Source organism: Heterodontus francisci, unplaced genomic scaffold, assembly GCF_036365525.1.
Source record: "Heterodontus francisci isolate sHetFra1 unplaced genomic scaffold, sHetFra1.hap1 HAP1_SCAFFOLD_43, whole genome shotgun sequence".
NCBI classification, from domain to species: domain Eukaryota; kingdom Metazoa; phylum Chordata; class Chondrichthyes; order Heterodontiformes; family Heterodontidae; genus Heterodontus; species Heterodontus francisci.
This window is the reverse complement of record NW_027141852.1, coordinates 17,547,421-17,619,509: the sequence shown is the minus strand read 5'-3', so window position 1 is coordinate 17,619,509 and position 72,089 is coordinate 17,547,421. Positions and strand designations below refer to the sequence as shown.

Sequence of the window (72,089 nt, the reverse complement as noted above, 5' to 3'; positions counted from 1 at the left end):
GTCAGCATTCCCCTTCCCATGGCCTCTTCCCATATAATCGCAGGAGGCATAGATCCTGCCCTTTTACCTCATCTCTCCTCACCATCCAAGGCCCCAAGCACTCCTTCCAGGTGAAGCAGCGATTTACTTGTACTTCTTTCAATTTAGTCTTCTGTATTCGCTGCTCACAATGCGGCACCTCTACATTGGGGAGACCAAACGTAGATTGGGTGACTGCTTTGCAGAACATCTCCGGACAATCTGTAAGCATGAACCCAAGCTTCAGGTTGCTTGCCACTTCACTTCACCACACTGTTCTCATACCCACATTTCTGTCCTCGGTCTGCTGCAGTGTTCCAGTGAAGCAAGCTCCAGGAACAGAACCTCATTTTCTGATTAGACACTCAAAAGCCTTCCGGACTGAACATTAAGTAAAATAATTTCAGAGCATGGCTGGATCTTTTTTATTATTTTATTTTATTTTGATTGATAATTTTTTGTTACCATGTTCCTGCCTGAATCTTGGTTTTTCAAGTTTGTGCTTTTGGAGAGAGCTGTTCATTATTCTGTCATTAACACTGTCTGTACACTAATGTTTTGCCCTTCACTGCACCATTAGCACTCTCCCTTTGTCTTTGCTGCATGACCTGCTTGTCAGTTAATCTCTCCTGCCCTAACACTTTTTGTTGAATTCCAAGATATATTTTATTCATAAAAATCTGTAAAAAATACATTACAAAAATACAAACAATGCAAAGCAGATCAGTTTCCTTCAATACTGGAGTGAATTGCCTCACCACCCTTCCATTTCATTTTACATTTTATAGCAAACAAAAATTTTACGGATACAGTTCAAGGGGTTTTCCATGGATCCAGCCCCTCCGTTCAGCTTGGTGGGGGGACCTTACACATTGGTCTTTCCCCATTGAGTCTTTGCTGCGGCTGCCCCAAGCTTTAGTGCGTTCCTCAGCACGTAGTCCTGGACCTTGGAATGTGCCAGTCTGCAACATTCGGTGGTGGACAACTCTTTGCGCTGGAAGACCAGCAAGTTTTGTGCAGACCAAAGGGCGTCTTTTACCAAATTGATAGTCTTCCAGCAGCAGCTGATGTTTATCTCGGTGCGCGTCTCTGGGAACAGCCCGTAGAGCACAGACTCTTGTGTTACAGAGCTGCTTGGGATGAATCTCAACAAAATCCACTGCATCTCTTTCCACACCTGCTTTGCAAAGACACATTCCAGGAGGAGGTGGGCAACCGTCTCCTGCCTGAACACACACCTTCCCTTTTGTTCTCTTCCCCACCTCCACCTACCCTCCCCACCCCTCCGCCATCCCCACTTCACTTACTTAAAACTTATTACATTGAGTGTGGAACAAATTCCATCAATCTTTTGTACTGTATGAGATTAAGTTTGTCACACTTTCTGGTACATTATATGACAGCAAATTTAATTCTAAATCTATCTCTGTTGTACTGTATCTGAGTGTGAGATTATTTGAGTGTCAGTCTATGGAACTAAATGTGATTGTGTGATTCATTCTGTCTGTCAATCATGAGTATTGTATGTGAATGTGTGGCAGCTTCTGTATCTATCTGCTACTGTGGGTGAATGTGGATATTATTCTGTATCTGTCAGTGTCTGGAACTAAATGTGAGTGTGAGATTCATTCTGTATGCACCAGTCTTACAGTCAGAATGTGATTGTTTGATTCATTCTCTATGTGTCAGTCTAAGGTATTATGTATGTGTGTGGTTTTAATTAAGTGTCTGTCACTTTATGTGAGCTTGGGTCTCATTGTATATTTGTCAGTCTCTGGTTCTTTCTGTGAGAGTGAGATTAATTCTCTATCTGCTGGTCTCTGAAATTAATTGATTTTGTGACTCACTATGTGTCTGTCAGTCTCTGCTAGTGTATGTGAGTGATATCTGTTATGCATATATTATTTTCTGGTACTGGAAGTGAATGTTGGATTTATTCTTTAGCTGTTAGTCTCTGGTACAACGTATGAGTGCGGGTCCCATTCAGTATTAGTCAATTTCTGGTACAGTCTGCATGTGCACATCCAGAGCTCATTCTGCATTTGGCAGTCTCTGGTACTTAATGTGTGTTACAATTCATTTTTTATGTGTCTGTTTCTGGGACAGTCAGTTAAAGTGGAATTAATTTTGTATCTCTCAGCTACTGGTATTGTCTACAAGTGTGTTACATTCTGTATCTATGAGACTCTGGTGCAGGATTCCTCTGTTCCGGTACTTAATATGTATTTCAGGGATGGTATTGAGAACTATTTGCTTAACGCCATAATGTATCACAATTTGCCTCATTTTAACTGTGTGTTTTATTGAGTTGTGGTATGAGAGTTTTAGGAACATAGGAGCAGGACACCCAGCATGCTCTGCCATTCAATAGGATCAGGACTGATCATCCACTTCAATGCCTTTTTTCCCACACTATCCTCATATCCCCTTATGTCATTTGTATTTACAAATCTGTCAATCTCTGCTTTAAACATACTCAATGACTGAGCTTCCACAGTTCTCTGGGGTAAAGAATTCCTAATGTTTAACAACCCTCTGAGTAAAGAAATTTCTCCTCATCTCTGTTTGTTTTGGACGAGTATTTAGTCTGTAACTCTGAACACATTTGTGAATGATGACATATATTTCAAACTCACAAATGGTGTGCTCAGTATAATTAGAATCATTGAATTGATACTCTATCTTTCATTACAGCTCTGACAGAGATTATTGGATTGGTATGTAATGTGTAGTGCAGTCTGCACTAATTGGCATAATACTGTAACTTTCCTTTTGATACTGTATGAGATGTTTGTACTACATTGTAATCTGTCTCTCAGTCTGCACTCTGGTCTACATTCTTAGGATTCATTCTGTACCTTTCCATCAGCTGCTCTACCTCATAGTTAATTTGTAGCTTAGGCTGCACTTTTGTGAGATTGATCCGGTGCCTTTCAATCTGATAGTGTGTGTGATTTTGAACTGAGATCAATGGACCTACCTTTCAGCAGTACTGAGTTGGGCTGAATTGGAAACAACTTCTGCCTCTCCGGCATTGTTTGATTGTCTGCTGGGAGAGTGGAGTGTGGTGGTGCGTGGGGGGAGGGTTGCGTGGGGAGGGGGGAGCGTAATGCAGTATCTTACACATTCAATGTCTCTTGATCATCTCCATTGACAACCCCATCTGGCTAATTGAATCAGGGAGCACTCCCACTGTCTTGTTTAGTCTTTTAGAATGCAAATGTGCAGCCATATTTTCAGCCATTGTTGTGGTCTTTTTAAACAAGGTATTTGAAGTCCATAACAGTTCATACGACAAAATTAATATGTCTCATTTTTGACAGGTGTGGTTTTCGGCATAACATGAATGTAATATTTCAATTAATAATCATTATGACCAACCACAAAGGATGATCAGTAATACAAAGAGTGTCAGTGTCTGATTCCACTGCAGCACTCAGCTTCTGCTGATCAGGTTTTCTTTGGTAGTTTTACAACAAGTTAGTGACATCCAGGAACAACCCAACATCTGCACTGCTCCATGAATGGGAATACCTGCTGGAGCAGGGATGTATGCATAAGTCAGGATTTTATTTCCACCTGGCAATATTATGTAAGAACATAATAACTAGGAGCAGGATTAGGCCATTCCACCAATTGAGCCTGCTCCACCATTCAATAAAATCATGGCAGATCTAATCATGGCCTCAACTTCACTATCCTGCCTGCCCCTATAACCCTTCATTCCCGTGTAGATCAAAAGTCAGTCTAACTCAGCCTTAAATATATTCAATGACCAGTCTCCACCATCCTCTTGGGTAGAGAATTCCAAAGAATAGCAGCCCTTTGAGAGAAGATATTCCTCCTCAACTACATCGAAAATGAGACCCCTTATTTTGAAACTGTTCCCCCGAGTTCTTGATTCCCTCATGAGGGGAAACATCATCTCAGTAAATACCCTGTCAAGCCCCCTCAGAATCTTATGTATTTCAATAAGATTGACTCTCATTCTTCTAAACTCCAATGAGTGCACCACAACCAGGTCAACCTTTCCACATAACACAACACCTTCATCCCAGAAATCAACCTAGTGGTTCTTGCCTGAACGACCTCCAATGCAAATATATCTCTCCATAAATAAGGAGACCAAAACTGCATGCAACACTCAAGGTGTGGTCGAACCAACAACTTGCACATTTCTACCCCATCCCCCTTGGAATAAAGGCCAACATTCCATTTGCCTTCCTAATTACTTGCTGTACTTTCATGCTAACATTTTGTGATTCATATACAAGGACCCCCTGATTCTCTGTACCACAGCATTCTGCAGTCTCTCTCTATTTAAATAATATTCTGCTTTTCTTCACATCATACCAAAGTGGATAACCTCACATTTTCCCACATTATACTTCATTGCCAAATTTTTGTCCACACACTTAACCTGCCTTTATCCCTTTGCAAACTCTTTGTGGCCTCCTCACAACTTTCCCACCTATATTTGTATCACCAGCAAATTTGGTTACAATACACTCGATCCCTTCATCTAAGCCAGTAATTATAGATTCCGAAGAAGGGTCACTGACCCGAAACGTTAACTCTGCTGAGTTCCGAAGAAGGGTCACTGACCCGAAACGTTAACTCTGCTTCTCTTTCCACAGATGCTGCCAGACCTGCTGAGTGAATCCAGCATTTCTTGTTTTTGTTAATTATAGATTGTAAGTGGTTGAGACCCCAACACCGATCCCTGTGGCACACCATTAGTTAGTTTGCCAAACTGAAAAATGACCCATTGAACCCAATTCCCTGTTTCTTGTTAGGTAGCCAATCCTCTATCCATGCTAATATATTACACCTGAACACCATGAGCTCTTATCTTGTGTCTTTTACATGGCACTTTATCGAACACCTTTTAAACTCCAAATAAACAACATCTACTGATATAAAAACAGGAAATGCTGGAAATACTCAGCAGGTCTGGCAGCATCTGTGGAGAGAGAAGCAGAGTTAACGTTTCGGGTCAGTGACACGTCTTTGGACCTGGCAAATATTAGAAATGTCAAAGGTTCTAAGCAAGTAAAGCGGGGGTGGGGCAAGAGATAAGAAAGGAGAAGGTGTAGATAGGACAAGGTCACAGAGAATAACTGACCAGAAGGTCATGGAGCAAAGGCAAACAATATGTTAATGATGTGTTGAAAGCCAAAGCATTATTACAGATAGGGTGTTAACGGACTGAAAATTGAATAGCAGCAAGTACAGACATAAAAAAAAACAGTGGGTAAGCCAATTGAACAGACTAAGATGAAATAAAATAAACATACAAAAAAATGTAAAAAGAAAAAATAACTAAAAATGAAAGTAAAATGGGGGGCTGTCATGCAATGAAATTATTGAACTCAATGTTCAGTCCGGCAGGCTGTAGTGTGCCTAATTGGTAAATGAGATGCTGTTCCTCGAGCTTTCGTTGATGTTCACCGGAACACTGCAGCAAGCCCATGATAGAGATGTGAGCATGAGAGCAAGGGGGAGTGTTGAAATGGCAAGCGACCGGAAGCTCAGGGTCCTGCTTGCGGACTGAGCGGAGGTGTTTCGCAAAGCGGTCATCCAGTCTGCGTTTGGTCTCCCCAATGTAGAGGAGACCACATTGTGAGCAGCAAATACAGTATACTACGTTGAAAGAAGTACAAATAAGTTGCTGCTTAACCTGAAAGGAGTGTTTGGGGCCTGGGATAGTGAGGAGAGAGGAGGTAAATGGGCAGGTATTACACCTCCTGCGATTGCAGAGGAAGGTGCCATGGGAAGGGGACGAGGTGGTGGGGGTAATGGAGGAGTGGACCAGGGTGTGGCGGAGGGAAAGATCCCTTCAGAATGCTGACAGGGGAAGGGAGGGGAAGATGCGTTCGGTAGTGGCATCATGCTGGAGGTGGCGGAAATGGCGGAGGATGATCCTTTGGATATGGAGGCTGATGGGGTGGAAAGTGAGGACAAGGGGAACCCTGTCACGGTTCTGGGAGGAAGGGGAAGGGGTGAGGATAGAGGTGCGGGAAATGGGCCCGACACGGTTGAGGGCCCTGTCAACCACGGTGGGGGGGATCCTCTGTTGAGGAAAAAGGAAGACATATCAGAAGTGCTGTCATGGAAGGTAGCATCATCAGAGCAGATCGCTACATCTACTGGTTCCCCTTCATATACCCTGCTTGTTACATCCTCAAAAATAATTTTGTCAAATATGATTTCTTTTTCATAAATCCATGTTGACTCTGCATGATTGTACATTAATTTTCTGAATGTTCTGCTACCACTTACTTAATCATGGATTTCAGCATTTTCCCAATGACAGACATTAGGCTAGCAGGCCTATCATTACCTGCTTTTTGAATAGGGGTTTCACATTTGCGGTTTTAATATCCACTGGGACTGTTCCAGAATCTCGGGAATTTAAGATTACAACCAATGCATCCACTGTAGCCATTTCTTTTAAACTCTAGGATGCAGGCCATCAGGTCCAGGGGATCTGTCAGTCTTTAGTCCCATTAGTTTTCCAACTACATTTTTTCTAGCGATAGGGATTGTTTCAAGTTCCTTCTCTTACTCTGCACTCACTCTGTTCCATGAGCAGATTCTCAGTGAGAAGCGGCGCTCAGATCACCGGAGGAAAAAAAGAACAGAATTCAAACTGTCTAAATGAAAAACAGACCAGAATTGATCCAGATACTGTCATTATTAAATTAATTAATCAGCGCCAAACCACTTATCATTAATGCACCAGGAGGGTCTCCGAATTTATGAAATTGAAGGTGGCAGCATTTATTAAATTGTTGATGGACACCCTGTAGTTCAGTTCTTCATTTAACTGGGGGTGGGTGGGTACAGGGGGATGTGTGAGGAGAGAAACAGAGCGCAATCCAGAGAGGGAACGGAAAACACACCTGGACAGATGTGAAACAGGTCAATCCACTGTTACAATAACTCCATCACTGACTCCCTCCTGACAGTAACCAGCCCTTTCACAGAGACTGTCGGTGGCTCTGAAAAGAGCCTTTGGGTTATTGGATGACATTTTGGCCGCTTTACTTTTTCTGGGAGCTCTGAGCGCTGGTTTTCTTGGGCAGCAGCACGGCCTGGATATTAGGCAGCACCCCGCCCTGAGCGATGGTCACTCCTCCCAGAAGCTTGTTGAGCTCCTCGTCATTGCGGACCGCCAGCTGCAGGTGTCTGGGGATGATGCGGCTCTTCTTGTTGTCCCGGGCCGCATTACCGGCCAGCTCGCCGATTTCAGCGGTCAGATACTCGAGCACAGCAGCCAGATAGACCGGGGCTCCGGCACCCACACGCTCAGCATAGTTACCCTTTCTCAGGAGCCTGTGAACACGACCCACCGGGAAGTGCATTCCAGCCTGGGAGGAGCGAGACTTGGCCTTGGCCCGAGCTTTCCCGCTGGTCTTTCCTCTTCCAGACTTTTTTTTTATTTCCAAAATATACTTTATTCATCAAAATCTGGAAAAAAAAATACATTACCGGACAGTTTCAAACAGCATCAAGTCAAAAAATACAAACAGTGCAAAGGAGGTCAGTTTCCTTCAATAAAGGAGTGAGTTGCCTCACAACCATTTCATTTGTCATGCCAGATACATTTTTACATTTTATAGCACACAGATATTTTCCAGATAAAGTTCGAGGGGTTTTCCATGGATCCAGCCCCTCCATTCAGCTTGATAAGGGGAACTTACACAGTGGTCTTTCCCCATTGAGCCTTTGCTGCGGCTGCCCCAAGCTTTAGTGCGTCCCACAGCACATAGTCCTGGACCATGGAATGTGCCAGTCTGCAACATTCGGTCATGGACAACACTTTGTGCTGGAAGACCAGCAAGTTTCGGGCAGACCAAAGGGCGTCTTTCACCGAATTGATAGTCCTCCAGCAGTAGTTGATGTTTATCTCGGTGTGCGTCCCTGGGAACAGCCCATAGAGCACAGATTCCTGTGTTGCAGAGCTGCTTGGGATGAACCTCGACAAAAACCACTGCATCTCTCTCCACACCTGCTTTGCAAAGACACATTCCAGAAGGAGGTGGGCAACCGTCTCTTTCTCACCACAGCCACCTCGAGGGCATTGTGCGGAGGGGGTGAGACTTCAGGCGTGCAGGAAGGATCTGACGGGGAGGGCTCTTCTCACCACGAGCCAAGCTACATCTTGGTGCTTGTTTGAAAGTTCTGGTGATGAGGCATTCTGCCAAATGATTTTGGCGGTCTGCTCGGGAACCATCCGAACGGATCCACCATCTACGTTTCCCGTAGGGCCTTGAGGACATTCCGTGCAGACCACTGCCTGATGGATTGGTGGTCAAAGGTGTTTTCCGCAGAAACCTTCCCACGCAGGATAGGTGGTACGGCACGGTCCAACTGGATGGAGCGTTCCGCGGCAATGTGACCAGGTCCATCCTTCTCAACATCGGGTACAGATAGAACCTCAGCACGTAATGACACTTGGTGTTTGCGTACTGAGCAGAAGACGGCAACGTCATCCATGTATGAGAAAAGCTCGAGTAGACTATGCTAGAATTCCCCAGAATGTAGAAGAATGACAAGTAATCGTACTGACAAATAAAAATCTTAAGTGGTTTGACACAATAGATACTGGGAGGCTGTTTCCTCTGGCTGGCAAACCCAGAACAAAGGCTCATAGTCTCAGTGTGAAGGGCTCAGTCATTCAGGACTGAGAAGAGATTTTTTTTCACTCTAATGCTTGTTAATCTTTGGAATTCTCTTCCCCAGAGAGCTGTGGATGCTCAATCATTGCGTCTCTTCAAGAGAGAGATGAATAGGTTTTTGGACACTTAGGTGATCAAGGGATCAGCCCTAATCTTATCGAATGGCAGAGCTATTTCGAAGGGCCGAGTGGCCTAATCCTCCTTCTTATGCAAAGTTCCATTCTGTAAGAAATGGGACCTTTAATAACTGGTTCTTCTCATAATAATGTCGAATGCTTATAGCAATATATTATAGCGGCACATTGGCGCAGTGGTTAGCACTGCAGCCTCACAGCTGCAGCGACCCCGGTTCGATTCTGGGTACTGCCTGTACGGAGTTTGCAATTTTTCCCTGCGACCATGTGGATTTTCGCTGGGTGCTCCGGTTTCCACCCACAGCCAAAGACTTTCAGGTTGATAGGTAAATTGGCCATTATAAATTGCCCCTAGTATAGGTGTGGGGATGTGGTAGGAATATAGGATTAGTATAAATGGGTAGTTGATGGTCAGCACAGACTCAGTGGGCCGAAGGGCCTGCTTCAGTGCTGTATCTCTAAATAAATAAAAGTAGCAGACAGAGCATGAGGCCACCCATAGAAAAGCAGTTCTTAGCAGCGAGGGTCAGCACTGGTATAAATTAAGATAGGGGCTGAGGAGTATGCTGTTCCTGAGGTGGTCATAATAGAAGCCACTGGACACCATAGACATTCCTGAACTGATAGATGGAGTCTTCTTGCACTTTGTGTACCCTGTTATCAGTACAAGTGTCTAGTGAAAGCTAAAAATGGGCTCCAGTATAAGATATACTGAAAGATGACCTTGAGCAAAAGTGATGGACAAAGTTGGGGGGGGGGGTGTGGCCACCCTGATACTTCAGTTACCTGTCCTGTATTCATTGGTTAGAAGTGTTTGAACAAATGATTGACATAGGGTACCAGTCCCGAGAAATAAAGTATATAAACAGGTGCTCGACAGGGAAATAGTCAGTCTTATTCAGACAGGAGAGCTTCCCAAAGCTCGGCTTCAGCTGAGTGTTAGACTTTGGCCTAACACTTTGGTTGGCTGAAGAAGACCGAGGACACCAACACCAACACCTCGCCTGCTTCATCGTCAGGGAGACTGTCAACACTGTTCTTCCCCACTGTATGATCCGGATCTGTAATCCATTCAATCTGTTATGGGTCGTACCTCTAATTCATCTATTTAGCTTACGCATCATCATATTTAAACTGTTCATATTTAAACTGATACTTCTTAATATTACATTAAACTGTTGCTTCTTAATAAACTATTTTAAAATCACATTATGAGCTCGGTCCCCTTCTTTGTGTGTCTGTGAAGACCGAACCAAAATCTTACAATTCCTTCCCAGGGAATATTTCATTCTTCAAAAAGAGAAACTTGCTGGAAATCTGAATAACAGAAGATTCTGGAAACACTCAGCAGTTCCAGCAGTATCTATGGAGAGAGGAAGGCAGGAGCAACGTTTCAGGTCTATAGAAGGGTCACAGAACTGGACCATTAACCTGAGCTTCTCTTCTCCACAGTTGTTTCTGGACTGGCTGAGTGTTTTCAGTATTTTAGTTTTTTTTTGTATTTCATCCCTTTCCCTTTGACTGTTTGCTGTGAAACTTTCAGCGTTGTGCTCAGTTCTTTGTGTAGTTATGTTTTCTTTGTTTGAAGTGATGTAAATAGTATCCTAAAATATCAGACAGAAATACTGCTCAATTTAGTGTAAAATATAACAGGGCACATTTACAAATATCTAATCAATTAAGGCAATTTTTAAAAATAAGAATCAATTACCTTTATTTTCAATATAAAAATATGAAGCAATATGAGTGCAGCACTTACAGACAAAATCTATTACCTCACATTACCTGCATCTTTAACCTTGACAGACTGTGTAAATTTCTTCTCCTATGTTACAGTTCTCACTTTCAGCTAGCAAATGTCAGCAATCTGTGATGCAGTGCAGTTTACAGATCAGACCGTCAGTCACAACATGCAATGATTGTTCAGCTTATGTTGGACAGGTGGAACTTAGAAATATTGGGAATGGAGACAAAGAACAAAGAACAAAGAAAATTACAGAACAGGAACAGGCCCTTCGGCCCTCCAAGCCTGCGCCGATCCAGATCCTCTTTCTTAACATGTCGCCTATTTTCTAAGGGTCTGTATCTCTTTGCTTCCTGCCCATTCATGTATCTGTCTAGATACATCTTAAAAGACGCTATCGTGCCCGCGTCTACCACTTCCGCTGGCAACGTGTTCCAGGCACCCACCACCCTCTGCGTAAAGAACTTTCCACGCATATCCCCCCTAAACTTTTCCCTCTCACTTTGAACTCGTGACCCCTAGTAATTGAATCCCCCACTCTGGGAAAAAGCTTCTTGCTATCAACCCTGTCTATACCTCTCATGATTTTGTACACCTCAATCAGGTCCCCCCTCAACCTCCGTCTTTCTAATGAAAATAATCCTAATCTACTCAACCTCTCTTCATAGCTAGCGCCCTCCATACCAGGCAACATCCTGGTGAACCTCCTCTGCATCCTCTCCAAAGCATCTACATCCTTTTGGTAATGTGGCGACCAGAACTGCATGCAGTATTCCAAATGTGGCCGAACCAAAGTCTTATACAACTGTAACATGACCTGCCAACTCTTGTACTCAATACCCCGTCCGATGAAGGAAAGCATGCCGTGTGCGTTCTTGACCACTCTATTGACCTGCGCTGCCACCTTCAAGGAACAATGGACCTGAACACCCAAATCTCTCTGGACATCAATTTTCCCCAGGACTTTTCCATTTACTGTATAGTGCACTCTTGAATTGGATCTTCCAAAATGCAATACCTCGCATTTGCCCTGATTGAACTCCATCTGCCATTTCCCTGCCCAACTTTCCAATCTATCTACAATCTGCTGTATTCTCTGACAGTCCCCTTCACTATCTGCTACTCCACCAATCTTAGTGTCGTCTGCAAACTTGCTAGTCAGACCACCTATACTTTCCTCCAAATCATTTATGTATATCACAAACAACAGCGGTCCCAGCACGGATCCCTGTGGAACACCACTGGTCACACTTCTCCATTTTGAGAAACTCCCTTCCACTACTACTCTCTGTCTCCTGTTGCCCAGCCAGTTCTTTATCCATCTGGCTAGTACACCTTGGACCCCATGCGACTTCACTTTCTCCATCAGCCTACCATGGGGAACCTTATCAAACGCCTTACTGAAGTCCATGTATATGACATCTACAGCCCTTCCCTCATCAATCAACTTTGTCACTTCCTCAAAGAATTCTATTAAGTTGGTAAGACATGACCTTCCCTGCACAAAACCATGTTGCCTTTCACTGATAAGCCCATTTTCTTCCAAATGGGAATAGATCCTATCCCTCAGTATCTTCTCCAGCAGCTTCCCTACCACTGACATCAGGCTCCCAGGTCTATAATTACCTGGATTTTCCCTGCTACCCTTCTTAAACAAGGGGACAACATTAGCAATTCTCCAGTCCTCCGGAACATCATCCGTGTTTAAGGATGCTGCAAAGATATCTGTTAAGGCCCCAGCTATTTCCTCTCTCGCTTCCCTCAGAAACCTGGGATAGATCCCATCCGGACCTGGGGACTTGTCCACCTTAATGCCTTTTAGAATACCCAACACTTCCTCCCTCCTTATGCCGACTTGACCTAGAGTAATCAAACATCTGTCCCTAACGTCAACATCCGTCATGTCCCTCTCCTCGGTGAATACCGATGCAAAGTACTCATTTAAAATCTCACCCATTTTCTCTGACTCCACGCAAAGCTTTCTTCCTTTGTCCTTGAGTGGGCCAATCCTTTCTCTAGTTACCCTCTTGCTCCTTAGATATGAATAAAAAGCTTTGGGATTTTCCTTAACCCTGTTTGCCAAAGATATTTCATGACCCCTTTTAGCCCTCTTAATTCCTCGTTTCAGATTGGTCCTACATTCCCGATATTCTTCCAAAGCTTCGTCTTTCTTCAGCCGCCTAGACCTTATGTATGCTTCCTTTTCCCTCTTAGCTAGTCTCACAATTTCACCTGTCATCCATGGTTCCCTAATCTTGCCATTTCTACCCCTCATTTTCACAGGAACATGTCTCTCCTGCACACTAATCAACCTCTCTTTAAAGGCCTCCCACATATCAAATGTGGATTTACCTTCAAACAGCTGCTCCCAATCTACATTCCCCAGCTCCTGCCGAATTTTGGTATAGTTGGCCTTCCCCCAATTTAGCACTCTTCCTTTAGGACCACTCTCGTCTTTGTCCATGAGTATTCTAAAACTTATGGAATTGTGATCACTATTCCCAAAGTAGTCCCCTACTAAAACTTCAACCACCTGGCCGGGCTCATTCCCCAACACCAGGTCCAGTATGGCCCCTTCCCGAGTTGGACTATTTACATACTGCTCGAGAAAACCCTCCTGGATGCTCCTTACAAATTCTGCTCCATCTAGACCTCTAACACTAAGTGAATCCCAGTCAATGTTGGGAAAATTAAAATCTCCTATCACCACCACCCTGTTGCTCCTACATCTTTCCATAATCTGTTTACATATTTGCACCTCTATCTCACGCTCGCTGTTGGGAGGCCTATAGTACAGCCCCAACATTCTTACCGCACCCTTCCTATTTCTGAGTTCTGCCCATATTGCCTCACTGCTCGAGTCCTCCATAGTGCCCTCCTTCAGCACAAGCTGTGATATCCTCTTTGACCAGTAATGCAACTCCTCCACCCCTTTTACCTCCCTCTCTATCCCTCCTGAAGCATCGATATCCTGGGATATTTAGTTGCCAATCGTGCCCTTCCCTCAACCAAGTCTCAGTAATAGCAATAACATCATTCTCCCAGGTACTAATCCAAGCCCTAAGTTCATCTGCCGTACCTACTACACTTCTTGCATTAAAACAAATACACCTCAGACCACCAGTCCCTTTGCGTACATCATCTGCTCCCTGCCTACTCTTTCCCTTTGTCACGCTGACTTCATTATCTGGTTCCTTACAGGCTTTAGTTACTACCTCCTTACTGTCCACTGACATCCGCATTTGGTTCCCATCCCCCTGCCACATTAGTTTAAACCCTCCCCAACAGCGTTAGCAAAAGCACCCCGAAGGACATTGATTCCAGTCCGGCCCAGGTGTAGACCGTCCAATTTGTAATAGTCCCACCTCCCCCAGAACCGGTCCCAATGTCCCAAAAATCTGAACCCCTCACTCCTGCACCATCTCTCAAGCCACGCATTCATCCTGACTATTCTTTCATTTCTACTCTGACTATCACGTGGCACTGGTAGCAATCCTGAGATTACTACCTCTGAGGTCCTGCAGATAGCCATTATTGCACTGAGTTTGTCCAAACATTAATTGTACCATTGTGCCACATCAGCCAGCCTGTTGTCCCGTACATGAGAATGCGAATCATTCTTTATATGCGGCTAACTGTCAGTCTTGGTTACTGAGTGGGAGTATGGGATTCATGCTCCAGTCAGTCATATTCTAGTCCTATATGTGACTGATTCATACTGTGCTAATAGGTCTCTGTTGCTGTATGTGACTTTATGATCCAGTCTGTATCTGTCAGTACTGTGTGTTGGTGTAGACTCATTCTGTATCTCAGTCTCATGTATGCTATTTGAGTGTGCGATTCATTCTGTATCTTTAAGTTACTGGTACAGTATGTGAGTGTAGGAATATTGTTGTAATTCTCAGCCACTGTAACTTTTTGAATCTGGGACTCATTCAGTATCAGTCTCTCGTCCTGTGTATGAGTGTGGCTTTCATTCAGTATCTGTCAATCTCTGGTATGGCCTGTGCATGTGGGTTTCATTCAGTATCTGTCAGTCTCTGGTACTGCCTGTGAATGTGGGTTTCATTCAGTATCTGTCAGTCTCTGGTACTGCCTGTGAATGTGGGTTTCATTCAGTATCTGTCAGTCTCTGGTACTGCCTGTGAATGTGGGTTTCATTCAGTATCTGTCAGTCTCTGGTACTGCCTGTGAATGTGGGTGTTTTCAGTATCTGTCAGTCTCTGGTACTGCCTGTGAGTGTGGGTTTCGTTCAGTATCTGTCAGTCCATGGTACTGCCTGTGAATGTGGGTTTCATTCAGTATCTGTCAGTCTCTGGTACTGCCTGTGAATGTGGGTTTCATTCAGTATCTGTCAGTCTCTGGTACTGCCTGTGAATGTGGGTTTTGTTCAGTATCTGTCAGTCTCTGGTACTGCCTGTGAGTGTGGGTTTTTTCAGTATCTGTCAGTCTCTGGTACTGCCTGTGAGTGTGGGTTTCGTTCAGTATCTGTAAGTCTCTGGGATTCTGTTTATGGGATATAGTCCGCAACCATTAATCTCTGGGATGTCTTGCTGTTCTGAATTCATTCTACACAGAATTACATAGAATTTACAGCAAAGAGACAGGCTATTGTGCCCAAGATTTTGCATTTCCACATGAGCCTCCTCCAACTCTACTTCATCTAATCTGATCAGCAAACCCCTCAAATCTTTTCTGCCTCATATAATCATTTAACTTGCTGTTAAATGTCGCAATGTTCATGAACTCAACTGCTGCATGTGGTGGCATGTTACAGATTCTAACCACGGTCAAAGCAGGGTGAAGAAGTCTCTCCTGAATTATTTATTTGATTTATTACTGACTATTTCCTATTCACAACTTTTCCCACAAGTGTGAAAAATCTCTACCTCTACCCTATCAAATCCTTTCATAGCCAATGCTTCTATTAGCCTGAACACTGAGCCTCCTTCTTTCCAGAGAAAGGAGCTCAGGCTTATTCAATAATGTGGAACATGTAGTTCTGTTGCAGTCATGGAATAAATATTGTATCTCAGTCTGAAACTGTATGCGATTTTAGATTGGTATGTAATGTGGAGCTCAGGCTGCAATCAATAATTGAGACAGTATCTTTCACTCTAACACTATAGATTTTTGGAGTGCTATGTTATCTGTACTTCAGCCGGTTCCAATGGAATAGATAATGTTATCTCTAAGTCTGATAATGCTTGTTTATTAATTCACAGGATGTTAGTGTCACTGGCAAGGTCAGCATTTATTGCCCATCCCTAATTACACTTTCAAGACAGCTGAGTGGTTTGCTGGGCCATTTCAGAGGACAGTTAAGATTCAATCACATTGCTGTGGGCCTGGAATCACTTATACTTCAGACTGGGTCAGAATGGCAGATTTCCTTCTCTCAAGGACATTCATGAATCTGATGGATTTTTTGACAGCAATCCAGTAGCTCCAGGGTCACCAGTGCTGAGACTCGATTTTTTTTATTCCAGATTTATTTAATTAACTGAATTTAAATTACCCAGCTGCTGTAGTGGAATTTAAACTCATGTGTCTGAATCATTAGTCGAGACTTCTGGATTAATCCTGTACCACAACCACTAAAACCTCCATACCTCTGTTAGATTAGATTTTTTACTGGTTTGTAATGTGGAGCTCAGTCTACACAAATGAAATTGATACTCTATTTCATTCTGATACTGTATATGTTTTTATGGCTGGTAAATAATGTGTAATTCAGTCTACTGTATTTTTCAATTCTTCAGTTTGGGTGAGTTCTGTACTGACATCTAATTTACACCACAGTTTACAATTTACAAGCATTGCACAATCGGATACTGTGGGCTGGATTTTACAGACCCCCACCCGACATTGCCTTTCATGATGGGGGAGGGGGGGGCAGCAGAAAATGCCTCCGGGAGAGGCTGGGAGGGTCCAGCCCGCCGATATTGCCGGTGGCAGCGAGGCCTCATGGCAGCACCCCATTTCCCGCCGCTCAGCGACCAGACCTCCATTTGCATATTCAAATATATGTAAATGAATGCACTAATTATATTTACGTCCCCACCTGAGTTACTGCTCCCATCGTCAGTCTGGTGGCTGGCCTTCGGATCCCTGTCCCGGGAAACGAGGCACACACTCATGGGCAGGGGGAAGGAGGTAAGTTTCTTAGTGCAGGAGGGAGGGGGAACATGGTCAAAGTAACATATTGGTGTAGGGGATGGTGTGAAGGGTTTGAGGTTAAAGTTTATGCACTTTGGGTGGGGGGGGCACGGAAGGTCAGGTGGACAAGGTAAGTGTTTTTGGGGAGAGAGGGCAAGTCATTAATTTAATTGATACTGGGGGTGGGAGAGAGACAGAAGAAATGTCTTTGTTTATTTTCATGTCCTTGCGGTTTAAATATTTAAATTTAAAGATAGGGCTCAAAGCCCTTTAAAAATGGTATCAGCGCCTGCGCACAGGCGGCTGACGCCATTGCCAGGGATGGTCAGCTCGCCCCCTACATGTGATCGGCGGGAGGTGGCCCACCCCGGCTATTTAAATGAGCCACCACGCTTAGGATCGCGGTGACTCCACGACGTGTGGCCCGCACGAGCGGACCACCATTGTTTTCACCGGCCGTCGATTTCGGCAGCAGGCTTATAAAATTCAGCCCTGTGTGTGATTTTTGGACTGGCAATGTTTAGCTCAATCTGTACTAATGGAACTGATACTGTATTTCAGTTTGATATTGTATGTGTTTTTAGAATGGTATGTAATATTTAGTAATTTTTCATGGTGTGGGTGAGTTTTGAACTGGTATCTAATTTGTGTCTCAGGTTACGCGATTTTTCAGCCCTTTTAAATATTTTACTGTAATGAATGTTGAACTTGTATGTAACTTGTATCTCAGGGTACACTATTGGGATGGTTAATCATCTTTTATAATCAATAGGCGTGAGCTTTGGGTATGGTATTTAATTAAAAACTCAGGGTACATCATTAGGTCAGATTCTGTGCCATTCAGTCAATACTGTGTGCCAGTTCTATCTGATATTTAATTGATAGTTAAGTCTGCATTATATTTAGATTGACACATTGCATTTCAATCTGCCAGTGGGTGTGATTATGACCTGGGATTGATGTATCGACCTGTTAGTGGTACTGAGTTGGGGTGAAACACAAACAATTTATTTCTCTCCCGCTTTGTTTGATTGTTGGATTGAAAATATGACTCTGGAACTCGGGATCAATGTGAGCCTGACTACTTCTGCAGTCTGAGACTGGGGAACTGATGAACTGTCTATCCCTCTGTCCTCTGAGTGATAATGTACCTACTGTGTGTGAGAGGAGCTGGCTGCACTGTTCCTTGTGCCTCGAGTGCAGCAACCATCACATTCATCACAATACCTTCAAATATTTGCCTGTTGGAAGAAAAATATATCTTATAACTCAAGAACAGGTGTAGTGCAAAATATCAAAGTGATCAATTTAATTTCTCAATTAATATTCATTAAGAACACACTATTGAAAACCAGTGTCAGTATCAGCCTCCACTGAAGTACTGAAGCTCCCAGCTCCTGCATCACAAGTGTTCTGGGCAGATCCATCCTGACAAAACACTGCATTGGGATCATCCCAACTGCTCTATGCTCTACACATATTTCCAGCCATCCTGCTTCATATAAATGAATAACAGAAAAATAAAGCCCTATATGTATAGTCCTCTATTCCTTTCACCCCATACATCTGTTCAGCGTCCCCTTCAGTGCACCGACCGATACTATTCGCCTCAACCTCTCCCTGTGGTAGCATGTTCCAGATTCTAAGCACTCACTACATAAACACATTTTTCATTAATTCCTCATTTCTTTTAAATTTTAAATTTCTCGCCCTTTTTTCCCACAAGTGGAAACATGTCTCCATCTACCCTATCAAACCCCCTTCACTATTTCCTCATATTGCAAGGTTTCTTTAACCCTGACAGACTTTGGGAGTTTCTGCCACTCTATTGAAATTCTTGCTTCCAGCCAGTAGATGTCACCTCACTCCAATACAGTGAAGTTTACAAATCTGCGAGGGACACAACAGGAAATAATTGTTCACATTATAGTGAATGTGTGGGATTTAGAAATACTAGGAGTGGAGATGAGCTATTAATGCATTTTATTTGAGCAATCATTGGTTTTGATGTTGTCATAAATCTGTCAGCTTGTTGTCTTGCCTGTGAAAGTGAAAGTCATTTTTTAAATCTGTCAGTCTCTGGTACTGACCGTCAGTGAAATTCATTACCTATCTGTCATTCACTGGTGCAGTGTGTGAGTGTGGGATTAACACTGTATTTGTCATTTTCTGGTAATGCATGTGTGAGTGTGGAAAACACTTTGTATCTGTCAGAGCTGTTATACATGAGTCTGGGATTCATTCTGTGTCTGATACTTGGTGTGTTTGGTGGGGGGGAGGAGTTTTCTTTCTGTAACTGTGGTCTCTCATTCTGTGTGTGAGTGTGGAATTTATTCAGTCTCTGTTTTTCTGATACATTGTGTCTGAGTATGGGATTAATTCAGTGTTTGTGAGGTTGTGGTAGTGTCTGAGTGTGGACTTCATTCTCCATCTGTCAATCTCTGGCACTGTATGTGAGTATGGGATTCATTCTGCAGCTGTCAATTTCTGGAACAGTATGTGAGTGTGTTTGTCAGTCTCTAACACTGTCAGTGAATGTGGTATTTTTTCTATATCTTTGAATCTTTGGTATTATGTCTGAGTGTGCGCATCTGTATGCCAGGCTCTGTTCCTGTGTGTCCATGATCGATTAATAAAAATATGACAGTCTCTGATACTCTATGTGAGTATAAGTTTCTTTCTTCATCCATCTGCCTTGGGCACTCTATAAAGATGTTGATATCCTTCCTTATCCATCACTCACTGAAACTAAATAGGATTAATTCTGTTTCAGTCAATAACTGAAACTAAATGTCACTGGTAATTACTGAATGTCAGTTACTCTCTGGTATTGCATCTGAATGCAGGTCTCACTCATTCGTGCCAGTGCCTGGTACTGTGTGTGAATATGATATTAATTCCATACCTGTTAACACCTGGAGTTGAATGGAAGTGTAAAATTCAGCTTGTATCTGTCAATCTCTGGTACTGTGTGAGAGTTATAGAGAGATACAGCACTGAAACAGGCCCTTCAGCCCACTGAGTCTGTGCCAACCATCAGCCACCCATTTCTACTAATCCTACATTAATCCCATATTCCCTCCCACATCTCCACCTTCCCTCAATTCTCCTACCACCTACCTACCTACACGAGGGGCAAGTTACAATGGCCAATTTACCTATCAACCTGTAAGTCGTTGGCTGTGGGAAGAAACTAGAGCACCCGGCGGAAACCCACAGTCACAGGGAGAACTTGCAAATTCCGCACAGGCAGTACCCAGAACGGAACCCAGGTCGCTGGAGCTGTGAAGCTGCGGTACTAACCGCTGCACCACTGTGCCACCCTGTGGGATACATCCTCTGTCTGCCATCAGGTATGGTAAGCAACTGAAATTATTCTGCATCTCTCAGTGCCGAGGGCTGAATGAGAATAAGTCCCACACTCACAATCACTCCATCTCTTGTATTCATTTAGACTCATTCTATACTTGGATAACATTGGTGCTGTATGTGAGAGTGGGATTAATTCTGTATCTGTCAGTTTGAGGGATGACATATGAGTGTGGGATTCATTTTGTCTGTGTGAGACTCTGGTATTCTGTATGATTACATTCTGTAAATCTTAGTCCCTGATTCTGTGCATAAGTGTGCAACTCATTCTGTCTCCATCAGTCTTTGTTTCTGGTCATGTAATAGTGACTCCTCTGTAACACTCACCAATGTATGAGTGTGGGATTCATTCGGTAGCTCTCCATCTCTGGAACTGTTTGCGACTTATTCTGCATCGATCAGTCAGTTGTACAATACATGCTTGTGTGATTCATTCTGTACCTGTCAGTCCATGGCACTGTGTATGAGTGCGGGATTCATTCTGCATCTGTTAACCTCTGGTACTGTATGTGAACACAGGATTTATTTTATAGTTGCCACTCACTAGCATTATGTATCAGTGTGGGATTTATTCTGTATCTGTTAATCTGTTAACATGTAGGATTTGTTGTGTAGCTCTCTGTTTGGAGTGCTGTATATGAATGTGGGATTCATTCAGTTGCTCTCAGTATCTGGTGTTCCATGTGAGTTTGGGATGCATTCTGTATCGGTCAGGTATGGTGTTGGAAAGGATATGTTTCACACCTTAATGTTCCATAAATGTATTCTGACTTGTATCTAATTGAAAGGTGGATCAACTGAAGTTAATAGTTGTTGGTTTTAATCAGATATTGTGAGAGAGTTTTGGTCTAGTATTCAATCAGTATCACTGTGAACACAATTTGAGAATGGCAAAATATTTTACAATCTGATTGATGGCCTGGTATGTGAGGTCAGCTTCATTCAACTCGTAACAATGGAATTAATATTGCGTCTTCCAGTCTGACCCTTTGTCAGTTTTGTGGAGTGGTGTGTAACAAGTAGCTCAGTCTGCAGTCTGGGTACATTATTGAGATTAATTCTGTACCTTGCAATCAGGTACTGTTTGTCTGTTCTATCTTTGTTATTTTTTTATTTTTATTTAGAGATACAGCACTGAAACAGGCCCTTCGGCCCACCGAGTCTGTGCCGACCAACAACCACCCATTTATACTAACCCTACACTAACCCCATATTCTCTACCACATCCCCACTATTCTCCTACCACATACCTACCACCTACCTACACTAGGGGCAATTTACAATGGCCAATTTGCCTATCAACCTGCAAGTCTTTTGGAGGTGGGAGGAAACCGGAGCACCCAGAGGAAACCCACGCAGACACAGGGAGAACTTGCAAACTCCACACAGGCAGTACCAAGAATCGAACCCGGGTCGCTGGAGCTGTGAGGCTGCGGTGCTAACCACTGCACCACTGACATTGAATTTGTAGTTGAGGTTGCACTCTTATGAGAGTGACACAGTGCCTTGCAATCTGATAGTGGGTGTGATTTTGGACTGGGATTGATGTATCTACCTGTCAGTGGGACTGAGTTGGGGTGAAATGGAAACAACTTCAGTCTTTCCTGCTCTGTGTGACTGTTGGATTGAATGAATGTCTCTGGAACTTGAGATCAGTGCCAGTCTGACTACTTCTGTTGTTGGTGGAACTGATGTCTCTTCTCTCTGAGAGTGATACTGTACTTACTATGTGTGGATTGGCTGCACTTCCCCTTGAGTCGAGGAATCACTACATTTATTCCACTTCCTTCAAGTATTTGCCTGTAGGAAGAAAAGGTATTTATAGTTGACTTTGTTGCAGTTAGATACAACTGAGAGGCTTGCTAGGCCATTTCACAGGGCATTTAAGAGTCAAATTTATTGCTGTGGGTCTGGAGTCACATGTAGGCCGGACCAAGTAAGGAGAGCAGATTTCCTTCCCAGAAGGAAAATAGTGAACCAGATGGGTTTTTACAACAACCAACAATGGTTTCATGGCCATCATAAAACGAGCTTCATTTAATTCCAGATTTATTAAATAAATTCAACATTTTGCCATGGTGGAATTTGAACCCATGTCCCCAGAACAAGGCCCTGGGTTTCTGAGGTACTCGCCCAGTGACAATACCACTGCATCACTGCCTCCCCAATCAAAATCCTGGAACTCGCTTTCTAAGAGCACTGTTGGTGTACCTAACCCACATGGACTGCAGCTGTTCAAGAAGGCAGCTCACCACCACCTTCTCAAGGACAATTAGGGATGGGCAATAAATGTTGGCCTAGCCAGCGATGCCCACGTCACATGAACGAATAAAAAAAATCAGGAAGATGTGTGGTAGAAGATACAAATGTGACCAAAACAATGTTTCAATTAATAATCATTGTGAACAATCACAAAGGAAACCCAGCAACACAAACAGAGTCAGTGTCTGATTCCACTGCAGTCCTGCAGCCCCCAGCTACTGCATACCAGAGGCTTTGGCCATTTTACAACAATTAAATGACATCCAGAAACAATCCACTGGGCCATGAATGGGACTGACCGACAGAACAGGGACTTTTACACAGGTCAGATTTCCAGTTCCCGCTCCTATGGTCGAAGCGAAACCAAACAGCCGCTGTTTAAAATGTGTCCTTCACACTTCTCACCTGGTGCCTATAATAGATTCTCTTTGTGTAAATCCCCACATCCTGACTGTCCGCTTCTGTTTCCACACTTCACTGTCCAATAACAATAAACTGTGGGATCAGGCTGGATCGCTCTTTGCGCTGGCACAGTCACGATGGGCCGAATGGCCTCATTCTGTGTCGGAAATTTTCCATGTTTCTGTTAGCGGAATTGTTGCAGAAATCTGCGCCTGCACTCCCCTCCCCCAGCACTGCCTGTGAGCGGAAGAAGATGCTTTTAAACAGCCGCCAATGAAGAGATCCCGGTACCGGGGGAAGGCAGCAAACAGCAGCCTCCTTCCAGCAGCACATCGCTTTGGGAGCGTGTCCGCAGATGGACTCAGAGATCAGCATCGAGTCCGGGGCAAGTTCAGGGGGAGGTGGGGGCTGTTTGTAAGAGACGGAGTGGAGCGAGAACTGGTCCCGGAACATGGAGTGAGTGGGGGAAGGGAGAGACTATTCTCGGGCTGTGTGTGGACAAGGGGAGGGAGACAGAATGGGAAGAAACTGTTATTGTAGTGGAGTGAAACACTGACAATATTTGTGTGGCTGGGGTTCCTTTGCGGGTATCCATAATGATTATTATTTGAGGGATTAAATTAATTAAAACTCTATCTCCTATTTCACCTTGATTTGAATTAAAAAACATACTTTTGTTCCAACAGGCAAATAATTGAAGAAACCAGAGTAAATGTCATTTTTCCTCCACCCAAGTTACAAGGAAGAGTGTCACCAGCTCCTTCTCACACACAGTACGTACATTATCACTCACAGAGCGCAGAGAGACAGACAGATCATCAGTTCCACAGTCTCAGACAGCAGAAATAGTTCCAGAGACACATTTTCAATGTATCAATCAAACAGAACAGGAGAGACAGACGTTGTTTCCATGTCACCCCAACTCAGTACCACTGACAGGTAGATACATACATCCCAGTCCAAATTCACACCCACTATCAAATTATCAGTGTGTCAATCCCACAACACTGCAACCTCAGCTACAAATTAAATACACATAGAACTGGGTACATGGTTCCCGTTTCAAAGTTACAGAATTAGCCTCAATAATGTACTCTGAGATTCAAGTTAATACCCGCCCAATATTAACACATTATGGGTTTATAAGTTGCAGTATTAATTCCCATAGTGTATGCTGACATATACATTAGATACTAGTCCAAATTTCAGGTGCAGAATCAGATTGAGAGATTCCGTAAAATAGAATGTCTTTCCTGGATGTCAAGTGATATAGAGGATTGGATAAGGAAAAAAAAGGAGGCTTATGGCAGATTCAGAGTGCTGAAAACAGTGGAGGCACGAGAGGAGTATGGAAAGTGTAGGGCAGTACTTTAAAAAAGTAATTAGGAGAGCAAAGTGGGGTGATGAGAAAACACTGGCGGGCAAGATAAAGGAAAATCCCAAGGCATTTTATAAGTATATTATTTATTTTTTAAATTTTATTTAGAGATACAGCACTGAAACAGGCCCTTCAGCCCACCGAGTCTGCGCCGATCAACAAGCACCCATTTGTACTAATCCTACATTAACCCCATATTCTCTACCACATCCCCACCATTCTCCTACCACTTACCTACACTAGGGGCAATTTACAATGACCAATTTACCTATCAACCTGCAAGTCTTTGGAGCTGGGAGGAAACCGGAGCATCCAGCAGAAACCCACACAGACACAGGGAGAACTTGCAAACTCTGCACAGGCAGTAACCAGAACTGAACACAGGTTGACTGAAGCTGTGAGGCTGCAGTGCTAACTACTGCGCCACTGTGCCGCAAGAGGGTAACTAGGGAAAGAGTAGGGACCATTAGGGACCAAAGTGGCAATCTGTATGTGGAGCTGGAGGACATAAGTGAGGTTTTAAATGATTACTTTTCATCTGTGTTCACTATGGAGAAGGACGGTGTAGGTATAGAGATCAGGGAGGGGGATTGTGATAAACTTCAACAAATTAGCACTGAAAGGGAAGAAGTATTAGCTGTTTTAGCGGGCTTAAAAGTGGATAAATCCACAGGGCCAGATGAGATGTTATGTGAGGCAAGGGAGGAGATAGCAGGGGCTCTGACACAAATTTTCAAATCCTCTCTGGCCACAGGAGCGGTACCAGAGGACTGGAGGAAAGTTACTGTGGTACCTTTATTCAAGAATTGTAGCAGGGATAAACCAGGTAATTACAGGCTGGTGAGTCTAACATCAGTGGTAGTGAAACTATTGGGAAAAATTCTGAGGGACAGGATTAATCTCCACTTGGAGAGGCAGGGATTAATCAGGGATAGTCAGCATGGCTTTGTCAGGGGGAGATTATGTCTAACTAACTTGATTGAATTTTTCGAGGAGGTGACTAGATGTGTAGATGAGGGTAAAGCAGTTGATGTAGTCTACATGGACTTCAGTAAGGCTTTTGATAAATTCCCGCATGGGAGATTGGTTAAGAAGGTAAGAGCCCATGGGATCCAGGGCAATTTGGCAAATTGGATCCAAAATTGGCAGGAGGCAGAGGGTGATGGTCAAGGGTTGTTTTTGCGAGTGGAAGCCTGTGACCAGTGGTGTATCACAGGGATCGGTGCTGGGATCCTTGCTGTTTGTAGTGTACATTAACGACTTAGACGTGAATATAGGAGGTATGATCAGTAAGTTCGCAGATGACACTAAAATTGGTGGGGGTCGTAAATAGTGAGGAGGAAATACTTCAATTACAGGACGATATAGATGGGCAGAGCAGTGGCAAATGGAAGTTAATCCTGAGAAGTGCAAGATGATGCATTTTGGGAGGACTAACAAAGCAAGGGAATATACAATGGATGGTAGGACCCTAGGAAGAACAGAGGGCCAGAGGGACCTTGGTGTACTTGTCCATAGATCACTGAAGGCAGGAGCACAGTTAGATAAGGTGATTAGGAAGGCATATGGGACACTTGCCTTTATTAGCCAAGGCATAGAATGTAAGAGCAGGGAGGTTATGTTGGAGCTGTATAAAATGTTAGTTAGGCCACAGCTGGAGTACTGTGTACAGTTCTGGGCACCACACTGCAGGTAGGATGTGATTGCACTGGAGAGGGTGCAAAGGAGATTCACCAGGATGTTGCCTGGGCTGGAGCATTTCAGCTGTGAAGAGAAACTGGATAGGCTAGGATTGTTTTCTTTAGAGCATGAAGGCTGAGGGGGGACCTGATTGAGGTATACAAAATTATGAGGGGCATTGATAGGTTAGATAGGAAGAAACCTTTTTCCTTAGCAGAGGGGTCAATAACCAGGGGCCATAGATTTAAGGTAAGGGGAAGGAGGTTTAGAGGGAATTTGAGGAAAACATTTCTCACCCAGATGGTGGTTGGAATCAGGAACACACTGCCTGAAGGGGTGGTAGAAGCAGGAACCCTCACAACGTTTAAGAAGTCTTTAGATGAGCACTTGAAATGCCATAGCATACAAGGCTATGGACCAAGTGCTGGAAAATGGGATTAGAATAGATAGGTGCTTGATGGCCAGCACAAACACGATGGGCTGAAGGGCCTGTTTCTGTGCTGCATAACCCTATGACTCTATAACCTGAGATACAAACTCAGTTTCCACTTTAAAACTCCCCCGGATTGTGAAACTAAAAGATAAAATAGCAATTCAATTTGTATTGACTGTGCTTTGGATCACATTCCAGCCTTCATACAGTATGAGACTGGAAGATACTGTAGCAGTTCCATTCGTGCAGACTCAGCTCTACATTACAGGCAAGTCCAAGATTCTCACTCAGAGTCAGACTGAATGGCACTGATCAAATTGATTAGTACAGCCTGAGTTACACTTGCACACCAATCCTGTATCAGATTGAAGGATACATTATCTTTCACTGTTGTGTTCACAGTGACAGATATTTAATAGTAGGCAAAATCTTACACACTTTGTCTGCTTAAAACCTACTCCATCAATGGCCTGTTGTTGTGCTGAAATTTGTATGTAGAATGAATCCAGACTTGCAAACAGTCCCAGAGACTGAAGGTTACATAATGAATCCCACATTAACATGAAGTAGCAAAGACTGACAGATAGTGATTCTGAAATACATGTCCAGTATTAGATGCTGAAAGATACAGACTGACTATTATACTCACTCACAGTACCTGAGCCTTAGTGATACTCAATCTCTCACATGCTAATAGTACTACTGACCGATTCAGAAAGAGTACCAGACACTCACGTAGAGTTCCAGACACTCACGTAGAGTACCGGACACTCACGTAGAGTACCGGACACTCACGTAGAGCAGCAGACACTCACATAGAGTACCAGACACATGCATAGAGCACCAGACACTCAGATAGAGTACAAGACACATGCATAGAGCACCAGACACTCACATAGAACAGCAGACACTCACATAGAGTACAAGACACTCACATAGAGTACCAGACACTCACATCGAGCAGCAGACACTCACATAGAGTACAAGACACATGCATAGAGCACCAGACACTCACATAGAGCAGCAGACACTCACATATAGTACCAGACACTGACATAGAGCACCAGACACTCACAAAGAGCAGCAGACACTCACATAGAGCAGCAGACACTCACATAGAGTACCAGACACTGACAGAGAGCAGCTGACATTGAGACACACACACACACACACACTACCAGAGACTGACGGATATAGAATAAATCCCACATTTATATACAATACTAGTGGCTGAAAAAATACCAAATGAATCCAACAATCACATACAGACCACTGACAGAATGTATCCTACACTCATATTCAATACCAGAGACTGACAGGTTCAGAATGTATCTCACACAGTAACAATGAGTAACAGAGACAAAATGAATCCTACATTCACAAACTATACTGGAGACTGGCAGGTAATAATGAATCTCACTCTCACTTACAGGACAACAGGCTGATGGATTTAGCACAACATTACAGCTATTGTTTGTATAACAAAAGGTAATCACAGATATTTTCATACCTCGGCTGGATTTTTTGCAGGAGGCGGGGCTCCTGGTGCCAGGCCTAAAAGGTGGGGGGAGACCTGCCTCTGCATTTTTTCAGCACCCCTGCCCCTCGAGCGATTCTGAATCTTTTGTTGTCAAAGTTTAAGGAGCCGGGATCCGTGTCCTATTAAAAACTTTAATAGGAACCGGGATCCCATCCCCAAGAGCTGCCGGTCGTTTACAGGGCTGGCAGTTCAGCAGTATCGGCAGCTCCACTGGGAGTAGTGGCCATTGCCAGTACTGCAGAGGCCTCAGACCCAGGCCCAGCACTGGATCTTGGCAAAGTGGCAGTGAGGCGGGTTTGCTGGGGCCAGTCCGGAAGGCCCCAGCGAGGGGTGGGGTGGGCGTTTGGTTTGGGGGTGTGTTGTCCCTGGGGATACAGTTGTTCCCAGTGGGGCTCCTCTGTCGGCCACAGATTATCCACGAAGGAGGGACCACCCCCGCCATCCCGCAGGGAGGCCATTGAGTAGGAAGGTTGTTGTCAGACGATTCCGCCTCCAGGAGAATCTGAACCAGGATTCCCGACGTCGGGTTCCATGGTGGTGGGTAATTCTGCCCTGATTCTTCGCCTCCTCACCCCCCACCACAAAATCCGCCATCAGGATGAGAACAAAAACCAGCCCCTAGTGTTTGTAAACCTACCCGTCCACCAGAATATGAACAATTCTTGTCTGTTGCGTTTTTCTTTGATCTGCAAACTTCGTTGCACCGCAGTGTGGTGATATCTAGTGGCCGGGAGTGAGAACTGCAACAGAGTGGCAGAAATTCATAGGATCTGTCAGTGTTGCAGAAACAGGGCAATATGAGGAATTAGGAAGTGGATTGATAGGGTAGACATGGAGATGTTTCCACTTGTGGAGGTTTCCAAAGTGAGGGGCCAAAAATATAAAACAGTCATTAGAGCGGCACAGTGGCGCAGTGGTGAGCACCGCAGCCTCACAGCTCCAGCGACCCGGGTTCAATTCTGGGTACTGCCTGTGTGGAGTTTGCAAGTTCTCCCTGTGTCTGCGTGGGTTTTCTCCGGGTGCTCCGGTTTCCTGCCAAAAGACTTGCAGGTTGGTAGGTAAATTGGCCATTATAAATTGCCCCTAGTATAGGTAGGTGGTAGGGAAATATAGGGACAGGTGGAGATGTGGTAGGAATATGGGATTAGTGTAGGATTAGTATAAATGGGTGGTTGATGGTCGGCACAGTCTCGGTGGGCCGAAGGGCCTGTTTCAGTGCTGTATCTCTAAAACTAAACTAAAACTAAAAACTAAATCAAAAATAAACAGGAGAACGTATTTTCCCTGAGAACGTTTAACATTTGGAAGCTGCTATCACCGAGAGCAGTTATGGCGAAGTGCAGAGAGGGGTTTAAGGAAAAGCTCGATAAGTGTCTGAGGTAGAAAGGATTTCAGGGAGATGCAGATAGTGAGAATTGATGTAGAATGGGTGGAGGGAGAACCATCAAGCAATTGGGACAAATGGCCCCTGTCAGTAGAATGAATCCAGACACACAAAATGTCCCAGAGACATAATGAATCCCACACCCATACAGTGTACCAGAGACACAACGATACAGAATGAATCTTGCATGCACACATATCATCAGAGATTGACAGGTACAGCCTGAATCCTACACACATCCATTATCCAAGCATAAGAGATACAGAATGATTTCCACACTCAGATACAGTATTAGAGATAGACAGATACAAAACCAATTGTAAGCACACATACAGTGTCAATGACCAATTCAGAATGAGTTCCAAACTCACAAACTGTACCAGAGACTGAGAGAAACAAAATCAATTCCACACTCACATGCACTACCAGATACAAAATGAATCCTATACCTACACACAGTACCACTGACACATTCAAAATTATCTCCAATACTATCCACAGGTCCAGAGACAGACAGATACGGACTAAATACTATGCTCAAATACACTAACAGAGATTGACAGGTACAGCCTGTATCCTACACACACAGTACCAGAGCCTGTCAGATACAGATGAAATACTGCATACATATACAGTACCAGAACTGAGAGATACAGAATGAATCCAATACTCACACATAGCGCCAGAGATTGACAGATATTGAAATAATCCCACACTCACATAAAGCAGTGGAGACAGAACAAGACAGACTGAATTCTACACTCCATACAGTACCACTGACTGACTGAGATAGAATGGATTCCAAACTCACACACGCTATTAGAGACTAAGAGATGTATGATGATTCCCACACTCATAGAGAATATTGAATCATACCTTGCAACCAATGTTCCAGACTCTTCCATCACCATCCATGGGTATGTCATAGAGTCATAGAGTTATATAGAAACAGGCCCTTCGGCCCATTCTGTCCGTGCTGGCCATAAAACACCCAACTATTCTAATCCCATATTCCTGCACTTGGCCCACAGCCCTGTATGCTATGGCGTTTCAAGTGGTCATCTAAATACCTCTTAAATGTTGTGAGGGTTCCTGCCTCCACCACCTCTTCAGGCATTGCGTTCCAGATTCCAACCACCCTCTGGGTGAAAAAATGTTTCCTCAAATCTCCCCTAAACCTCCTGCCCCTTACCCTAAATCTATGCCCCCTGGTTCTTGACCCCTCCGCTAAGGGAAAAAGTTTCCTCCTATCTAACTTATCAATGCCCCTCATAATCTGGTACACCTCAATCATGTCCCCCCTCAGCCTTCTCTGCTCTAAGGAAAACAACCCTAGCCTTTTCAGTCTCTCTTCATAGCTGAAATGCTCCAGCCCAGACAACATCCTGGTGAATCTCCTCTGCACCCTCTCCAGTGCAATCACATCCTTCCTATAGTGTGGTGACCAGAACTGTGCACAGTACTCCAGCTGAGGCCTAACTAGCATTTTATACAGCTCCATCATAATCTCCCTGCTCTTATATTCTATGCCTCGGCTAATAAAGGCAAGTATCCCATATGCCTTCCTAACTACCTTATCTACCTGTGCTGCTGCCTTCAGTGATCTATGGACAAGTACACCAAGGTCCCTCTGACTTTCTGTACTTCCTAGGGGCCTACCATCCATTGTGCATTCCCTTGCCTTGTTAGTCCTCCCAAAATGCATTACCTCACACTTTTCAGGATCAAATTCCATTTGCCACTGCTCTGCCCTTCTTACCAGCCCATCTATATCTCCCTGTAATCTAAGGATTTCCTCCTCACTATTTACAACACCACCAATTTTCATGTCATCTGCGAACTTACTGATCATGCCTCCTATATTCACATCTAAATCATTAATGTACACTACAAAGATCAAGGGTCCCAGCACCGATCCCTGTGGTACACCACTGGTCACAGGCTTCCAATCGCAAAAACAGCCCTCAACCATTACCATGTCCTGTGCTACCAGCAGGACAGATCCACCAGAGCTGGCGGCACAATTGTATACAGTCAGGATAGAGTTGCCCTGGGAGTCCTCAATGAAGTCTCATGGTGTCAGGTCAAACATGGGCAACAGAATTTGTTTATGTTTAGGTTTATGTTTAGAGATACAGCTCTGAAACAGGCCCTTCAGCCCACCGAGTCTGTGCCGACCATCAACCACCCATTTATACTAATCCTACACTAATCCCATGTTCCTACCACATCCCCACCTGTCCCTATATCTCCCGACCACCTACCTATACTAGGGGCAATTGCGAATGGCCAATTTACCTCTCAACCTGCAAGTCTTTGGCATGTGGGAGGAAACCGGAGCACCCGGAGAAAACCCACGCAGACACAGGGAGAACTTGCAAACTCCACACAGGCAGTACCCAGAATTGAACCCGGGTCGCTGGAGCTGTGAGGCTGCGGTGCTAACCACTGCGCCACTGTGCCGCCCATTTCCTGCTAATTACCCTCCCTCAGCTGGAGAACCAGTACTCCTCCATGTTGAACACCAACTGGAAGAAGCACTGAGGGTAGCAAGGGCACAGAATGTACTCTGGGTGGGCGACTTGAAGGACATATCTGCCAGACTGGAACAATGCAGGTGGAGAACCAACAAGAGGGGAAAATCCTACTTGACCTTGTCCTCACCAATCTACCTGTTGCAGACACATCTGTCCATGACAGCACTGGTAAGCATGACCACCACACAGTGCTTGTGGAGATAAAGTCCCATCTTCACACTGAGGACTCCCTGCATCGTGTAGTGTGGTACTACCAACATGCGAAATGTGATAGATTCAGAACAGATCTAGCAGCTCAAAACTGGACATCCATGAGGGACTGTGGACCATCAGCAGCAGCAGATTGGTATTCAAACACAATCTGTAACCTCTGGCCAGGCATATTCCTCTCTCTACCATTACCATCAAGCCATGGAATCAACCCTGGTTCAATGAAGAGTGAAGGAGAGCATGCCGGGAGCAGCATCAGGCCTACATAAAGATGAGGTGCCAGCCTGATGAAGCTACAACACAGGGCTACATACATGCTAAGTAGCAGAAGCAAAATGTGTTGGACAGATCTAAGCCATCCCACAGCCAATGGATCAGATCGAAGCTCTTCAGTCCTGCAACAGACAGTTGTGAATGGTGGTGGACAATGAAAGAACTAACCAGTGGAGGAGGCTCCACAACCATTTCCATCCACAATGATGTGGGAGTCAAGCACATCATTGCAATAGACAACGCTGCTCATTTACACCATCTTTAGCCAGAGGTGCTGAGTGGATGATCCTCCTCCTGAGATCCCCAGGAGTCACAAATGCCAGTCTTCAGCCAATTGTGATATGAAGAAACAGCTGAAAGGACTGGATACCGAAAAGGTTATTGACCCTGCCAACAATCTGGCTGTAGTACTGAAGACTTGTGTTCCAGAACTAGCCGAACCCCTAGCCATGGTGTTCCAGTATAACTACAACACTGGTAACAGGCAATGTAAAGTACTATTGACAAAATCAGAATGTGACCCAAACTCTCACACAGTATCTGATAGTGACAGATGCAGATTTAATACCACACACATAAACAGTACCAGAGACTGACAGATACAAACTGAATCCAACACACATAAACTGTGCCAGACACTGACAGATACAGACTGAATCCAACACACATAAACTGTACCAGAAACTGACAGATACAGACTGAATCCAACACACATAAATTGTACCACAGACCAACATATACAGACTGAATCCAACACACATAAACCGTACCAGAGACTGACAGATACAGACTGAATCCAACACACATAAACCGTACCAGAGACTGACAGATACAGACTGAATCCAACACACATAAACTGTACCAGAGACCAACATATGCAGACTGAATCCAACACACATAAACTGTACCAGAGACTGACAGATACAGACTGAATCCAACACGCATAAACTGTACCAGAGACTGACAGATACAGACTGATTCCAACACACATAAACCGTACCAGAAACTGAGATATACAGACTGAGTCCAAAACGCATAAACTGTAACAGAGACCAACATATACAGACTCAATCCAACACACATAAACTGTACCAGAGACTGACATATACAGACTGAATCCAACACACATAAACTGTACCAGAGACCAACATAAACAGACTCAATCCAACACGCATAAACTGTACCAGAGACTGACAGATACAGACTGAATCCAACACACATAAACTGTACCAGAGACTGACAGATACAGACTGAATCCAACACACATAACCCGTACCAGAGACTGACAGATACAGACTGAATCCAACACGCATAAACTGTACCAGAGACTGAGAGATACAGACAGAACCCAACACACATAAACTGTACCAGAGACTGAGAGATACAGACTGAATCTAACACACATAAACTGTACCAGAGACTGAGAGATACAGACTGAATCCAACAGGCATAAACCATAGCAGAGACTGAGAGATACAGACTGAACCCAACACACATAAACTGTACCAGAGACTAAGAGATACAGACTGAATCCAACACGCATAAACTGTACCAGAGACTGAGAGATACAGACAGAACCCAACACACATAAACTGTACCAGAGACTGACAGATACTGACTGGATCCAACACGCATAAACTGTGCCAGACACTGACAGATACAGACTGAATCCAACACACATAAACCGTACCAGAGACTGACAGATACAGACTGAATCCAACACACATAAACCGTACCAGAGACTGACAGATACAGACTGAATCCAACACACATAAACTGTACCAGAGACCAACATATACAGACTGAATCCAACACACATAAACTGTACCAGAGACTGACAGATACAGACTGATTCCAACACACATAAACCGTACCAGAGACTGAGATATACAGACTGAGTCCAACAAGCATAAACTGTACCAGAGACCAACATATACAGACTCAATCCAACACGCATAAACTGTACCAGAGACTGACATATACAGACTGAATCCAACACACATAAACTGTACCAGAGACCAACATAAACAGACTCAATCCAACACGCATAAACTGTACCAGAGACTGACAGATACAGACTGAATCCAACACACATAAACTGTACCAGAGACTGACAGATACAGACTGAATCCAACACGCATAAACTGTACCAGAGACTGATAGATACAGACAGAACCCAACACACATAAACTGTACCAGAGACTGAGAGATACAGACTGAAATTAACACACATAAACTGTACCAGAGACTGAGAGATACAGACTGAATCCAACACACATAAACTGTACCAGAGACTGAGAGATACAGACTGAATCCAACAGGCATACACCATAGCAGAGACTGAGAGATACAGACTGAACCCAACACACATAAACTGTACCAGAGACTGACAGATACAGACTGAATCCAACACACATAACCCGTACCAGAGACTGACAGATACAGACCGAATCCAACACACATAACCCGTACCAGAGACTGACAGATACAGACTGAATCCAACATGCATAAACTGTACCAGAGACTGACAGATACAGACAGAACCCAACACACATAACCCGTACGAGAGACTGACAGATACAGACTGAATCCAACATGCATAAACTGTACCAGAGACTGAGAGATACAGACTGAATCTAACACACATAAACTGTACCAGAGACTGAGAGATACAGACTGAATCCAACACGCATAAACTGTACCAGAGACTGAGAGATACAGACTGAATCCAACACACATAAACTGTACCAGAGACTGAGAGATACAGACTGAATCCAACAGGCATAAACCATAGCAGAGACTGAGAGATACAGACTGAACCCAACACACATAAAATGTACCAGAGACTGAGAGATACAGACTGAATCCAACACGCATAAACTGCACCAGAGACTGAGAGATACAGACTGAATCCAACACGCATAAACCATAGCAGAGACTGACAGATACAGACTGAATCCAACACACATAAACTGTACCAGAGACTGAGAGATACAGACTGAATCCAACACGCATAAACTGTACCAGAGACTGAGAGATACAGACTGAGTCCAACACGCATAAACTGTACCAGAGACTGAGAGATACAGACTGAATCCAACACGCATAAACCATAGCATAGGCTGAGAGATGCAGACTGAACCCAACACACATAAACTGTACCAGAGACTGAGATATACAGACTGAATCCATCACACATAAACTGTACCAGAGGCTGACATACACAGACTGAATCCAACACGCATAAACTGTACCAGAGACTGAGAGATACAGACTGAATCCAACACACATAAACTGTACCAGAGAATGACATATACAGACTGAATCCAACAAGCATAAACTGTACCAGAGACTGAGAGATACAGACTGAATCCAACACGCATAAACTGTACCAGAGACTGAGAGATACAGACAGAACCCAACACACATAAACTGTACCAGAGACTGAGAGATACAGACTGAATCCAACACGCATAAACTGTACCAGAGACTGAGAGATACAGACTGAATCCAACACACATAAACTGTACCAGAGACTGAGAGATACAGACTGAATCCATCACACATAAACTGTACCAGAGACTGACATATACAGACTGAATCCAACAAGCATAAACTGTACCAGAGACTGAGAGATACAGACTGAATCCAACACGCATAAACTGTACCAGAGACTGAGAGATACAGACTGAATCCAACACGCAGACTGAATCTCTCGCTGTCTCTTGCTAATTTGCTCAGTCCCTTTTTTTGTCCGCAGTATTTTGGTTTTAATTTACCTTTTTCTGTCAGTTCCTTTCTGAATGCTAATAGTGGTTTGCTGTTTTTCTGTGTGTTTTTCTCTTCCTGCCCCATTCTTGGTGATGTTACTCAGTGTCCTTATACCATTGTGCAGTGAGGGTGAGTCTGTCAGCGCGTGTGTTGCTGACTCTGGGATTCTTGAGCGAGCTGACTGCAAGACTATTATTTTAAAAAGATCAAGAAAAAAGACATCTCTTTCGCTAAGCACTAATCTGTAGCTTGAATTCAATCATTCCACAGCAGAGTAGCGCAGCGGAAGCATGCTGGGCCCTTAACCCAGATGTCGATGGATGGAACCATTCTCTGCTATTTATCTTTCATCGTAACGCAAACAACTCACTTTTAAAACATTGTGTTACCCACAATCGCATCACGCTTCTGAAAACACTGGAATGCCATCAGCTTTTTCCTTGTAACATTGTGTAGCCAGGCTGAGCCTCCCAACACCTGCTTTTCCGTAATAAAAACAGAAAATCTGGAAATACTCAGTGTGTCTGGCGGCATCTGTTAATAGATAATGTTTCAGGTTAACGTTCCGAAGAAGGGTCACTGACCCGAAACGTTAACTCTGCTTCTCTTTCCACAGATGCCGCCAGACCTGCTGAGTATTTCAAGCATCTTCTGTTTATGTTTCAGATTTCCAGCATCTGCAGTATTTTGCCTTTGTACATGCGTTGCTATGTCTGGGACTGTTTGAGTGCAATGCTATTGCTTTATAAACAGCGTTGAAACAAACATTTATCTCGCTAACACACAGCACGAATACACAGCTGGATATAAACAGCAGCCTGCAGCAGAGGGCGCAGTGGAAGTTTATTAACACAAATAATTCAGCAACACAGTGTGTACTGCTACGCACAGTCACCTCGTCTTAACTCTTTATTTACATCAACTTCTTGCTTCCAATAAACACTTCAATTTGGAACATAGCTTCCAAAACACCTTTATTCACAAACCTGAACACAAGCTGCAAATGCTGCAAACACACACCAGCCCAGACTTTCCCCTTTCTGTCAACACATTCCTGCATCACTGCCTCTCCATCAACAGTTGCTGATAGAATCATACAATCATAGAATGGCGACAGCACAGAAGGAGGCCATTCGGCCTGTCGAACCGGTGCTGGCTCTCTGCTAGAGCAATTCACCTCGTCCCACGCCCCAGTCAGTTTAACATTGGTGGTGGGGAAACTTCGAGAACAAATAATTCAGGACAAAATTAATAGTCACATGGACAAATGCAGGTTCATTCAAGAAAGCCAGCATGAATTTCTTAAGGGAGAATCATGTTTAACTAACTTGCTGGAGTTTATTGATGAGGTAACAGAGAGGGTTCATGAGGGCAATGCAGTTGATGTGGTGTACATGGACTTTCAAAAGGTGTTTGATACAGTGCCACACAACAGACTTGTGAGCAAAATTATAGCTCATGGAATAAAAGGGAGGTAGCAACATGGATATGGAATTGGCTGAGTGACAGAAAGCAAAGAGTTGTGGTTAATGGATGTTTTTCGAGTTGGGAGAAGGTTTGTAGTGGAGTTCCCCAAGGGTCAGTGTTGGGACCCTTGTTTTTCCTGATATATATTAATGATCTAGACCTAGGTGTACAGAGCAGAATTTCAAAGTTTATGGATGATATGAAACTTGGAAGCATTGTGAACTGTGTAGAACTTCAATAGGGCAGACAGGTGACAGATGAGGTTCAATGTGGAGAAATGTGAGGTGATTTATTTTGGTAAGAAGAGCATGGAGAAACAATACAAAATAAAGGGCACAATTCTAAAGGAGTTTAGGAGCAGAGGAACCTATGTTTATATGGGCATAGGTCATTGAAGGTGGCAGGACAGGTTGAGAGAGTGGTTAATCAAGCATACAGTATCCTGGGCTTTATTAAGAGGGGCATAGAGTACAAGAGCAAGGAAGTTATGTTGAACTTGTATGAGACACCAGTTCGGCCTCAGCTGGAGTATTGCATCCATTTCTGGGTGCTGCACTTTAGGAAGGATGAGAAGACATTGGAGAGAGTACAGAAAAGATTCACGAGAATGGTTCCAGGAATGAGGAACTTCAGTTATGAAGATAGATTGGAGAAGTTGGGATGGTTTCCCTTGGAGGAGAGAAGGCTGAGAGGAGATTTGATAGAGGTATTCAAAATCATGAGGGGTCTGGACAGAGTAGATAGAGAGCAACTGTTCACACTCATGAAAGGATCGAGAAGGAGAGGGCACAGATTTAATGTATTTGGTAAGAGAAGCAAAAGTGACATGAGGAAAAACTTTTCACACAGCGAGTGGTTAAGGTCTGGAATGCGCTGCCTCAGAAAGTGGTGGAGGCAGGTTCAATTGAAGCATTCAAAAGGGAATTAGACAGTTAAGTGAAAAGGAAGAATGTGCAGGGTTATGGGGAGAAAGCAGGAGAATGGGACTGAGGGAATTGCTCTTTCAGAGAGCCGGGGCAGACATGATGGGCCGAATGGCCTCCTCTGCACTGTAACAATTCTGTGATTCTGCGGTGAGCAGAGCAGACACACAAGCTCAATGACAGGACAGCTCGGCTGTCCCTGAGTTTCAGCTCCCGGCTCTTACATTTCCTCATCCACACTGTCTTTACTGTGGATGTTCAGGGGTTCCTTGTCGGATCTGAGGACTGTATCCATTAAACATTCTGAGCCAGGAGATCCACACACTCTCTGTTACCAAGATTTATGGGTTATTTATACCCCCAGCTCCCTCTGCTCCTGCACCTTCTTAGAATTGTTCCCTTTATTCTATATTGTCTCTCCATGTTCTTATTACCAAATGAATCACCTAATTTCTCTGCATTGAACTTCATCTGCCATCAGTCCACCAACTTGTCTATGTCCTTTTGAAGTTCTACACTATCCTCCTCACAGTTCACAATGCTTCCAAGTTTCGTATTATCCACAAACTTTGAAATTCTGCCCTGTACACCAAGGTCTCGGTCATTAATATATATCAGGAAAGGCAAGGGTCCCAACACTGATCCCTGGGGAATTCCACTACAAACCTTCCTCCAGCCCAAATAAACATCCATTGATCACTACTCTTTGTTTCCTGTCACTCAGCCAATTCCGTATCCATGTTGCTACTGTCCCTTTTATTCCATGAGTATCTAATGCTTTTTGAAAGTTCATGTACACATCAACAGCATTGTCCTCAATAACCCTCTCTGTTACCTCCTCAAAAAACTCCAGAAAGTTAGTTAAACATAATTTTCCCTGAAGACATACGGTGCAACGTTGGCAATTCTCCAGTCCTCTGGCTCCACTCGCGAGTCTAAGACACTTCCGGGTCTCTTTAATTTCGAAGGAAAAGTTGAAAAGGGCTGTTCGGTTTTCCTCTGACAGAGAGCGTGTTTCACTCGGGTTAATATAACCCGGGACTTTTGCTGCTGAAATGAATTCTGCAAGGTCCCAGCAAACACACCGGCTCTCTCCTTTCTCCCCTCTTTCTATCGGATTGTTTTACCAGGAGGGGCTCAATAATAACAAACCCCCTGCAGGGAATGACCGCAAATTGAGCATCTAAATGGGGCAAGTGGGCAGCGTTCTAGGTTCTAGGTTCCCCCTACCCCGCCCCTCCCTCCCTCCAGTCCAAGCCCCTCTTCACTTTCTTTGGGACTTTGATGAGGGTGAAATGGGGAAAGTTCCCATTGATGTTTGAATGCTGAATTGCTGCAGATCTCTGCGCACGCGCGATGTAGCCCCGCCCCCAGTGGGACGTCACAATGAGGAGTGGAGCGCATGCGCATCCTTTCCCCAACCCAGTCTGTGAGGCCATTCACTCAATCAGGGGAAGATGCTTCAAATCAGCTGCTAATGGAGACTTCCCGGGCCCGGGGGAAGGGAACAAACAGCATCTACTTCCAGCAGCCACTGCTTTGGGAGCGTGTCCGCAGATGTGCTCAGAGATTAGCATTGAGTGGTGGGAAGTTGAGGGGGAGTCGGGGAGTGTTTGTAACAGACACTGTGGAGCAGGAGCTGCTCCCGGAACATGGAGTGAGCCGGGGACATGGGGAAGGGAGAGTTCATTCTCGGACAGTGTCTGTACAGGCTCAGGGAGACACAATGGGAAGAAATCACTATTGAAAATCACTGACAATTTCACCAGCCAAAGGAGAGGGAATTTTCCTGCTTTAGTTCCAGTCTCTCACTGTTTGTTGGATTGTGAACAGTGGGGGGAAAATAGCCGCAAAATAACGATGTGGACAGTTAGACAAAGAACATTTATTGCAGACACCAGGTGAGAAGTGTGAAAGGCACATTTTAAATAGTGGCTGCTTGTTTTCTGTTGAAATAGAAATGTGACTGTGTAAAGGTCACTGCTCTATCGGACAGTCCCAGTCATTGAGCAGTGCAGGGCTTGTGTTGTTTCTGAATGTCACAAACTTGTTGTAAAACCACTGCAAACACCTGGTAAACAGAAGCTGAATACTGCAGTACTGCAGTGGAGTCAGACACTGACACTGTTTGTGTTTCTGGTTTTCATTTTGTGATTGTTCATAATGATTATTATTGGGACGATTACATTGATCGCTTTTGTATCTTCTACCTCACCAATTCTTCAGGTATAAGAACAAGAAGTGCTGGAAATACTCAGCAGGTCTGGTAGCATCTGTGGAGAGAGAAGCAGAGTTAACGTTTCAGGTCAGTGACCCTTTTTCAGAACTGGCAAATATTAGAAATGTAAAAGGTTATAAGCAAGTAAAGCAGGGGTGGGGCAAGAGATAACAAAAGACAAGGTGCAGATAGGAGAAGGTCACAGAATAGTTGACCAGAAAGTCGTGGAGCAAAGGCAAACAATATGTTAATGGTGTGTTGACAAACAAAGCATTAGTACAGCGTGATGCCACTACCAAACGCATCTTCCCCTCCCTTCCCCTGTCAGCATTCTGAAGGGATCGCTCCCTCCGTGACACCCTGGTCCGCTCCTCCATTACCCCCACCACCTCATCCCCTTCCCAAGGCACCTTCCCCTGCAATCGCAGGAGGTGTAATACCTGCCCATTTACCTCCTCTCTCCTCACTATCCCAGGCCCCAAACACTCCTTTCAGATTAAGCAGCGATTTACTTGTACTTCTTTCAATGTAGTATACGGTATTCACTGCTCACAATATGCTCTCCTGTCCATTTAGGAGACCAAACGGAGACTGGGTGACCACTTTGCGGAACACCTGTGCTCAGTCCGCATGCAGGACCCTGAGCTTCCGGTTGTTTGCCATTTCAACACTCCCCCCTGCTCTCATGCTCACATCTCTGTCCTGGGCTTGCTGCAGTGTTCCAGTGAACATCAACGCAAGCTCGAGGAACAGCATATCATTTACCAATTAGGCACACTACAGCCTGCCGGACTGAACATTGAGTTTAATCATTTCAGAGCATGACGGGCCCCCCATTTTACTTTTATTTTTAGTTTTTTTTTTCTTTTTTTAATATATGTTTTGTTTTTATTTTATTTCATAGTTTGTTCAGTTTGCTTACCCACTGTTTTTTTTTCATGTTGGTACTTGTGGCTGTTCAATTTTCAGTCCGTTAACACCCTATCTGTACTGATGCTTTGTCTTTCCGCACACATTAACATATCATTTGCCTTTGCTCCATGACCTTCTGGTCAACTATTCTGTGACCTTCTCCTATCTGCACCTTGTCTTTTGTTATCTCTTGCCCCACCCCTGCTTTACTTGCTTGTAACCTTTTACATTTCTAATATTTGCTAGTTCTGAAGAAGGGTCACTGTCCTGAAATGTTAACTCTGCTTCTCTCTCCACAGATGCAGCCAGACCTGCTGAGTATTTCCAGCATTTCTTGTTTTTATTTCAGATTTCCAGCATCCGCAGTATTTTGCTTTTATGTTAAAGTTTAAGAGTTACTTTTCATTCCTGCAGGCAAATACATGAAGGAACCTGAATGGATGTGGTGATTCCTGGACACAAGGAAAAGTGCAGCGAGCTCGTTCCAACACACAGTAGGTACAGGATCACTCACAAAGCACAGAGATAATGCCAGCTCATCAGTTCCACTGGAACAAACAAAAGAAGTAGTCAGACATACACTGATGCCAAAGTCGAGAGACACATTTTCAATCCAACAGTCAAACAACGGCAGGAGAGACAGAAGTTGTTTCCATTTCACTCCAATTCAGTACAGCTGACAGGTTGATACATCAATCACAGTCCAAAAACAAACCCACTATCAGATCTCAATAAACTCTGTCACCATGGCCACATTTTAAATATAAAATCTGAAATAGAACAGACAAAATTTAAAAGCAAAATACTGCAAATCTGAAATAAAAGCAAGAAATGGTGGAAATACTCAGCAGGTCTGGCAGCAGCTGTGGAGAGAGAAGCAGAGTTAACGTTTCAGTTCAGTGACCTTTCAGATGCTGCCAGACCTACTAAGTATTTCCAGCATTTCTTGTTTTTATTACAGACAAAATTTACCTGATTGAAAGGTACAGAATGAATGCACGGAGGCTTCAAGGGGATTCGGACAGGCTAAGTGAATGGGCAAGAACATAGCAGATGGAATATAATGTGAATAAGTTTGAAGTGATCCACTTTGGTAGAAAAAACAGAAGGGCAGAGTATTTCTTAAATGGTGAGAGGTTGGGAAGTGTCGATGTCCAAAGGGACCTGGGTGTCCTTGTTCATGAGTCACTAAAAGCTAGTGTGCAGGTGCAGCAAGCAATTAAGAGGCAAATGGTATGTTGGCCTTCATTGAAAGGGGATTTGAGTGCATGAGTAAAGATGTATTGCTTCAATTGTATGAAGCCTTGGTGAGACCGCACCTGCAGTATTCTGTAAAATTTTGGTTTCTTTATCTAAAGAAGGATATACTTGTCATAGAGGGAGTGCAACGGAGGTTCACCAGACTCATGCCCTGGGATGGCGGGATTGTCTTATGATGAGAGACTGCAGAAACTGGGCCTGTGTTCTCTCGAGTTTCCAAGAATGAGAGGTGATCTCATTGAAACTTACAACATTCTCACAGGGCGTGACGGGGTAGATATAGTTAGGATGTTTCCTCTGGCTAGTGAGGCTGGAACAAAGGGACACAGTCTCAGAATAAGGGCAGGCCATTTGAGACTGAGATGAGCAGGAATTTCTTTGCTCAGAGAGTGGGAAATCTGTGGAATTCTCTATCCCAGAGGGCTGTGGAGGCTCAATCATTGAATATACTCAAGACAGAAATCGATAGCTTTCTGAATACTAATGTTATCATACGTACGAACATCCGAATTAGGAGCAGGAGTGGGCCACTCGGTCCTTCGAGCCTGCTCCGCCATTCAATAAGTTCATGGCTGAACTGATTACTCCACATTTCCACCTACCCCCGATAACCTTTCATCCCCTCGCTTATCAAGAATCGATCTACCTCTGCCTTAAAAAATATGCAAAGACTCTGCTTTCACCACTTTTTGAGCAAGAGAATTCCAAAGACTCACGACCCTCAGGGAAAAAAATTCTCCTTATCTCTGTCTTAAATGGACGACCCCTTAATTATAAACTGTGACCCCTGGTTCTAGATTCACAAGGGGAAACATCCTTTCCACATCCACCCTGTCAAGACCCCTCAGGATCTGATATGTTTCAATCAAGTCGTCTCTTACTCTTCTAAATTCCAGCTGATACAAGCCTAGCCTGTCCAGTCTTTCTTCATAAACCACCCCCCCCCCCCACGCCCCCCATTCCAGGTATTAGTCTAGTAAACCTTCTCTGTACTGCCTCCAACTCATTTACATTCTTCCTTAAATAAGTAGACCAGTACTGTACTCAGTACTCCAGACATGGTCTCACCAATGCCCTGTATAGCTGCAGCATAACCTCCCTACTTCTGTTTTCAATTCCCCTTGCGTTAAACTATAACATTCTATTAGCTTTCCTAATGACGTGCTGTACCTGCATATTAACCTTTTGTGATTCATGCAGTAGGACACCCAGTTCCCTCGGCATCTCAGAGCTCTGCAATCTCTCACCATTTAGATAATCTGTTTCTTTTTTATTCTTCCAAAGTGGACAATTTCACACTTTCTCACATTATACTCCATTTGCCAGGTCTTTGCCCACTCACTTAACTTATCTATACCCCTTTGTATCCTCCTTATGTCCTCCTCACGAGTTACTTTCCGACCTATCTTTGTCTTCAGCAAATTTAGCAACCATTCCTTCAGTCCCTTCATCAAAGTCATTTCTATTAATTGTAAAATGTTGAGGCCCCATCACAGATCCCTGTGGCACACCACTCGTTACACCTTGCCAACCAGAAAATGACCCATTTTTATGCCTACTCTGTTTCCTGTTAGCTAGCCAATCTTCTGTCCATGCCAATATGTTACCCCCTGCACCATGAGCTTTTATTTTCTGCAATAACCTTTGATGTGGCACCTTATCAAATGCCTTCTGGAATCTAAGTGCAATACATCCATTGCTTCCCCTTTATCCACGGCACATGTAACTCCCACAAAGAACTCCAATAAATTGGTAAAACATGATTTCCCTTTCACAAAACCATATTGACTCTGCCTGATTACCTTCAATTTTTCTAAATGCCCTTTAAATGTCTTTAATAGCTTCTAACATTTTCCCTAAGAGAGATGTTGAGCTAACTGGCCTGCAGTTTCCTGCTTTCTGTCTCCTTCCCTTTTTGAATAAGGGAGTTATATTCACTATTTTCCAATCTAACAGAACTTTCCCCGAATCTAGGGTATTTTGGAAAATTAAAACTAACGCATCAACTATCTCAGTAGCCATTTCTTTTAAGACCCTTGGATGAAGTCCATCAGGACCCGGGGACTTGTCAGCCCACATCTCCTACAATTTGTTCAATATCACTTGCCTGGTGATTGTAATTTTCTTGATTTCCTCTCTCCCTTCCATTTCTGACTTACGGCTAATACTGGGATGTTATTTGTATCTTCAATAGTGAAGATCGATGCAAAATATCTGTTCAATTTATCTGCCATCTCCTTATCCATGATTAATTCCCCAGACTCACTTTTTATAGGACCAACATTCACTTTATTAACTCTTTTTAAAATATCTATAGAAACTCTTACTATCTGTCTTTATATTTCGAGCTAGCTTTCTCTTGTCCTCTAATTTAACCTTCCTTATCAACCTTTTAGTCATTCTTTGAACAGTATATAAAAAACGGCAATCTTCTGACCTGTCTCCCATCTTTGTGTAATTGTAAGCTTTTTCTTTAAGTTTGATACTATATTTAACTGTTTTAGTTAAATATGGTTGGTGGGTCCCACCTTCAGAATTTTTCTTTCTCGTTGAAATGTATCTTTTCTGTGCATTCTGAAATATCCCCTTTAACGTCTGTCACTGCATCTCAATTGACTTATCCCTTAACCTGATATGCCAGTTCACTTTAGCTAGCTCTGCTTTCATGCTCTCATAATTGCCCTATTTAAGTTTAAAATACTGGTCTTGGACCCACTCTTCCCTCCCTCAAACTGAATGTAAAATTCATTCATATTCTGATCGCTGCTACCTGGGGGTGCCTTAACTATGAGGTCATTAATTAATCCTATCACATTGCACAATGCCAGGTCTAGTATAGCCTGCTCTCTGGTTGGCTCCAGAATGTATTGTTCCAAGAAATTATCCCAAAAACATTCTGTGTACTCCTCATCGAAGCTACCTCTGCCCATCCGATTTTTCCAGTCTGTCTGTAGGTTAAAATCCCCCATAATTATTACTGTACCTTTCTGACAAGCTGCCATTATTTTTTTCCTTTATACCCTGTCCTACAGTGTGGTTAATGTTAGGTGGCCTGTACCCCACTTCCAAAAGTGATTTCTTGCCTTTTATGATTTCTCATTTCTACCCAAACTGCGTTACTTCTACATCCTGGTATCCTCAACTTAGTTCATCCCTCTCTATTGCGCTAATAGCATCATTAATTAACAGAGCTACCCCTCCATCTTTTCCTAGCTTCCTATCCTTCCTAAATGCCATGTACCCTTCAATATTCAGGTCCTAATCTATGTTGTCCTGCTGCCATGTCTCTGTAATGGCTAACAGATCATACTGATTTATTTCTATTTGCGCTCTCAGTTCATCTGTTTTGTTTTGTTTCGAATGGTACATGCATTCGGATGCGGAGCCTTTAGTTGTGTCCTTTTATTGTTTTTGTGACCTGTAGCCTTATCTGTTGATTTACTCTTAGATTTGTATGCTCTGTCCTTCCTGTCACAGTCTGTTTATCATTTCCAATATTCATACCATTCTCTCTTGCCTTGTCTCTACTCTTTGATTTACCATTGTCTTCCCAAAGTTGATCCCTTGCCCCTACTATTCCGTTTAACGTCCTCTCTACCTCCCTAGTTATGTGGCTAGTTATGTCAAGGGATACGGAGATAGTGGGGAAAAATAGTGTAGAGGTAGTTGATCAGCCACGATCTGTTTGAATGGCGGAGCAGGTGCGATGGGCCGATTGGCCTCCTGCCCCTATTTCCTATGATCCTACGAATCTCAATAATGTACGTCAGATGTTAGACCGAGCTACACATTACATAGCAGTCAAAAAGTCCCACAAAGATTAAGACTGAAAGATAAAGTATCAATTCCATTACTACAAAGTGAAGGACTTGGAGCTTGCATAGCAGCCCATGCATAAGATTGAAAGTTAACTTTTCATTCACAATCGTTTTCACAGAGCTAAATATTGAATACCAATCCACAACTCACAATGTACAGCTATAAAATAGAGAGAGAGAGACAGAGAGATCACTCAGACAGCAGGAAGCAGCGTGAGTGGAGCAGACAGGAGCCCAGGCCACCGGAGTTTGAAAACAAAGTGAACTGTGACATAACAGGAAAGCTGCAAGGTGATTGGTTGTGAGTAACTGCTGTTAGGGATTATCAATAAATAGTTAATACACCACCGTTCGGGTGGGTGCATAAATAGTTGGGTTATAGCGTCTCAACTCTGGCAGACTAAAAAAAAAACAGTATAAATTCAATATTCATAATAATGAACAAGTGAGTAGCTGAGTATTATTTTTTGAGTAAGGTTTATTTTAACTGGTGAACTGTATTGATTTTTAGTAGGATTTATCAGTACTGGTAAGGTTTTATTAATAATTCTAAGGTGTTGTAGTATTGGTAAGGTTTTTTTTAAGCAGTAGCAAAGGGTCAACTAATAAATAAATGAATGGTAGGGGTGCTTCAGCTTCGAGAGTGCACCTCCTGTGCTATGTGGGAGCTCCAGGATCCTTCCCGTATCCTGGAGAACCATTTGTGCAGGAAGTGTGGTCAATTGCGGCAGCTTGAGCTCTGGGTTTTGGAACTTATGCAGCAGCTGGCGACACTGCGGTTCACTTGAAAGGATGAGAGCTGCATGGATAGCATGTTCATAGATGTAGTCACCCCACAGCTTAACAGTAAGCAGGGAGAGAGGGAATGGGTGACCACCAAGCAGTCAAAAAGAATCAGGCAGGTACTGCAGGACACTGAGTGCATCTCACTCTCCAACTGGTATTCAGTTCTGAATATGGAGGACAATGATGCTTCCCTGGGGAGAGCAGTCAGAACCAAGTCCATGGCACCATGGGTGGCTCAGCTGTAAAGGGGAGTACAGGGAAGACTGGAAAAGCCATCGTGATAGGCGACTCAATAGTCAAGGAAAAATGAGGCATTCCTGTGGCCGCAGATGTGAATCCAGGAATGGAGTGTTGCCTTCCTGGTGCCAGGGTCAAGGATGTCATTGAGCATCTACAGAGCATCCTGAAGCGGGAGGATGAACAGCCAGCAGTTGTGGTCCACATTGGACCCATCGACATAGTTAGAAAGAAGGATGTTGTCCTGCAGTCAGAACTTAGGCAGCTCGGTAAGAAATCAGCAAACTTGCCATCAAAAGTAGTAATCTCCAGATTATTCCCAGTGCCACGTGCAAATGAGTACAGGAATAGAAGGGTAACACAGATGAATGTGTGGCTGGAAAGATGGTGCAGGAGGGAGGGCTTCAGATTCTTGGGACAGATCGGATGGGTTGCACCTGAACAGAGCTGGGACTGAGTTCCTTGCGGGACATTTTGTCAGTGCTGTTGGAGAGGGTTTAAACTAGTTTGGCAGGGGGATGTGGACCTGAGGGTAGACTCAGATGGGACAAAAGCTGAAATGAAAATGCAAGGCAGAAAATTAATGTCTGGAAGACAGAGGAAACAAAGGTTAGAAAATTAAAAAAAAAAAGTTTGGCAGTGCTCAAGGGTATCTATTTTAATGCAAGGAGTAGAGCAAATAAAGCAGATGAGCTGAAGGCACGGAGAGACACATGGCAGTATGATATCATAGCTATTACAGAAACATGGCTGAAGGAGGGACAGGAATAGCAGCTCAATGTTCCTGTTTACAGGGTTTTCAGACGCGATAGGGAGGGGGATAAGAAAGGAGGGGGAGTGGCAATTTTGGCCAAAGAAACTATTACAGCTGTGAGGAGGGATGATATGTTGTAAGGTTTATCAGATGAGACTATATGGATCGAGCTAAGGAACAAAAAAAGTGGCAATCATAGTACACTGAGTGTACTATGGACCCCCAAACAGTCAGTGGGAGATAGAACAGCAGATATGTAGGCAAATCTCTGAGAAGTGCAAGAACAATAGAGCAGTAATAGTAGGGGATTTGAGTTTTGCGCAGTGGCAATATCGTAGCTAATGAGGTTTAACCGAAGCGTGATTATGGGGAAGCTTTGAGTAAAATGGCTATAACCAATTTTCGAGCTTCGGGCCAGGGAGTGCGCAACACAGTTCGGGTGTTCGTGACGGACAAGGAAGGAGATGCCTCGGTCGATCGCACCTTCTTCATCAAGAAAATTCTCTTCGATTGCTGTGGATTTCAAGCGACGGACGTCTTCTGCCTGCAGGATTTCCCCAGCAGTGGATACTTCGAAGTGACGTTCCGGAACGTGGCGGGATGCATCAAGTTCCTGAAGGCGTTCAAGGAGAAAGGGGACCGGGCTCCACTGTCGATCCTCACAGCGGAGCCGCTCTTCACGCTTCCGTCACAACGGGACCGGGTGGTGACGATTCACCTCGACAACCCCCATGTTCCGGTGGTAGATGTACTCACCTTTCTCGCCAGGTACGTCGAGGTGGCCGGCAGCAGCACTGATGTCAAGGACCCCTTTGGGATCTGGACCAGCAAGCGGCAGGTCAAGGTGACCTTGAAGGTAGATCCCAGTGGAGCCATCATCCACCCTCCCTCCAGCTTTGCTATCGGGGGAAGTCGAGGCTTCTTGGTCTACGCTGGGCAGCCCAGAGTTTGCCGCACCTGTGGCAAATCTGGTCACATGGCAGCCAACTGCAGCACGGTTGTTTGCAAGAACTGCAAGGAGGAAGGCCATCAGACCAAGGACTGTAAGCAGACGAAGTGTTGCAACTTGTGCGGTGCGGCAGGCCATCTCTACAAGACCTGCCCCAAACGTTGTCTCAGCTATGCTCAGGCGGCAAGGTCCAAGGAATGGCCGGGCGAAGGTTCGACGAAGGCGTCCGCTGTCCGAAAGGAGACCAGCAACCTTCTCCGCAGTGAGGAACTTCAGCCTGAGAAGGAAGGGGAGGCAGCTGAAACCAACGACCCAGCACCTATCCAGCGCCCGGAAACCCCTCCTCCACAGACAGAATCAATGGAGGAGGAGGCAGCAGATGGACAAACAGGTCAGTGGCAAGTGGTCCAGAGGAAAACCACAAAGAAAAAACATCCCAAAGCCACCACCCAAACCAGTGGCAAGAGGAGGCTCTCTTCTGAATCAGACTGCAACAACTCCTCTTCACTGGACGGGGAAATGCTGGAACGACAGCCCCTTCAAAAGAGGCGGCAGAACTCCGAGATGGATGATAAAGCATCCCAGCCCCCGGGCACTGGAAGCTGTGATGGGCCCAGCGTGCCCCAACCCCAATGCCCGACACGTAACGAAGAGGCCAACGCATCTCAGCTCTGCGACACCGGGAGCAAAGACACGTCTGGCGCACCTGAGCTCCGGGAGACCGGGAGCTGTGATGTTTTCGAGGAGGAACAGATGGAAGCAGCTGAGGACAACCCAATCCTCTCTGCCTACAAGACCCCCCCGATGTCACCCGAGCGGCACAAACCCTGCATGAAAAATCAGGAGGGGTTTCTGAGCCCAACCAACGTGAAACTGCTTGCGCATACGATGGTTATGCAGGAACATCCCGAAGGGGAAGGACTGGGACTAGCGAGGCCAAATGGTATGGGAAGCAACAACTAATTTTTAGTAAAAAATGGGTGTAAGAATTGTTTCCATTAATGTGCGTCGCATTAAATCTACTACGCGATGTGTTTCAACCTTGGATTACCTTGCCAAGGTCAAAGCTGACCTACTGTTTCTGCAGGAGTGTGGAATACCACACCTCAGCACCTACAGGCAGTGGTCGCGATGGTGGTCCCACGGGCCATCGATCTGGTCGGGGGGTAATGACTGCCGTTCCTCCGGCCTGGGTATTCTGCTGCGGGGAGGTAACTTCACCATCTCCGAAGTTAAGGAGGTGGTGGGCGGCCGCCTCCTCGTAGCAGACGTGATGTACAACAACGCTCCGCTCCGGTTGATCAACGTGTACGCCCCGGTACAACGCAGCGAGCGGCTGACCGTCTTCCAGCAGCTCCCACTGCTGCTGGCGACGTCCAGGCCGGTCATCCTAGGCGGTGACTTCAACTGCATCATCGATGCGGCTGGACGATCCGGCAGTGACGACAGCAAACTGGACGCTACGTCCAGATTCCTAGTAGAAACAATTAAGGATGCCAAACTGCACAACGTCTTCAGCAAACCTGCAGACGGAGCGCAGCGCAGATACACATGGTCAAGATCGGACGGGTCTGCCCGTTCCAGGATTGACTTCCTGTTTGTGTCCCGTGCTGTCACGGTCGGATCCACCGACGTCAAGCCGGTGTTCTTCTCCGACCACTGCCTCTTACTGGCCGACTGTCACTTACAGGACGACCAGCGGGTTGGCAGAGGGACGTGGAAGCTCAATGCGACACTGCTGACCCCAGAGAACGTTGAGGAACTCAAAAGGGATTACAAAGGTTGGAGGACGGTGAAACCCCTCTTTGAGTCTCCAGTTCACTGGTGGGAAGCGATAAAGGAGAACATCAAGAGGTTCTTCATCCACAAAGGTGTTCAGAAGGCGAGAGAGAGACAGAGGGAACTGTCCCGACTCCAGAAAATTATGCAAAATCTACTCCGGTTGCAGTCAATGGGGGTCGAGGTCAAGGAGGACCTCCAAGAGGTGAAGAGCCAGCAGGCCTCGCTCTTTGCCAAGGAGGCCTCCAAGATCATCTTCCGGTCCAGAGTCCGCTCCATCGAGCAGGATGAGACGTGCTCGCGTTACTTCATCCAAAAGGTACACAGAGAGAGCTCTGTTATCAGCAGCCTGAAGGAAGAAGATGGCTCGGTAACGTCTTCGCAGTCCGACATACTAAGGATCAGCAAATCCTTTTATGCTGGGCTGTATGACGCGAAGCCCACAGACAGCAGAGCCTCCCAGTCCTTCCTGTCATCTATCACAGAGGTCCTAGATGACAGCAGGAGGGAGAGACTGGACAAGCCGCTAATTCTGGACGAGCTGACAAAGGCCTTCGAGTCTTTCGAGACGAGTAAAACCCCCGGGAGCGACGGCTTACCGGTCGAGTTGTACTCGGCCCTGTGGGACTGGGTCGGCCCGGACCTGCTGGAAGTATACGAGAGTATGCTCCTGGCCGGCAGCATGTCAGAGACCATGAGAAAAGGCATCATCACCCTCATTTACAAGCAGAAGGGGGAGATGGCAGAAATCAGAAATTGGCGGCCCATCTCACTGCTTAATGTTGATTACAAGATTCTGTCCAAAGTCATAGCCAGTCGAGTCAAGTCTGCTCTGGAGTTGGTGATTCACCCCGATCAGACCTGTACTGTACCCGGCAGGAAGTTCTCAGATAGTCACGCGCTACTCAGGGATACGATCGCCTACGTACGGGACAGGAGGGTGGACACCTGCCTCATCAGCCTGGACCAGGAGAAGGGTTTTGACAGGATATCGCACACCTGCATGATGGACGTGCTTTCCAAAATGGGGTTTGGGGAGGGAATCTGCAATTGGATCCAACTGCTCTACACAAACATCAGTAGCGCAGTGTCAATCAACGGGTGGGAATTGGAAAGTTTCCCGATCAAATCTGGAGTCAGACAGGGCTGCCCTCTGTCCCCGGTCTTGTTTGTTTGCTGTATTGAACCCTTTGCTGAGTCTATTAGGAAGGATGCGAGCATAAGAGGGGTGACAATCCCAGGCAGCGGAGGCACTCAGGTCAAAACCTCCCTGTACATGGATGACGTCGCCGTCTTCTGCTCGGATCCGCTGTCCGTGCGCAGACTGATGAGCATCTGCGACCAGTTCGAACTGGCCTCGGGAGCCAAAGTTAACCACGGCAAGAGCGAGGCCATGTTCTTTGGGAACCGGGCTGACCGATCCTTTGTCCCTTTCACCGTCAGGTCAGATTACCTGAAGGTGCTGGGGAAATGGTTCGGAAGTGCCGGGGCGTGCACCAAAACATGGGAGGAGCGAGTAGCCAAGGTACGACAAAAGTTGGGCATGTGGGGGCAGCTATCTCTCTCTATTGTGGGTAAGAACCTGGTCATCAGGTGCGAGGCGCTCACGTTGTTGTTCTACGTGGCGCAGGTCTGGCCCATACCTCACTCCTGCGCCGTGGCAGTCACCCGAGCCATTTTCTGCTTCGTCTGGGGATCTAAAATGGACCGGGTCCGGAGGGACACGATGTTCAAATCTCTGGACATGGGCGGGAAAAATGTACCCAACGTGGCCCTCATCCTGATGACCACCTTCGTGTGCGGCTGCATCAAGCTATGTGTAGATCCCCAGTACGCAAACTCCAAGTGTCACTACGTGCTGAGGTTCTATCTGTCCCCGGTGTTGCGAAGGATGGGCCTGGACACATTGCCGCGGAACGCACCATGCAGTTGGGCGGCGCCGTACCACCTATCCTTCGTGGAGCAGTTTCTGCGGAAAAACACCTTTGACCACCGGTCCATCAGGCAGTGGTCTGCACGGAATGCCCTCAAGGCCCTACGGGAAAAGGAAACGGTGGATCCTGTCGGATGGTTCCCCGAGCAGACCGTCAAAGTCATTTGGCGGAATGCCTCATCACCAGAACTTTCAAACAAGCACCAAGACGTAGCTTGGCTGGTGGTGAGAAGGGCCCTCCCCGTCAGATCCTTCATGCACACCCGAAGTCTCGCCCCCTCCGCACAGTGCCCCCGCGTTGGCTGTGGTGGGGAAGGGACGGTCGCCCACCTCCTCCTGGAATGTGCCTTTGCAAAGCAGGTGTGGAAAGAGATGCAGTGGTTTTTGTCAAGGTTCATCCCAAGCAGCTCTGTAACACAGGAGTCTGTGCTCTACGGGCTGTTCCCAGGGACGCACACCGAGACAAACATCAACTGCTGCTGGAGGACTATCAATTCGGTGAAAGACGCCCTTTGGTCTGCCCGAAACTTGCTGGTCTTCCAGCGCAAAGAGTTGTCCACCACCGAATGTTGCAGACTGGCACATTCCAAGGTCCAGGACGACGTGCTGAGGGACGCACTGAAGCTTGGGGCAGCAGCAGCAAAGGCTCAATGGGGAAAGACCACAGTGTAAGGTTCCCCCACCAAGCTGGACTGAGGGGCTGGAACCATGGGAGGCCCCTCGAACTGTATCGTTAATATTCTCAATTGCTGTAAATGTAAAACTGCAATTGACATGACAATTGTGAAACGGAAGGGTTGGGAAGAAACTCATGACATTATTGAAAGAAACTGATCTCTTTTGCAATGTTTGTATTTTTTCGTGCTGTTTGGAAACTGTTTGGCAATGTAATTTTTACAGATTTTTATGAATAAAGTATATTTTGGAAATAAAAAAAAAAATCGTAGGGGATTTTAACCAACATGAACTGGGATAGTTTTAATATGAAAAGAATTGAGGGAGCAGAATTCTTGAGCTGCATTCGGGAGAACATTTTTAGCCAATATGTAGCAAGTTCAACAAGAGAGGGTGCAGTTTTAGACTTAGTTTTGGGAAATGAAGATGGGCAGGTGGAAGGAGTGGCAGTGGGAGAGCATTTTGGTGGGAGTGATCATAATTCAGTCAGTTTTAACATAACTATGGAAAGGACAAGGATACAACAGGAGTTAGAGTTCTCAATTGGGGCAAGGACAACTTTACGAAGCTGAGGAGTGATTCAGCGAAAGTGGATTGGAAACAGCTACTTGAAGGTAAATCAGTGTCAGAGCAGTGGGAAGAATTCAAACGGGAGATTCAAGGGGTTCAGAGTAAACATGTTCCCACAAAGAAAAAGGGTGGGACGGCCAAATCGAGAGCCCCATGGATGTCAAGGAGCTTATGGGTATAATAAGGCAGTAAAGGAAAGCTTATGCCCGACACAGAGAACTCAATACTGCAGAAAGCCAAGAGGAGTATAGAATGTGGAGGGGGGAAATCAAAAATGAAATTAGGAAACTGAAGAGAAAGCATGAAAGAATATTGGCAATCAAAATAAAGGTGAACCCAGAGATGTTTGATCAATACATTAAGAGTAAAAGGATAACTAAGGAAATTGTATGGCCCATAAAAGACCAGAAAGGTAACTTGTGTGTAGGGGCAGAAGATGTTGGTAATGTTCTTAATGAATACTTTGCATCTGTCTTCACAAAAGAGAGGGGACGATGCAGGTGTTGTAGTTAAGGAAGAGCGGTGTGAAGTATTGGATGTGATCAACAGAGGGAGAGAGGACATATTAATAGGATTAGTGTATTTGAAAGTTGATAAATCACCAGGGCAGGATGAAAAGTACCATAGGCTGTTAAAAGAAGAAAGAGAGGAAACAGCAGAAGGTCTGACCATCATTTTCCAGTCCTCACTGGATACAGGTGTGGTTTTGGAGAACTGCTAACGTTGTACATCTGTTTAAAAAGGGAGTGAGGGATAGACCGAATAATTACAGGCCAGCCAGACTAACCTCAGTAGTGGGCAAATTATTGGAAACCATTCAGAGCGACAGGATAAACTGTCTCTTAGAAAGGCACAGATAAATCAAGCATAGTCAGCATGGATTTGTTATGGGAAGATCCTGTCTGACCAACTTGATTGAATTTTTTGAAGAAGTAACAAGGAAGATAGACGAGGGTCGTGCAGTTGATGTAGTCTACATGGACGTAAACGTGCGGGTCACGATCCAAGAAATTTGCAGATGACACAAAGATTGGTCATCTGGTAAATAGCATGGAGGATAGCTGTAGGCTGCAGAAAGATATTGATGGTCTGGTCAGGTGGGCAGAAAAATGGCAAATGGAATTCAACCTGGAGAAGTGTGTGGTGAAGCATTTGGGGAGGTCAAACAAGGCAAAGGAAGACACGATTAATAAGAAAATGCTGATAGGTGTAGAGAAAGTGAGGGACCTTGGAGTAAATGTCCACAGATCCCTGAAGGTAGCAGGACAGGTCGATAATGTGGTCAGAAGGTATGTGGAATCCTTTTCTTTATGAGCCGAGGTATAGAATATAAGAGCAGGGAGGTTGTGCTGTAACTGTATAAATCATTAGTCAGGCCACAACATGAGTACTGTGTGCAGTTCTGATCATCTCATTGCAGAAAGGATGTAATTGCACTAGAGAGGGTACAGAGGAGATTTACGAGGATGTTGCCGGGACTGGAAAAATGCAGCTATGAGGAAAGATTGGATAGGCTGGGGCTGTTCTCCTTGGTGCAGAGAAGACTGAAATGCACAAAATTTTGAGGTGTCTGGATAGAGTTGAGGTGAAGGGTCTATTCACCTTAGCAGAGAGATCAGTGACTAGGGGCATAGATTTAAAGTGATTGGTAGAAAGGTTACAGGAGAGAAGAGGAAATGTTTTTCCAACCAGAGGGTGGTGAGGGTCTGGAACTCACTGCCTGAAAGGGGAGTTGAGACAGAAACCTTCAACTCATTCAAAAGGAGTCTGGATATGCACCTCAAATGCCATAATCTGCAGGGCTGCGGACCAAATGTTGGAAGGTGGGATTCGAATGGGTAGAATGTTTTTCATCTGGCACAGACACAATGGGCCAAGTGGCCTCTTTCTGTGCCTTCAACTTTCTATGATTCTATAAATTACCCAGCTGCTTTAGTGGAATTTGAACTCATGTCTTTGGACCATTCGTGGAGACTTCTGGATTACTCGTCCTGTAAAGTAACCACAAAATCACCATACCTCTGAGATTTTTTACTGGTTTGTAATGTGGATTTCAGTATACACAAATGGAATTGATAATCTGTTTCACTCTGATAATGTATGAATTTTTTGACTGGTAAATAATGTGTATCTCTGTCTTTGTATTTTTCAATTCCGCAGTCTGGATGAGTTCTGTACAGGCATCTAATTTATATCACAGTTTACACTTCATATCAGTTTTGCTAAATCTAATACTGTATGTAATTTTTGGATTGGCAATGTTTAGATCAATCTGCACTATTGGAATTTATACTGCATCTTTCAATTTCACGGTGTGGGTGAGTTCTGAACTGGTATCTAATTTGTGTCTCAGGTTACAGTATCTTTCAGCACCTTTGAAGCTTTCACTGTAAAAAATGTTGGACTTGTATGTCACTCAAGGTACACTATGGGGATATTTAAACATCCTTTATCATGGATGTGAGCTTTGGGTATGGTATTTAATTTAAATATCAGGCTATATCATTCGGTCAGATTCTGTGCCATTCAATCAGTACCGTGGGCCAATTCTATCTGATATTTAATTGCTAGCTAAGTCTGCATTATATTTAGACTGACACATTGCATTTCAATCAGCTAGTGGGTGTGATTTTGACCTGGGATTGAGGTATCTGACTGTCAATGGGACTGAATTGGGGTGAAATGGAAGCAACCTCTTTCTCTCCTGCTTTGTTTGATTGTTGGATTGAAAATGTGCCTCTGGAACTTGGGATCAATGTGAGCCTGACTACTTCTGCAGTCTGAGACTAGGGACCTGATGAACTGTCTGTGCCTCTGTACTCTGAGTGATAATGTACCTACTGTGTGAGAGAGGAGCTGGCTGCACAGTTCCTTGTGCCTCAAGTGCAGGAACCATCACAATTCCTTCAAGTATCTGCCTGCATGAAGAAAAAGTATATCTTATAACTCAAGAACAGATGCGGTGCAAAATATCAGATGAATTAAATTTCTCAATGAATAATCATTAATAACAGCCACAAATGTAGACCAGTGTCAGTATCTGCCTCCACCGAAGTACTGAAGCTCCCAGCTCCTGCATCACAAGTGTTCTGGGCAGATCCATAGAGTCATAGAGTCATACGGCATAGAAACAGGCCCTTCAGCCCACCGCGTCCATGCCGACCATAATGCCCATCCATACTAATCACACCTGCCTGCATTAATTCCATATCCCTCTATGCCTTGCTCATTCAAGTACCTGTCCGGATGCCTCTTAAATGTTGCTACTGTTCCTGCCTCCACCACCACCTCAGGAAGCTCATTCCAGATACCCACTACTCTTTGTGTGAAAAATTTACCCCTTTGATCCTCTTTAAACCTCCTCCCTCTCACGTTAAATCTATGCCGTCTAGTTTTAGTCACCCCTACCATGGGAAACAGACTCTGGCTGTCCACCCACCTATGCCTCATAATTTTATATACCTCTATCATGTCTCCTCTCAGCCTCCTTTGCTCCAGGGAAAACAGACCCAGCCTATCCAATCTCTCTTTATAACTCAAGCCCTCCAAACCAGGCAACATCCTTGTGAATCTTTTCTGCACCCTCTCTAGCTTAATCACATCTTTCCTGTCGTGTGGCGACCAGAACTGCACACCGTACTCCAAATGCAGCCTAACCAACGTTTTGTACAACTGTAACATGTTGTCCCAACTCTTGTACTCAATGCCTCAGCCGATGAAGTCAAGCATGCCATATGCCTTCTTCACCATCCTGTCTACCGGTGTTGCTACTTTCAGGGAACTATGTACTTGCACCCCAAGGTCTCTCTGCTCAACAACACTCCCCAAGGCCCTGCCATTCACTATATATGTCCTGCCCTGGTTTAACTTCCCAAAATGCATCACTTCACACTTGTCTGCGTTAAATTCCATTTGCCAATCCCTTGCCCACTTTCCCAGTTTATCTATATCCTGTTGTAACATTAGACAACCTTCTTCACTGTCCACTATACCACCAATTTTGGTGTCATCTGCAAACTTACTAATCATGCCCCCAACATTCACATCTAAGTCATTAATATATATGACAAACAGAGGGCAAAGCACCGACCCCTGCGGCACACCACTGGTCACCGGCCTCCGATCGGAAAAACAACCCTCCACTACCACCTTCTGCCTCCAATCACCAAGCCAATTTTGTATCCAATTTGCTAGCTTACCCTGGATCCCATGTGTTCGAACCTTCCGGACCAGCCTATCTTGCGGGGCCTTGCTAAAGGCCTTGCTAAAGTCCATGTAGAAAAAGTCCATCGCTCTGCCCTCATCAATCCTCTTGGTCACCTCCTCGAGAAACTGAATCAAATTCATTAGACATGATTTCCCACGCACAAAGCCATTTTGACTATCCTTAATCAGACCATGCCTTTCCAAATGCATATAAATCCTGTCTCTCAGAATCCCTTTCAATAACTTTCCCTCCACTGAAGTAAGGCTCACCGGCCTGCAGTTCCCTGGCTTATCCCTGCAGCCCTTCTTAAATAAAGGCACAACATCAGCTATCCTCCAGTCTTCCGGTACCTCAGCCGTGGCTAACGATGATACAAAAATCTCTGCCAGGGCCCCAGCAATCTCCTCCCTTGCTTCCCATAGCATCCTAGGATACACCTGGTCAGACCCTGAGGATTTATCCACCTTAATGCACTTCAAAACCTCCAACACCACCTCCTTTGTAATGTTGATATGCTCCAGGATATTGCTGTTCCCTCCCTTGAACTCACTAGATTCCATGACCTTCTCCACGGTAAATACGGACGAAAAATATTCATTTAAGACCTCGCCTATTTCCTGTGGCTCCACACATAGATTGCCACACTGATCCTTAAGGGGACCTACTGTCCCCCTAGCTACCCTCTTACTCTTAATATACTTATAGAATCTTTTAGGATTCTCCTTTATATTATCTGCCAGGGAAATCTCATGGCCCCTTTTCAAAGAACAAAGAACAGTACAGCACAGTAACAGGCCATTCGGCCCTCCAAGCCTGCGCCGATCTTGATGCCTGCCTAAACTAAAACCTTCTGCACTTCCGGGGACCGTATCCCTCTATTCCCTTCCTATTCATGTATTTGTCAAGATGCCTCTTAAACGTCGCTATCGTACCTGCTTCCACCACTTCCCCCGGCAGCAAGTTCCAGGCACTCACCAACCTCTGTGTAAAGAACTTGCCTCGCACATCCCCTCTAAACTTTGCTCCTCTCACCTTAAACCTATGTCCCCTAGTAACTGACTCTTCCACCCTGGGAAAGAGCTTCTGACTATCCACTCTGTCCATGCCGCTTATAACTTTGAAAACCTCTATCATGTCGCCCCTCCACCTCCGTCGTTCCAGTGAAAACAATGAGTTTATCCAACCTCTCCTCATAGCTGATGCCCTCCAGACCAGGCAACATCCTGGTAAACCTCTTCTATACCCTCTCCAAAGCCTCCACGTCCTTCTGGTCATGTGGCAACCCTCCTAATTTCCTATTTCCTTCTTACGTGTCGTCCTAAATCCCCTATACTCCTCCAGGGACTCACTCGATCCCAGCTGCCTATACCTGACATGTGCCTCCTTCTTTGTCCTGACCAGACCCTCAATATCCCTCGTCAACCAAGGTTCCCTAAACTTGCCAGCCTTGCCCTTCCATCTAACAGGAACATGCTGGCCCTGAACTCTTCCTATCTCACTTTTAAAAGCCTCCCACTTGCCAGACGTCTCTTTACCTGTAAACAACCTCTCCCATTCAACTTTTGAGAATTCCTGTCTGATGCCATCAAAATTAGCCTTCCCCCAATTTATGACTTCAACCTGAGGACCAGTCCTATCCTTTTCCATAACTATCTTGAAGCTAATAGAATTATGTTCACTGGTCCCAAAGTGCTCCCCCACTGACACATCAACCACCTGCCCATCCTTATTTCCTAAGAGGAGGTCGAGTGTAGCCCCTTCTCTAGTCGGGCCATCCACATACTGCTTCAGAAAACTATCCTGGACACATTTAAAAAATTCTTCCCATCTGATCCCTTAGCACGAAGGCAGTCCCAGTCAATATGAGGGAAGTTAAAATCACCTATTATTACAACCCTATAATTCCTACACCTATCTGTGATTTCCCTACCTATATGTTCCTCCACTTCCCTCTGACTATTGGGGGGTCTATAGTATAATCCCATCAAAGGGATCACCCCTTTCTTATTTCTAAGTTCTACCCATTTGGCCTCACTGGACATTCACCCCGGGATATCCTCTCTAAGTACTGCCGTGATGACTTCCCTAATCAATATTGCAACTCCCCCTCCTCTCTTACCTCCACCTCTGTCACACCGGAAGGATCGGGACCCCGGAACATTGAGCTGCCAGTCCTGCCCATCCCTCAACTACAATTCCGTAATACCTGTAAGGCTTCTTGCATTAAAATAAATGCAGTTTATCCATCCAGACAAAACACTGCACTGGGATTGTTCCAACTGCTCTATGCTCTACATATATTTCCAACCATCTTGCTTCATATGAATGAAAGATAAATAAAGTCCGATATGTATATCTCTCAATTCCTTTCTCCCCATACACTTGTTCCACCTTCCCTGCATCGATACTATTTGCCTCAACCTCTCCCTGTGATAGCAAATCCCAGCTTCTAACCATTCACTACATAAATACATATTTCATGAATTCCTCATTGGTTTTATGAATGGCGATTTTATATTTTTGGCTCTTGTTTCACCACAAAAGTAAACATGCCTCCTTGTACTTTATAAAAGCCGTTCATTATTTCCTCACTTTTTTCATTTGTTCATGGGATGTAGGCATCACTGGCTATGCCAGCATTCATTGCCCATTCCAAATTGCCCTAAACAAAGTGGTAGTGAGCTGCCTTCTTGAGCCGCTGCAGTCCTTGAGATGTCGGAACACCAACAGTGCTGTTTGGAAGGGAGTTCCAGGATTTTTACCCAGCGACAATGAAGGAATGGCGATATAGTTCCAAGTCAGGATGGTTTGTGGCTTGCAGGGGAACTTGGTGTTCCCATGCATCTGCGACCCTTGTCCTTTTAGGTAGTAGAGGTTGCGGGTTTGGAAGGTGCTGTCGAAGGAGCGTTGGTGAGTTGCTGCAGTGCATCTTGTAGATGGTACACACTGCTGCCACTGTGCATCGGTGATGAATGTTGAAGGTGGCGGATGGGGGCAATCAAACAGGCTACTTGAGTGTTGTTGGAGCTGCACTTATCCAGACAAGTGGAGAGTATTGCATCACACTCCTGACTTGTGCCTTGTAAATGGTGGACATGTGTGGGGAGACAGGAGGTGAGTTATTCGCCACAGAGTTCCTAGCTGTTGTTCCTAGCAGACCTGCTGTTGTAGCCACAGCATTTATGTGGCTGGTCCAGTTCAGTTTCTGGTCAATGGTAACCTCCAGGATGTTGATGGTGGTGGATTCAGTGATGGTAATGCCATTGATCATCAAGGAGAGATGATTAGATTCTCTCTTGTTTGAGATGGTCATTGCCTGGCACTTATGTGGCATGAATGTTACTGCCACTCATCAGCCCAAGCCTGGATGTTGACCAGGTCTTGCTGCATCTGATCATGGGCTATCTGAGGAGTCACGAATGGTGCTGAACATTGTGAATATCGCCACTTCTGGCCTTGTGATGGAGGGAAGGTCATTGATGAAGCAGCTGAAGATGGTTGGGCCTAGAACACTAGCCTGAGGAACTCCAGCAGTAATGTCCTGTGACTGAGATGATTGACCTGAACAACCATAGCCATATTCCTTTGTGTTAGGTCTGACTCCAACCAGCGGAGAGTTTTACTCCTGATTCCCATTTACTCTAGTTTTGCTTGGGCTCCATGGTACCATACACGGACAAAGGCGGCCTTGATGTCAAAGGCAGTCACTCTCACCTCACAATGCAGTGTTGCTTTAACCCGAAAACAAAAGCAAAATTCTGCAGCTGCTGGAAATTTGAAAAAAAAACAAAAGTGCTGCAAATACCCAGGCCTTCAGGCAGCAAATGTGGAGAGTGAAACACAATTAAGGTTTCAGGTCTGTGTCCTTTCATCTTACGATATGTTTTATGTCCCGGTATGTAAGGTCAGGTGATAGGCGGGGTATAAAGAGCAGTGAGCCGAGGCCCGAGACCAGAAGCAGTGACAGTGTCGGTGGCGAGAGGAGCTGGGGTACAAAGAGCAGTGAGCCGAGGCCCGAGACCAGAAGCAGTGACAGTGTCGGTGGCGAGAGGAGCCGGGGTATAAAGAGCGGTGAGCCGAGGCCCGAGACCAGAAGCAGTGACAGTGTCGATGGCGAGAGGAGCTGGGGTATAAAGAGCAGTGAGCCGAGGCCCGAGACCAGAAGCAGTGACAGTGTCGGTGGCGAGAGGAGCCTGGGTATAAAGAGCGGTGAGCTGAGGCCCGAGACCAGAAGCAGTGACAGTGTCGGTGGCAAGAGGAGCTGGGGTATAAAGAGCAGTGAGCCGAGGCCCGAGACCAGAAGCAGTGACAGTGTCGGTGGCGAGAGGAGCCGGGGTATAAAGAGCAGTGAGCCGAGGCCTGAGACCAGAAGCAGTGACAGTGTCGGTGGCGAGAGGAGCTGGGGTATAAAGAGCAGTGAGCCGAGGCCTGAGACCAGAAGCAGTGACAGTGTCGGTGGCGAGAGGAGCTGGGGTATAAAGAGCAGTGAGCCGAGGCCCGAGACCAGAAGCAGTGACAGTGTCGGTGGCGAGAGGAGCCGGGGTATAAAGAGCGGTGAGCCGAGGCCCGAGACCAGAAGCAGTGACAGTGTCGGTGGCGAGAGGAGCTGGGGTATAAAGAGCGGTGAGCCGAGGCCCGAGACCAGAAGCAGTGACAGTGTCGGTGGCGAGAGGAGCCTGGGTATAAAGAGCGGTGAGCTGAGGCCCGAGACCAGAAGCAGTGACAGTGTCGGTGGCGAGAGGAGCTGGGATATCAAGAGCAGTGAGCCGAGGCCTGAGACCAGAAGCAGTGACAGTGTCGGTGGCGAGAGGAGCCGGGGTATAAAGAGCAGTGAGCCGAGGCCTGAGACCAGAAGCAGTGACAGTGTCGGTGGCGAGAGGAGCTGGGGTATAAAGAGCAGTGAGCCGAGGCCCGAGACCAGAAGCAGTGACAGTGTCGGTGGCGAGAGGAGCTGGGGTATAAAGAGCAGTGAGCCGAGGCCCGAGACCAGAAGCAGTGACAGTGTCGGTGGCGAGAGGAGCTGGGGTATAAAGAGCAGTGAGCCGAGGCCCGAGACCAGAAGCAGTGACAGTGTCGGTGCCGAGAGGAGCTGGGGTATAAAGAGCAGTGAGCCGAGGCCCGAGACCAGAAGCAGTGACAGTGTCGGTGGCGAGAGGAGCTGGGGTATAAAGATCAGTGAGCCGAGGCCCGAGACCAGAAGCAGTGACAGTGTCGGTGGCGAGAGGAGCTGGGGTATAAAGAGCAGTGAGCCGAGGCCCGAGACCAGAAGCAGTGACAGTGTCGGTGGCGAGAGGAGCTGGGGTATAAAGAGCAGTGAGCCGAGGCCCGAGACCAGAAGCAGTGACAGTGTCGGTGGCGAGAGGAGCCTGGGTATAAAGAGCAGTGAGCCGAGGCCCGAGACCAGAAGCAGTGACAGTGTCGGTGGCAAGAGCTCTGTTCAGTTCTGTGGACCTGCTTGACCAGCAATAATCGAAGTGTGACATCACAGGAGAGCCGGTAAGTGATTGGTGGGTATTTCTTCCATGTCTGTTTTGTTTTGGCCAAGTGATTTAAATCAGGAGATGTCATTACAGGTTAAGATTACAATTAAATGTTTTTTTTTAAATACTGCAATCCAAATTAATTAATTAAATAGAATAGAGATGGCTGGGCAGGCGATGTGTTACAGCTGTAGTATGTGGGAGCTGGTGGACGCCGATGCAATCCACGGTGACCACATCTTCAGCAAGTGTTAGCTGATTGAGGAACTTTGGCTTAGAGTTGATGAGCTGGAGTCCGAGCTGTGGACACTGCGACGCATCAGGGAGGGCGAAAGTTACCTGGACACTGTTTCAGGAGACAGTCACACCCCTTAGATTAATTACATACAATTTGGACCATGGTCAGGGACAGGAGGGTGTGACTGCGAGTGAGGCAGGTATGGGGATCCAGAATGTAGCTTTGGAGGAGCCTCAGCCAGTGCCCTTATCCAATAGGTACGAGATTTTTGCTTCCAATGTGGATAAGGGCACAGGCTGCAGGGAGGATGAGTGAACTGACCACCCTGGTTCAGAGCGCCATTCAAGTGGGGGGAGAAAAGAGAAATATTGTAGTCATAGGGGATAGCATAGTTAGGGGAATAGATACTGTTATCCACAGCAAAGATATAGAGAGTCCCGAAGATTGTGTTGCCTACCTGGTGCCAAGGTTAAGGACATCTTTTCCGGGCGAGAGAGGAATTTGGAGTGGGAAGGAAAGGATCCAGTTGTTGTGATCCACATAGATACCAACAACATAGGTCGGACTAGGAAAGAGGTTCTGCTGAGGGACTATGAGCAGCTTGAGGCTAAATTAAAAAGCAGAACCACAAAGGTAATAATCTCCGGATTACTATCTGAGCCACGTGCAAATTGGCACAGGGTAAATAAGATTAGAGAGGTAAATGCGTGGCTCAAAGATTTTTGTGGGAGAAATGAGTTCCAATTCATGGGACACTGGCACCAGTACTGGAGAAAGAGAGAGCTGTTCCATTGGGATGGGCTGCACCTGAACCATGCTGGGACCAGTGTCCTGGCGAATCGTACAACTAGGCTTGTAGATAAGGCTTTAAACTAAATAGTGGGGTGGAGGGTTCTATTGAAGGGAAGTTTATAAAGTTGAAAAGTAACGAGAGAACAGAGGTGCAGGGTAGTGAAGGGGCATACATTAATCAGAGTGTGACCGGTAGGAACAGAGAATACAAGCATAAGAGTACAGTAGAAATTAGAACTAGAATAGGTAAAAATGGGAATAAGTCAAAGCTTCAGGCTCTTTATCTGAATGCACATCGCATTTGTAACAAGATAGATGAGCTGATGGCACACAGAGAAATAAATGAATATGATTTGATAGCTATCACTGAGACGTGGTTGCAGGATGACCAGGACTGGAATCTCAATGTTCAAGGATATTCGACGTTCCGGAAGAATAGGCAGAAAGGAAAAGGAGGTGGGGTAGCTTTGTTAAAGGAAGGGATCAGTGCAGTTGTGAGGAATGATATAGGTGTAATAGATGGTAATGTAGAATCAGTTTGGTTGGAAATAAGGAATAGCAAGGGGAAGAAATCACGGATGGGAATGGTCTATAGGCCCCTGAGGAGTTGTGCCTCTGTAGGACAAAATATTAATCAGGAAATAGTGGAGGCGTGTAAGAAGAACACTGCAATTATCGTGGGTGATTTTAATCTTCATATAGACTGGACAAATCAAATTGGCAAGGGTAGCATGGAAGACGAATTTGTAGAGTGCATCAGGGATTGTTTCTTCGAACATTGCAGAACCTAGCCGGGAACAGGCTATTTTAGACTTGGTAATGTGTAATGAGGTAGGATTAATAAGATATCTCGCAGTGAAGGATCCTCTAGGGGGAAGTGATCATAACATGGTAGAATTTCAAATTCAGTTTGAGGGTGAGCAACTGGGGTCTCAAACCAGTGTCTTCAACTTGAACAAGGGCAATTACAGTGGTAGGAAGAATGAGTTGTCTAAAGCAGGCTGGGAAAACAGACTACGGGGGAAGTCAGTCGATGAGCAGTGGCAGACCTTTAAGCAGATATTTCATAACACTCAGCAAACATTTATTCCGGTCAGAAGGAAGGACTCGAGGAGAACGATGAACCACCCGAGGATAACAAAGTAAGTTAAGGAGAGTATCAAATCAAAAGCAAAGGCAGACAAAGCAGCAAAAGCTAGTGCTAGGCCAGAGGAATGGGATTTTTTTAGAAACCAGCAGTGCATGACTTAAAAAATGAATAAAGAGAGAAAATTGATTGAGAGTAAATTGGCAAGAAATATAAAAACAAACAGCAAGAGCTCGGGGGCCTATAGACCACTCCAATGCGTGATTTCTTTCCCTTGCTATTCCTTATTTTCACCCAAACTGATTCTACATCACCATCTATTACACCGATATCATTCCTCACAACTGCACTGATCCCTTCCTTTAATAACAAAGCTACCCCACCTCCTTTTCCTTTCTCCCTATTCTTCCGGAATATCGAATATCCTTGAACATAAAAAGGAAGAGAGTAGCTAAAGTACATGTGGGACCCTTAGAGGATGAGACTGGGGAATAAATAACATGGAACAGGGGAATGGCAGATAATTTAAGCCAATATTTTGCATCGGTCTTCACGGTGGAAGACACTATAAACATCCCAACAATAATAGATGAGCAAGGTGTAAATGGGAGGGAGGAACTTGTAACAATCTCTATCACGAGGGAAAAGGTGCTGGACAAACTGATGGGACTAAAGACAGACAAGTCGCCAAGACCTGATGGCCTCCATCCAAGGGTTTTAAAAGAAGTGGCTGCAGAGATAGTAGGGGCATTGGTCATAATATACCAAAATTCACTGGATTCCGTAGGGTGCCAGCGGATTGGAAAACCGCTAATGCGACGCCCTTATTCAAGAAAGGAGGGAGACAGAAGGCAGGAAACTATAGACCAGTTAGCTTAACATCTGTCATTGGGAAAATGCTGGAGTCCATTATTGAGGAAGAAATAGCAGGACATTTAGAAAAACATAATGCAATCAAACAGAGTCAACATGGTTTAATGAAAGGGAAATCATGTTTGACAAACTTGTTAGAGCTCTTTGAGGATATAACAAGCAGAGTGGATAAAGGGGAACCAGTAGATGTAGTGTATTTGGATTTTCAGAAGGCGCCACATAAAAGGTTATTGCACAAAATAGGAGCTCAGGGTATTGGGGGTAATGTGTTAGCATGGATTGAGGATTGGATAACACACAGAAGGCAAAGTGTCGGGATTAATTGGTCTTTTTCAGGTTGGAAAGCCGTATTTAGTGGGGTGCCACAAGGATCAGTCCTAGGGCCTCAACTATTTACTATCTATATTAATGACCTGGAGGAAGGGACAGATTGTAGAGTATCCAAATTTGCTGACGATACAAAAATAGGTGGAAAGGCATGTTGTGATGAGGACACAAAGAAACTGTAAAGGGATATGTTAAGTGAGTGGGCAAAAACTTGGCAGATGGAGTTCAATGTGGGAAAGTGTGAGGTAATCCACTTTGGCAGGAAGAATAAAAAGGCAGATTATTATTTAGATGGAGAAAAACTACAAAATTCAAAATGCAGTTCAGAGGGATCTGGGTGTTCTTGTGCAGGAAACACAAAAAGTTAGCATGCAGGTGCAGCAAATAATTCAGAAGGCAAATGGAATTTTGGCCTTTATTGCTCAGGGGTGAGAGTTTAAAAATAGGAAAGTCTTATTACAACTGTACAGGGTGTTGGTGAGGCCACACGTGGAGTACTGCGTACAGTTTTGGTCACTGTATTTAAGGAAGGATATCCTAGCATTGGAGGCAGTTCAGAAAAGGTTCACTAGGCTGATTCCTGGAATGCAGGGGTTGTCTTATCAAGAACAGAATGAGAGGTGATCTTATTGAAACAAATAAGATTCTAAGGGGGCTTGACAGGGTAGATGTTGAGAATATATTTCCACTGGTGGGGGAATCTCGAACTAGGGGACATTGTTACAGAATAAGGGGGCACACATTTAAAACTGAGATGTGTATGAATTTTTTTCTCTGAGGGTGGTGAATCTCTGGAATTCTCTACCTCAGAGAGTTGTGGAGGCTAGGTCACGAAATGTATTTAAGGAGGTGGTAGATAGATTTTTGAAATCTCAGGGAGTGGAGGGTTAAGCGGAGCAGGCTCAAAAGAGGAGTTGAGGCATGGGAGAGATCAGCCATGATCTTATTGAATGGCGGGCCAGGCTTGAGGGGCTGAATGGCCTGCTCCTCCTCCTACTTGTGCTCAGTTTGCAGTAATGGAAGACTATGTCTTCCATTTTTACCATTTATGAGTTTTGTGGAGTAGTGTGTAACATGTAGCTCAGTCTGCAATCTAACATTATTGAGATTAATTCTGTACTTTACTATCAGGTCCTGTTTGTCTTTCCCATCTGACATAGAATTTGTAGTTCAGGCTGCACTCTTGTGAGAATGACACAGTGCCTTGCAATCTGATAGTGGGTGTGATTTTGTGCGGAGATTGATGTATCCAGCTGGGACAGAGTTGGGGTGAAATGGAACCAACCTCAGTCTGTCCTGCGCTGTGTGACTGTTGGATTGAATAAATGTGTCTGGAACTTGGGATCAGTGCCGGTCTGACTACGTTTGCTGTCGGTGATTGTGGAACTGATGTCTCTGCTCTCTGTGAGTGATACTGTACTTACTGTGTGTGAGGAGCTGGCTGCACTTCCTCTTGTGTCGAGGAATCACTGCATTTATTCTGCTTCCATCAAGTATTTGCCTGTAGAAAGGAAATGTATTTATTATAATTCAGGAAGAGATGTGGTAGAAGATACAAAAGTGACCAAAACAATTTTTCAATTAATAATCATTATGAACAATCACAAAGGAAACCCAGCAACACAAACAGAGTCAGTGTCTGATTCCACTGCAGTCCTGCAGCCCCCAGCTACTGCATACCAGGGGCTTTGGCCATTTTACAACAATTAAATGACATCCAGAAACAATCCACTGGGCCATGAATAGGACTGACCGACGGAGCAGGGACTTTTACACAGGTCAGATTTCCAGTTCCCGCTCCCATGGTCTAACCGTTCAAGCGAAACCAAACAGCCGCTGTTTAAAATGTGTCCTTCACACTTCTCACCTGGTGCCTATAATAGATTCTCTTTGTGTAACTCCCCACATCCCACTGTCCAATAACAAACTATGGGATTAGACTGGATTGCTGCCTTTGCATTGGTGTGGATACGATGGGCCAAATGGCCTAATTCTGTGCTGGAACTTTTTGATGTTTCTGTTTGGTGAATTCTTGCAGAAATCTGCACCTGCGCTCCCCTCCCCCATCTACCTGTCATGGGGCAGTGCAATGGTTAAAGAATGGAGGGTTTCATCAACTGGATGGTGACGTATATTTAATATAACAGTGACGTGCTGTCTACTACACCACAGAGCCATTCACAGACAAAGCCCAACCACCAGCTCCTTCTCACACACAGTCCGTACATTATCACACACACAGCGCAGAGACACAGACAGGTCATCAGTTCCACAGTCTCAGACAGCAGAAATCGTTCCAGAGACACATTTTCAATCCATCAATCAAACAGAGCAGGAGAGACAGACGTTGTTTCCATGTCACCCCAACGCAGTACCACTGACAGGTAGATACATAAATCCCAGTCCAAATTCTCTCTCACTATCAAATTATCACTGTGTCAATCCCACAATATTGCAAGCGAATAATGCAAGGCTGGATTTCATCTATTTTAACGCAAGGCGTCTTACAAGTAAGGCAGATGAATTGAGGGCTAAAAACAAGAAATGCTCAAAATACTCAGCAGGTCTGGCAGCATCTGTGGAGAGAGAAGCAGAGTTACCATTTCAGGGCATTTGGGGCAGCACAGTGGTTAGCACCGCAGCCTCACAGCTCCAGCGACCCGGGTTCAATTCTGGGTGCTGCCTGTGTGGAGTTTGCAAGTTCTCCCTGTGTCTGCGTGGGTTTTCTCCGGGTGCTCCGGTTTCCTCCCACATGCCAAAGACTTGCAGGTTGATAGGTAAAATTGGCCATTATAAATTGCCCCTAGTATAGGTATGTGGTAGGGAAATATAGGGACAGGTGGGGATGTGGTAGGAATATGGAATTAGTGTAGGATTAGTATGGATGGGTGGTTGATGGTCGGCACAGACTCGGTGGGCCAAAGGGCCTGTTTCAGTGCTGTATCTCGAAATAAAAAAATAAAAGGTCAGTGACCCTTCTTCAGAACTCCGAAGATGAATTGAGGGCGTTGATTAACACATGGCAATATGATATTGCTATCACAGAAACATGGTTGAGGGAAGGGCAGGACTGACAGCTCAATATTCCAGGGTATAGAATCTTCAGGTGTGACAAGGACTGGAATGGGGGCAAGGGGGAGGGGGAGGGGGTGGGGTGAATGTCAAAGAGGAGGTGGCATTGCACTATTGACCAAGGAATCATTTACTACAGTAAGGAAGGATGATATATTAAAAGGTTCTTTAAATGAGGCCATATGGTTAGAACTTAAAAACAAAAATGGGGCAAGCACTTGTCTGGGAGTGTACTACAGGCCTCCAAACAGTCAGGGAGAGATAGAGGAGCAGATATGTAGGTAAATCTAAAAGGGGTGTAAAAATTATAGGGTAATAAGAGGGAATTTCAACTTCCCCAATATTAACTGGGATAGTCGTAGTGCAAAAGGTTAAAGGGGGTGAAATTCTGAAAGTGCATTCGGGAGAGCTTTTAGAGCAAGCACGTAGAGAGTCCTGCAAGAGAAAGTGGTACTGGACCTAATCTCGGGGAATGAAGCCGCACAAGTGGTAGAAGTGTCAGTGGGGGAGCATTTCATGGATAGTGACCATAACTCTAAGATTTAAGGCAGTTATGGAAAAGGACAAAAATGAACTGGAAATAAAGGTACTGTTTTGGGGGAAGGTCAATTTCAATATGATAAAACAGGATCTGGCCAAAGTGGACTGGGAGCAGCTACTTCTAGGAAAGTCTACATCAGACCAGCGGGAGTCATTGAAAAGGAGATAGTGAGAGTTCAGGGCCCACATGTTCCCGGAAAGATGAAGGGGAGGACCAACAAGTTTAGGGAACCCTGAATGTCAAGGGATATCAAGGATTGAATAAGGAAAAAAAAAAAGGCTTATGGCAGATTCAGAGGGCTGAAAACAGCAAAGGCCCTCGAGGAGTATAGAAAGTGCAGGTGGGGGTGGGTACATTAAAAAAAAAAGTAATTAAGAGAGCGAAGAGGGGGCATGAAAAAACACTGGTGGGCAAGATAAAGGAAAATCCCAAGGCATTTTATAAGTATATTAAGGGCAAGAGGATAACCAGGGAAAGAGTAGGGCCCATTAGGGACCAACGTGGCAATCTGTATGTGGAGCCGGAGGATGTAAGCGAGGTTTTGGTTGGTTACTTTTCTTCTGTGTTCACTATGGAGAAGGACGATGTTGGTGTAGAGATCAGGGAGGGGGATTGTGATATACGTGAACAAATTAGCATTGAACGGGAGGAGGTGTTAGCGGTTTTAGCGGGCTCAAAAGTGGATAAATCATCAGGCCCAAATGAGATGTATTCCAGGCTGCTATGTGTGGCAAGGGAGGAGATTGCAGGGTCTCTGACACAAATTTTCAAATCCTCTCTGGCCACAGGAGAGGTGCCAGAGGACTGGAGGACGGTGAATGTGGTACCATTATTCAAGAAGGGGAGCAGGGATAAACCAGGTAATTACAGGCCAGTGAGTCTAACATCAGTGGTAAGAAAACTATTGGGAAAAAATTCTGAGGGACAGGATTAATCTCCACTTGGAGAGGCAGGGATCAATCAGGGATAGTCAGTATGGCTTTGTCAGGGGGAGATCGTGTCTAACAAATTTGATTGAATTTTGTGAGGTGGTGATTAGGCATGTAGATGAGGTTAAAGCAGTTGATGTAGTCTACATGGACTTCAGTAAGGCTTTTGATAAGGTCCCACATGGGAGATTGGTCAAGAAGGTAAGAGTCCATGGGATCCAGAGCAATTTGGCAAATTGGATCCAAAATTGGCTTATTGGCAGGAGGCAGAGGGTGATGGTCGA

At 45.0% G+C, this 72,089-nt stretch overlaps 1 protein-coding gene and 1 pseudogene across 1 annotated transcript in view; one reads left to right on the top strand and one right to left on the bottom strand.

The window, feature by feature from the left end:
• Nucleotides 1–7,445, bottom strand: part of LOC137364987 (histone H2A-like) — a gene marked incomplete at its 5' end in the record, with an annotated part of 11,222 nt that extends 3,777 nt beyond the window's left edge. Inside the window, 2 exons of the mRNA XM_068027859.1 lie at nt 568–698; nt 7,086–7,445. Of these exons, the coding sequence (XP_067883960.1) occupies nt 568–698; nt 7,086–7,445 (491 nt within the window). The remainder of the gene's footprint in view (nt 1–567; nt 699–7,085) is intronic.
• A 41,220-nt stretch (nt 7,446–48,665) lies between these two features.
• LOC137365041 (U4 spliceosomal RNA) lies at nt 48,666–48,722 on the top strand (annotated as a pseudogene).
• Nucleotides 48,723–72,089: the final 23,367 nt, after the last annotated feature.